The following is a 72,089-nucleotide window of genomic DNA, read 5'->3' as shown; positions in this document are numbered from 1 at the left end:
CTTACATATCCTTGCATGTAAAAAAAAAAACTTTTATTTCGGTGAAATCTATCCTGTTATCTCCGTCTCGGTCAACTTTTACTCCCTTAGACGTGTGATAAATACCTCCTAATTAGGTAATGTTTTATATTTTTGCTTTCCGATTGTTAGTTTGCTTAGCTGATAGTAATATTTCAATTTATGGTGTTGTATTATGTTACGAAAGAAACGCATTTTAGCTTATAATTGTATTATAATATTGAGCAAATTAGTGTTTTACCCCCCCCCGGCACGTTTTTGACCGTAACTTTTTTTCCCCAAGGTAAAAAAAAATGACAAAACCCATCATTGAAAAGCTGATAAAATTATCTTTCCAACGATATATAATTCGTCTTTATAAGAATTTTTTCTAGGTTGACCGAAAATTCTACAGGACTATTGATAAAATGTTTTAAAATTACATTTAACATTATAAAAACAAAAAACAAAAAGCGAACGTTTTCGGCTAGTCATATAGCCCTTTTCAAGCCTATAAGAAAATACATTATTAAAAGATAATTTTAATATAATTTTAAGATAATTTTAAGATAATTTTAATTAATTTTAATAATGTATTTTCTTATAGGCTTGAAAAGGGCTATATGACTAGCCGAAAACGTTCGCTTTTTGTTTTTTGTTTTTATAATGTTAAATGTAGTGTTGTTGCTGAGTTATGTCTGTTTATGGTTTAAAAGAGTTACCTCTCTACCCAAATTGTGTTTTAAAATTGTATCATAGCCTACTTACTACAGTAAATTATGTAAACATTGCATACAGGTGTAAGAAAATTATGTAGCCTGTATGATTGTATGTCAGCGCGACGTAGGCTAATAATAATCATGTTTAGGCCTACTTAGTGATTTTTGATCGATTTTTCTGTAAGTGCTCAGCTCAGCAGTTTTTAACTTATTTTACTAGTTGACGAGTGGACTGTTATTGAACTTGGCTATTGATCTGTTCAAGGCATAGGTGAAGTGTTGGCAGGCCTAATCAAAAAATCATATGTTGTTGTAATCATAGGCGTCAATTTTTTCTTAGAAGAGAGAAATTGTGGGTGGGCGAGAATTTTCAAACACATAATTTAGGCCCGGTAGCAATGAGATCCTTGAGCCCCAAATAAAGACACTTTTAAGAAAGAATGCACTAGGTCCAAACAATACGCGGTGGATTCTTCAAGTTCCTACTAAACTTTCTTACATCCAAGAAGCCTTCTTTTCGGTACAAAATCAGCCAGAACACACTACCTTGCGTTTTAACATTTGCCGACGTCAAAACGATTAAAAAGGACAGCTTACGCTAGCTGGTTTGTTGTATATTGATGTTGAATACGCAATTTCTGCAATGAGATTTGTTTTATCCAGCACGGGGCGTGTTGTCACAATTTTTTTGTTTTTACAAAAATTTGATTTTCTTGAAGTCCTTTTGCGGTTAAAAAGTTTAACTAGTTGCAAAAGGAAGTGTAAGTAGACAGCGTACGAATGATATAACCAAATCACTTGCATTGTAGGCCTATATAGCAAAAGCACAAATCGAAAAACCCCAAACCTGTGACAACACACCCCGGTTTGCCTTACTGAACAAATTTTATTACGTGGAATTACACATTTATAAACAACTTGAAATTAATTCAACAACTGCTTTGGGTCTTGTTTCCTTGCCTTCACATATCGACCAAGGGTTCGGTAGTTTATGCCAAATTTTGCTTCTGCTTCTCGTAAGCTGTGACCATCATCATAGCTGTGACAACTCGCCCCTACGTACGCAGTCAGTCAAAAGTTTTAATGGCGGCTAAAAAAGGCACGCTATTAACTTCTAAAGTGTCAGCTATACTCCTAACATAATAAGCTATAAAACTGATTTCATACTTGCGGTCAGACTGCTCTTACGAAAGCGTCACACAATTTTGAAAAGTTAGTGAAATTTACAGTACATCGATGACCAAATTTTTGATAATAATTTAATTTAAGCTAAACCTGCTGTCTTTTCTTGACTTTTCTAATCTCAAAATGAAGGTGACTCTTAACGAAGCACGTGCTACAAATATAGACTCGAAGCAGTCAGGGCAAGTACAAAAAAATTGCTGTGACAACACGCTCCGGTTTGCCTTACTTCTTCCGTTATCGCCAGAAAAAATAATCTTTCAGCAACTTCAGTCGGAGTTGTTGGCTATTCCAGATAATATCGGTGCTGACAATGCTGTCATCGAAAAGTGCTACTTCTTGTCTAGTATCTTCTGTTACACCTTCATCATTACCTAAGCGTTCACAACCGTTTTCAGGAGAGTAACCGACATGACATATCTGTCATGTCTCCTGAGCAAAAGTAAACGGTTTCAAACACAAATCAGTAAAGCATCGATAAAAAAAAAGTTAATGAAACTTCATAAGCCTTTACACTTCAGTGTTAACAGTAAGAGCTTTCTCAATGCTTTGGCCTACTTAGTTTGGTGACTGTATGTCCTTACAGGTGTAAAACTGTAGCCTCCAACCCATTGGTTGCATCATATGTATGACTGACATGATTTTGATATACGTTGCAATGCAAAAACATCTTACTGTAAATTTTGATGTTCTGGCTATCTAGGATAAGGACAATTTTGTGTTTTTACTCGACTTAAAATTCTAGATAACATTTTCACACAATATGCAAATACTGGCTGAAATACGCAAGATATTGGGATGGTGGGCGTTTGAGAAGAGGAAGACACGACAGGAAATTTGATGTCAATTTGCCTCTTATGTCCTTTTCTGGACTGCTGTTATATTTAGCATGTTTTTTGTTTTTGCTCTGATGGTTAGAAATAAAAACAAACTTAACTGCCATCTGTCCTACTTTTTGCTTGTATGAGTGCCTTTTCTAGCAATGTTGTACCGAGTGGAATGCTAGTACGATAGGTGATAAGGTTTACTGCGAATTGAGGCCTCGATCCCACGTCTTCGTGGTCATCATTATCAGCACAGATTAACTCGAAAAAAGTTAACTTCACGCTACCATGTGGTCAAAGTTTATAAACTTTTTCGGTTTGGTAAGGTCGTAATGGTTACTCCTTGTCAGAGTAAAATGTGAACGTTTGGTCGTAGATTAATAAATGGATGGCCGACGCTAAGCCCACGATTAACTAAATCGTTTTCGCCACAGAGGGGATGATTGTAAATTGCGTCATTGATCACGTCGACCCAACAAAAGCGTTTGGTCGTAGGTTGGCCAACAGTGCATCAACGTTGGGTCTACGATTAGCCAAGCCTTTCTCCGCCCATGACCTACTAGAACACGGCCAAATATTGTTACAATCATAGCTATAACAAACCTGTCATCTTCCCATTTTCAAAAGTAAGTAAAATAAGCAATATTTGCACCTAGACATATTTTTGGCTTGTTTAACCGGAGATTAGGCATGTACGTTGAGCACAGTTCACACAATAATAATATAATATGTAAGACTTTCCAACTGCACCCTGGAGGTAGTATCCTTTGGTGTATCGCTTTAGGTGCAATTGCATGTTCCAAAATACCAAGAATTTTTTGTGGATTCTATGCTGTAAGCTGCTCATTTGATGTGCCAATTGAAATGTTAGTTCGTTTTGTTTTTCGCCAAGTTTAATTTTGCAAGTAAAATATGGCTTTTGGCGAAAGATCCTGCTATACAAAAAACCTAACAAATGTATGATGAGACTACCACCAGGATGCAGCTGGAAAGTCTTGACAGGTTTGTCATGGTTATGATTGTAACAATTCAGACTCTTAGAAATTTTCCTAAATAGCAACATATTTGGCCGTGTTCTAGTAGGCCGTGCTCCGCCGCACAGTGAGGATAGTTGGAAATTGCGTCGTGGATCCCACGTCGAATCAACGAAAGCGTTTGGTCGTCAGGATGGTCGCAGGTTGGCCAGCAGTGCGCCACAGTGGGATCGACGTTTAGCCAACCAATTTTTGTGACTGACGATTCACCCAAGTTGGCCTACTGGCCAAATATCTTACGCGCCAACGTCGGAAATCAATGGAGGGCCCACGGAACGTTTCCGTTTGGTCCAACGACACTTTGTTGTGCGGGTATGCGTCATTTTTTGTTATCTTGTTTCACAATGAGAGTTTCACAATGTATTTTGGCTAGCTCGATTCATCCAAATTACCGGCTTTCGCGTTGGTTGGAATGGCTACCTGGAATACAAGCGGAAGAAGTTCGCCAAATGGTGATCACTCATAGGTCAGACAGAAAAAGCAAAAAATCAATGAATGTCATCGCGGAGGTTGAAGATACTTTATTTCAAGAGCTCTATGCCCCTGAAAAGAGCGATTTTGTTGCAGTGAACCTCGTTAAAAGATTTATATATGCTAAACCATCACAGCATGCTTGGAACAGTGATACCTTTCCGAGTGAACGTTTTCAAGGTTTGTTTTTGAAATACAACACACCAATACCATTCAGCGCTACTGTGGAACACATGTTTTCGCTTGGAAAGGACATTATGCGTCCCAAACACAGCAGATCGTCCGACAAACGTTTTGAAATGCTTGTGTTTCTACAAGGAAATAACTAATAGGTTAACCCTTTAAAGTACATAAGAGATGGAGACTATTTTTTTTACATTGAACATTGTATTTTAACTGTTGGCAGGTAATTTAACAACAACCAAAAAAAATTTTGCACAAAATATGTTTAGTTTTTATGTTACGACATGTAACATATATGTTACATTGTGCTTCAAGGGTATTTTTTTTTCAGAATTGCATTGTATAGCTTGGTGTAAATGAAGATAAACACAGTAAAATAACACTGTAGTTTCGTGGGATATATACACAGTTGTATGCACAAATGAAGTAAAACAGTTTTATGCAATAAACAGGACTACCTAGTACCTATTCCATATCGTGATGATGAAGATCACCTGATATGTGCAAAACAATCAAAAGTGAAGAAGCAAAATCTAGAATTTGCATCATCAGAAAAGCATAAAAAAGTTCAATGCCATGGTTAAATTTTATGTCTGTGCATTAAAGTCGGCACTGTGAAAGACCTGAAAGCAATTGCGGTCTTTCAAAAAGCAAAGATGAACGTTACATTCCACACATTTATTGTTGGTGAGGTTTTGTAGCTTCCTGCGGGTGCAAACTTTGCACCGTTGACGCTTTTCAGCCTTTTTCATTGTGTGCCCAACAACATTAGCACTGCTTGTATATCTTGCCCGTTTTTCTGTTAGTATGGCTATTGAAAGAGAAGCTTGCTTCCTGCTACTGAACTTTCCAATCAAAGAACGGGCTACACTTCTGCGAAAGTCTTTGGAGGTAAGAAGATGATTTTCATCTTCTTCCTTCATCAATTTGGTGTAAACAATGTACGAGTTGTTTATTGCAATGTCAATAAGGTCATGAACTATTCTGAGATAGTATTTGTGTTTTGATCGATGGTCGAATTGGTATGTCACTTTTTTTTGATCCATGATATCCACTCCCCCCATGTGGCTATTGTATTTTTTTACAACAGCAGGACAGCCTACTATTTCCCTTGTGCTGGAACCTTTTTTTCTTTTTGTTTTTTCAAGGAGTGAATAGGCAGAAACAAAGTTTGAGAGCATATTTACTGGTTTACATGGGGATTAATGGGGATTAATTTTGAATATGGAGAAGTGCTTGCATCAGTAGCGTAGCCAGGAATTTTGAAAGGGGGGGTTTTGACCACCCAACGGCGGGGGGTCTGGGGGGCCTCCCCCAGAAAATTTTGAAAAATTACTTTGAATTTGGTGCATTCTGAGAGTATTTTCAACAAAAATGTGGGTACGAATATTCCTGTAAAATGGTGCTGTCCGGTAGCATAGCAAAAGGATAAGATCATGTTTTCTTCGGCATTTTTCGGAAAAAAAAGCTAAGTCTCTGTGTTTTCTTGTTGCTAATTCCTGGCTGAGATGTTTGAATGTTTGGTATTGGCAAAACTTGCTCTTTTAATGCAATTTTGTTTAAAATTAGGCAATTTTTTTTAGACTGAAAGCATCATTCTCAATATCGTGACGTCAAACGCGTGCCAAAGGGGGGGTTGTAACCCCCAAAACCCCCCCTTGGCTACGCCACTGATATGTAGAATCTCATTATTTTGCATCTTCATCTTATTTTATCAAAACAAAAACTTGTGATAAGTAATTTTAAAGATGTTTTCAAACAATTTGCAAAAAAAAATTAAAAATACATTTTTGGACAAAAGAAAATTAGGTTTCAAATTCCTAAAAATTTTGCACTCAAACTCGACAAAAGTTTTCAAGTCCAAACATGGGAAATTAAAAAGTGTTTCCAACCAAATAAAAAAAAGAGTTAAATTAAACCTTAAATATGTTCCAAGAAGTCACAAAAGCATCAAAAGAGTGATAAGTAAAAAGATATTTGAAGATGAAGTCATGTAACAAAAGGGTTAAGCAGCTAATTACAACACAGTCTCAAAAATAATAGCTGCTTTTTATTCATAGCTATTGTTAGCCTAACTTGGTTAAAATACTTCCGTTTTGTGAGACCCTAGCTAAAATAGCGCTAAAAATTAGCGCTGACGCCGTCAATTTCTTTAAGAGCTTACGCAGTACTTTACGCCGTAAAGTTTTTAGGCAATTCGCGCTGACGCCGTCAATTTATTTCGTTGATGCGTACAACACTGCGTTTAATGTCTTACAGTGAACCAAGCAATGAACGTACAACAACAGTTCCATAAAATGCGCCTTTATAAATCAGCATGTTCCGTTGGTATACAAAATGTTCAGAAGACAAATAGCATACAAGCCGTCTCTGAAACGTCATCAAGAAATATAATCCCAAAGAAAATATAAGCATGAAAACCCAAACTGTCAAAAAAGAGGATATTTGAGCATTTTTTAGTGTTCTCGGAAGACACTTCATTTTTTTTTTTGAAAAAAGAGAACAAATCCTCTTAAAAGAGGACGTATGGTAGCCCTACCCTATTCGGACTGACGGCCGTGACGGGTGGACGGGTTCAGTCCATACCTAAAACTTTCATTAATTACATAAAAGCTACTGGCTCAAATTAACTGAATTTTTATGACTTTTCCTAAAAATCATTCATGTTTGGTTTAGTAATAAAATGAAATTTTTGTGTAGTGTAGTTTTTTAGTTATCAGCAGTTTTTCACACCTTAGTCACAAAATTGTCTGCAAAACTAGTAAAACATTAATCAGCGTGAAATTTAACATGGATTAAGAGAGATTAACTCCACCGCTGGATTTTGCGTCAGCAGTTGTCAGAAGAACCGTAGATCATGTCAAGAAAGTATATGACTGGACCGTGGTGCCCTCAATGATGAGATTAGCGATTTCAAGAAGATTATTGCAGAGACATCAGACAAACTTAAAAAAAATTGACTATAGGCTACTTTTAGTAAAAAAGTAATATCAAAAAACTGGTAGAGTATGTGTGTAAACTTAATATTTTAACCAGTTTGTCAGTAATTTTGCTCTAGCTTTGCAAAAAAAGCAACCTCGTAACGTTTTTATATCAAAAGTTATTAGAAAATGAAAGTGTAGATGGAATAAGTCCACAGGTCAGGCCATTACCTCACAAAAATAGCTTGGTTCGAATAGGGTTAAAAAACGCTTCTCCAACCCAGGGATATCTATAACTACGGGATTGGAAACTTTGTGGAACTGAAAACCATTTTATACACCAGCAGGGTCACTTTTCTTTGTGCGTTGCTGTGATAAATAATCACATAAATTGACCTCAAAGGGCAGCAAGTATAGTAGACTAAACGAACAACCAAAAGGGTAACAATCAATTCCCCTGCTGAAAATTGTAAGGTCTACGCTTGCCTGGTTTGTTTATTTGTTTGTATTCCATTACTACAGTCATATGTTGTATTTTGTTTGCTGCTTAAAAAAATCCAGAATGACTATTGGTTATAGTTCTGATGACATCGTAAACGGATTGGTTTCGTACTGGATTGGTCTGTGAACAAGTTGATGATACAACAACACATTTCACTGATTGCTGAACACTCCTCATTTACGTACTTCTGATCCGATTTGCAATACGCAAGATGCTAAAGAACAACAGTAGGCGGTTATCGGACTCGTTACATTCATTTATTTTTTGGATTCATTGTTTTTTTCTAGCAGCGTAAATGTAGGCTACTTTTATACATCAATTAAGTTTCAATGGGAGTGTATTTTGTATTATTATTGTAAAATCGAATTTTTTATATCTTTTAGTCGATATTTTATTTTGTCAATCTTTCTGTAGTCGTAGTAATGTGATCACCCTACTGATGTATAGCACTGAATAGAGCTTCCAATCCCGTAGTTATAGATATCCTTGCTCCAACCATAAATGTTCCTTCATGGATAAGTCTAAACGAAACAGCACGGAACTATCTAAGGAAGTTTGGGACCTTAAAGGGTAAGAGTGTTGATCGTAAAATATCATGGTCCATCCACAGCTATACTCGGCCTGATGGTGGAGGTAGTCCCAATAATTGTGGCCTTTGTCTTGCTGACAAACTGGCCATTCTAAAGGCCGATTGTAACCACCTTCTGAACAAACGTTCTTGACAGGTGGGTAAATGTCATCATCGACAAATAAAACCTAACAACTAAACGGCATGTAACATAATAACATGAAATTAAACTAAATATTACGAACGTTTTCGGCCATACTCATGTTAGCCCTTTTCAAGTAACCAACTGACTGATGTTCTTCATAAATTGAAATAACAGATCTGATCTACATAGGCTACACAAAAATCTAAAAAAGAAACGCATAAGAATGAAACGGCAAGGCAGAGGAGAGGCAAACTCACATGACGCTTAATTTTCTAAGAAGAAACAAAATCAATGACACAAAAATACGTGAAGACATTTAGCAGATAGGAGGCGCCTGCGGCAAACAGCTGCCTATTGAGGCGAGGATTGCAAGATTTCTGGCAAAGCTTCATGGATTTTAGTATCAAATGCCTCGGATAGGCAGTTGTTTGCCGCAGACGCCTCCCATATCTGTTAAATGGTAGCCTAATTAATTACACATTTCCATGTAATGGTAATTAATTATAATTAATCAAGTAACCTGATGTATTTTGAATTGTGATTGAGACTTTTTGTTGTTGTGTCGTTGTTGTCGCGTGAGCCTTTGGGGCCTAGAGTTTATTCTTTTACCACCCCAGAATCTCGATGTTTCCTGACTTAGCTGGAAGGCCGATATAGAGTAGCCAGTCTTTCATTTTATTATCCAAGATAAACTTACACAAAGTTTCTACTCCATTAGGTAGCTTGAAGATCATGCAATTGGTGATGATGTGATGTGTTTCGCAGGCTCAGCACCACATTCACAAGTAGAGAAAGAGGTCATTCTTTATTGGTACATGGTAAAGCTCGACGCCCATACTGAGATGTTTGAGGTGCACACAAGCCTGTCTTTGTCATGTCAGGCCGCTGGGACGAGTGTCGGCATCAGGGATGAACGAATGGAGTCTAGTGGTGTTTGACTTCCATTTATGGTCCGCCCAATTGCGTCGCAGTGTAATCAGGGTCGTGTTAATCCCCTCCTTATGTCACCCGGACGCAAAGTCGCCGGAAGCGGTGGGCAGGGGGTGGATGCCCTATGTAAATGTAATGGAAAAGCGATGTATTATCACTAAATATTCATTCTTAATGTATCTTGGAGCAGTAGTAGGCTATTGCTTTTTACGACTCTCCATTACCGGAAAATGCTAATTTCGTTTATTTTACACCAATCATTCGTACGAATGCCCAAGCGTCCATAGAGGGACGTACCATTTTCTGCATTCCTGGTAGGGGAGACTCGGGTAAGTTGGCCCAGCAAAATGAAAAATTGAATTTTTGAGCTGATAACAAAACATATGTTAAAGCGAATGCTATTGAAGAGTAGAGAATTCATCACTCTAAAAGTGGACATATTCTTGCATCAAACAAACATTCTTAGGTATATAATTTTTCAAGTTTTCCGAAAAAAATAAAATGGACCATCTTGCCTTCATGTGCGGGTAATTTGGCCCACCATGGAAGGTAAGTTGGCCACGTGGAAAACATGTCCATCTACGGTATATTAAACAGTGGAAAAGTTCTCTTTCTCCCCAATTTTATTTTCTTTCTAATTATTTCTTGGTTTTATAGAGGCATAGCCTACATACCGTACATAATTTATTCTATGTATGCATTCATGTATGGTTTATAATATAATCTACTGTTAGGCTATAATCAGTTCAGTTGTTTTTTTATTTCTGACCATCATATTAAAACAATACAGGTCAACATAGCAAAGGTCAAGAAAAAGGTAGAAGCGACAATGCTGTATTTTACCTCAGTAAACTTTTTTTACATGAGTAGCCTACACCAAATAAGCTTTCGAAAATAACAAAGGTTGTATCAAACATCATGTAGTTGGAACGGCATGCCTTTATTCCTAACGATCTGGTCACCTTAACGGTACTGATAGGTAGGACCTTGTTTGCAATAGGCTACAAACCCCATTTTTGCATGTGTACCAATATCGGAACATTTTTTAATGTATCTCCGAAACGAGGTACGTTTTAGACCGTCGCTTGAGAAGTGGTTGATACACATTTCCGCGATTGGTTTTCTTGATTAGGCTACTTAGCCTACTATTATTACCATATGGGTTAGGAATAATTTGTGGCATAAAAACGATGTTAGGAAGTGTATTATTGTTATTGATCGCTTAATGCTGATGTAAAGCCGCGATTTACTTACTTTGGATACTTGATGATAGACTACTTCAATCTTGCAAAAATAAGTCATCGTATTAATTAGTCAATTATTATCATTCTATGTAATACCTCATGAAGGCAAGTTGGCCATGGTGGCCAACGTACCCACCCACGAAATGGGCCAACTTCCCTGCATGGCAACCACATTGCAAAAACTAAAATTTATGTCAAACTATCGAGCTTCTAACAACGGTTTCACAGTCAAAGTGAGCCTTAATAACCACTCTAGCGCTGCACTCACTAAATAATAACCTTTCTTATATAGTAAGAAAAAAATCACTCGACATCTAAAAAATTCCAAAATCCAAAAATTTCAAAAATCATAATTTTTCATACAAAAATCGTGCTCACATGTTTATACTGCTTGCTAGAGCCTCCCAACCTGGTGATAAGATAGTTTCAACAGCACTTTCTCAGTATGCGTACGATACGTAACAATGACTATTTTAGTTAAAAAATTATTTAGAGTGGGCCAACTTGCCTACTGGGCCAACTTACCTGAGTCTCCCCTACAGGTATCAGAAAAATTTCTTTTAAATATTCATATTCAACCTATCAGGACCTTACATAAAACTTTTTGTAAAAATATTCCAACTAGAACGATGACCGGGCACTAATGGGTTAAAAACGGCTGTGATCATGGGTGTCGGCAGGGAAGGGGAACTTACTCCCCTTCCCCAAGATTTTACATGTAATTTGCTCGAGAGTGCAATTTAAAAAAATTGTGCAATTGATTGAGTTTCGCTTTTAGCAGCATGATCGTTGCTTTATTCACAGTGTAGATTCTAACGATCTGTTTAAGCCTGATGCTGCTAGTTAGTTGTGGCAACATCGAATTACACGAGCTTTCGGAACACAGTTCCCTAGTCATGTGCTATGAGGAATTCGTGTTGACACTTGATGATGCGCACGAAGGGTGTGAAAGTAGCATGCTCTACTTGTTGGAGGCGTTCTTTCAACTGATGTATATATTGGGGATACAGCGTAATGGTAGCGAAATAAATTCAAAGTATTCATGGAAAACACTTGCTTGTACAGAATGTGGGAGAATTCTTTTCCAATTCTGGAAATGTCTCTTCTTTTAAAGCTTCCTTGTTTCCGAAGGCGGCACATTTACGTTGCACTTTGTCCAGACCTTTAAAGATTTTAAAAACTTTTACTTTTTCCGTTTCGTAAAAGCAGGATGTTGTATCGCGTCCAGAGAACGCGTGAAAAAATAGCAAAGATCGGCACATATTTTCTCCGAAAGCAAGCTGAGCTCGACGAATGGAAATTTTCGCGTTAGACATTTTTATATTCTGGGGTTCTTAACCTTTTTTGTCTTGTTTACCCCTTGCCGAATGAAAAAAGTAAACTTTACCCCCCATGTGATGTCATCGTGCTTCATTCGTACGTCTTTCCAAATAGCCTACCTGTCTTTGCACCAGTAGCCTACGATTTGACTAATTGCCAAAATTGCCTGATTCCAGTAGTTCAGTTGCACTGACGTGTCGTTTATCAATAACCAGTGGTCGAGTTGCCATTCTTGGTGTTTGACAATTTATCTTGCCCATTACATGCGTTGTATTATCATTTTATGAGTTCATAATCTGTCAGAAAAGCTTCGTTAAAATCGAAGTTATCTGCTACCCATTGACAGAAAGAGCCGGGATGACTTGTAGAGTCCGATTCCTCATCCGTATTATCACCATTCGCTTGGCTTACAGTAGCTGATCGTTTAAAAGCTATTACTTGACCATAACTTGCACAAAGACCAAGAGATGATAGTACATCCAAGAGAATACTCGATCTTGTGACCTGATGTATAAAAATGTCAATTAACAATAAAAGTCTGGCGACATTGCATCGAAGTAAGAATGGCTACCTATGTAACGACCTATTTCTTCAGGTAAGTATTTTTGTGCAGCTTTTGCGATGGATTTAATGACTTGGCTGGTATGATGATTTATTGTTGTTATCCAATATCCAACTTCTTAATTATGCTTTTTCTGAAATCTTCTCTTTGTGAAAGTTCAAGGTATAAATCCTGACCAAATTTTATGTGTCCGTAATTTTCATGTTTGTCAGATACGTTGTAACAGACGAAATCATATTTTCCGAAATCCATCTTAGTTAATAAGCATTTTGTAGAATTTTACAACCACTACACTGTGGGATGGCACAACGGGTAAGGCGTTGGCTTTCCAATTATGCAAACCTTGTTCTACTCCCTGCTTCAGCTGGTTGTTGAAAACACCGCTCACCTCTACCTAGGGTGTAATAAATTAGGTGGGCATAATTGCTGCAGGAAAGGCGGCCGAGAGAAAGGAACTGGCCACCCTACTCTCCTTAGTGCCGAAGGCATAGTACGATGAGGACCTTATCTTCTCATACCCAACACTTGAAGCAACGATGGGAGTCCACCTTTTTACACTATCATTGGAGCCTAATTTCTGTTACATGAGGCACTCAGCAAACAAAATATGTTATTTTGTGTCGATTCAACGCCCCCAGACGTTGAATCAACATAAAATAGCAAATTTTGCTAAAGAGTAATTCTAGACACTATGTTAATCATCCTTGTTTCACTTGAAATTCAAGAATTAGCACGACAGAAAATACATACATTTTTCTTCCGCTAGATGGCGCGCCGATCAATAATTGCCCCAGTGAAAAAGGCTTTTCCCTATGTCCGAATTTTAGATTTGGGATGCCAAACAGGTAACCCATATTTTTATGAAGAAAAATGGTTATCAAAAATGTCTGGGTCCGGCTATTTTAATGTCAATTCTAACTCGCCTATGATTAAAAAAAATAGCAAAATGCCGACAATGCAGGATCCGGATAAAAGTTGGGAAAATGTAATTTTTTCCCTATTAGCGGTAATAACCTAACGCTCTTGTTCTCTTTTAAGAGACTAAGAGCCATCAATAGATATAGAGGCCCATTAGTTGATTTCGGGGGGGGGGGGGGGGATTGTGTCACAAGACCTGTGTGCAAATTGTATTTGTAATTTCAAAAACAAAAATCTTCAAGCAATTGTAATTGCGATTGATCCAACTCTGGTCTGAGTCTAAATTAATTAAAAATTTGATTTAGACTCAGACCAAAACAATTATTGTTGACTATACTGAAATTCTAAAACACAAAGGCAAACTACTATAGCCCTTTGACAATGCTTCTCACAATTTGCTAATACACCAAAATCATACACGCAACGCGTTTATTGTAGGAAGTTGGTCACGTGATAGTTTGCAACAGATTTGACAAAGTAGAACCATCGGATGACAAACAGAAGTCATGATGCCAGGCAACATCCAAATCCACCGCTCCGGATCTGCTTCCAAGCGCGCAACAAAGGAGCAAAAGGTGTAAAGTAATAACCTGGCAGTTTAGCTTTATTGAAAAAACGTATCAAATTATGTTCCACTTTTCTTCAAATGCTGAACATATCTTTGTACAAGTCAACGCCGCTGATAACGGGTAATTGCTTATGGAAATTGTCTTCTCCGTGAATTCTTCGTTTATCTGTGCAACATGCAAAGTAAAGTTAATGAAAAAAAATGTATCGTCTTACATCCTGCAACTCAGGGATGAGCAAGGACCGGTTCTAAACCCTGGCAGTTTGAACCGCGGTTATAAACGTATGCTACAGCAAAATTCTTACCAAAACTTACTCCAATGCAGCTAACTTAGTTAGGTTCAAACTATTGCTCTCAGTTCTCATGAATACAAACATTAGTACACCCCTTGTTCACTGCGGCACATTAGTACACCCCTTGTCCACTGCGGCACATTAGTACACCTCTTGTTCACTGCGGCACATTAGTACACCCCTTGTTCACTGCGGCAGCCTATGCAAAGGTTTGCAACTATTGTAAATGTAACCACCAGACAAAAAACTCTTGCTCGAAATACATCGCAGAAACTACACGCCCCTGGTTGTTGCGTTGTTTATGCAGACTACGAATGACAAGGGGTCAGTTGATTTTAGCAATCCAGGAATGGTAGTGTTAATTAATTGAATTCTTTGCTTGAAATTTAAGTCTAAAAGCGAGGAATTTACTTTCTATTACTTTTCACTTTTAGCTCTACATTGAATGGACGTTGCTCAGTTTCAATTACTTTGCTTTTCAATTCGTTACAAGATCAAACACTATTTATAAGTTGTATGCTCTACATTCCAGAACGAGCTTTTCTCTCTTGTCAACCAGTGTAGAGCACACGATGACAAATGAATTACACCCACCGCTCCGTGCGCCATCGCCCCTATGACAAAAGCAATCGGTTTGTCAGCTGGAACCATCTCTCTCACGTCCGAGACGTCGTCGGTGGAGTAGGAAGTCCCGATGCACTGGCAGCCAGCAGGGAAGTGATCTGTCACTGGACCTTTGATAACCTGGAGAAAGATGAAAATGGCGGATCAATGTATCCCAGCCTGGAGCGTCAACTCTTGAGTGATGATACCACACAATGAACCTTGTCCGATTCCTCTGAGGAATCATCATCCCACTTGGTTACTGTTGAAGACAACACTGAGCAGCTCGGATGAACTCTTCAAGGACCTATCTCAGTTTAGAAGCATCGCTTTGCAGGTTAGACGAGTATGAACCTTAGAAAACACTGGCGTTGCAACCAGGGTTGGACCTCACTGTGAAGCACTCCGGCTACAGAACTGAAGGCTTTGAAAAGGTAGTAAGACCACTCGGCATGTGACAACTCATCAAGTCCTTCAACAGTTTCAACTCAGCAAGTACATTTTAGCTACTATCTACTGTAACTCAGCAAATGAATTTTCATAGAGCATCGGACTTGCTTGGTTATCGCTTGCTAAACTGAATTTACTGACTTATTACACGTCAAGTATCGGCTTGCTCAGTTTTTACTTGCTTAGGTTCATCATATACCAACTTCAGCCACTTGCTGAAATGTTTGCAATGTGCTGAGTTCACAACTGCTGAGTTGTAGGAGACTCGTGGTAGATTTATTGGCAATGTTTCGTAAAGTGTAAAACCGTGCAAAACGCACAACACCATATGTTAGACGCGCTTTGTTTAATTTTGATTGTTACTTACACTTAAAATTAACATTAAAAACTTAAGATTAACCAAGACAGTTGCAATTACAAATGTGTAACTATAAATAACAGCGGAGCTGATATAACTTTTATAATTTGTTTAACAAAATGAGGAATTTCATGGCCGGCTCTCAACCGCGATTGGTTCGCATCTTTGGCCAGGAAGGAAGTTCAACTCACCTTTAACAACTTGACCGGTGCGTCAGTCCCGCGTACGCTTAATTTGTGAAGCAGCTGCACCATCAGGCCGCAGAATCTATCAAACGTTCGAGGTATGCGAGTCTGTGGGTTGATCTCTATTAGTATCTTCTTTGCTGTCTGGATGTACACCTGCGACATGAAGAAATTTAATGACGGGAATTGTTGTGGTAAAAAAATGGTGGTTCACAAACTGAGTACAAGTAGATAACAATTTGAAAATGATGCTGCAAATTTGCAGTGGGTGGAGAAAATAACGCTTTCGAACTATGTGAAAATATTGAACATACTCGACAGAGAGACAATGAAGTGTGAAGTAAGTCACCAATGCAAGTTTCAACGAAACGAACTTTATTGTAACAGAACATTTTTGCTTATAGTAACGCAGCAGTCCGTGTTCAGTAACTGTGAGTGTTTGAGACGGTGCACACTGCACAGCTACCTGTAGCAAGCCTGCTCTGTTCAAAGGGCTGTCCATCAACATAAGGAGACACTGGTGTGTGATGTCCGGCCGGCAACTGCCGATATCACGATTATTCTTGCTCAAAATTGATTTGTGTTTGTCGCAGTTTAAAAGTTCGTAAGATTTCCCAACCTGAATATAAAGATCAAGAATATTTGGACTAAAATTGATGATAAAGGCATCCATCCAGTCAATCAAAACTTTGAAGATGATGATATCAATGGAGGTCGCAAGACTCCTCTCCAAATAGACCCATCTACGTCACTTTGGTGCCAACTGAATCACGAAAATACTTCTTGCCACAGCTCGAGTACGTGCACAGCTATAAATCGTCGCATTTCAGTAGTCTGAGAAACAAAGATTGCTAACTGCCGTAGCTCGAGCGCTCGTGTTGCTAGAATACGTTGATTGCTGAGCTTGGGTAAATATGACAAAAATCAACTATTTAAGTATTACTGCGTGGTACAGACACACCGGCCGGTCATAGAGGCCAGGCAACTAGCTTCTTGCGTAGCGCGTCATCGTTAGCTTACCTTCACCGTCTCCAGGGATGCGTTGACCAGAATAACAATTAATCGCTTTCCATCATCACGCTTGGACAGCTTCCTCTGGAGCTTGAAGCCTCTTTCCTCTTCATCGTCTGCTTGATCCAGCCGACGTTTTCCAGACATTGTCAAAAGTTTCTATCAACACGATTCTACTTGAACACCTTAGCTCTGCACGACGACAACAAGATGAAAGCGGAAGATACGTTCAGCAATTGAAGGCGACGGAAAAATAAGAACAAACGAACGTACAGTGATCATGTTGATTCAACAAACAGCAAATCTTTTGATACCGCTAGGTATCGACAACATTGTCCACACAACCAAGAAGAGTGAACAAGGAAGTGCAACGGCCAAGTACAAAAATACATTAAGATAATATTAAAATAAAATAGACTGTTCATTGTTCAATGAACTAACAACTGCAGCACGATCCAACGACATTCCGCCGGTGAGCATGAACGACGTCATTGGTTGCTGTTGCATAACATCGAGTCCGCATCGCAACTGTCACAATGGACCGCTCATGAACCACCGATGTAGCAACAATGGTGGTTAAGCCTATGCCTTGTGAAAGGGACGGGCACCCGGGATTCGAACCAAAGACTCCTGGACAGGGCGATTAGACAGAGTGCCAGGGGTTCTGGAAGCGTTTAAGATTTTTCTTCTGTTGCGAATCCTCAAAAGTTCTTTAGTTGATTTTGCAGGAGGTTTAGAGGGTGATGTTGGGACTACTTTCTTCGCGTTAGCTCGAGATGATGGCATTCTTTCACGAAGCGAATCAGGAGAACATGGCTTTGCAACCCGGCTAGTGCAAGTGCCAACGCTGGAGTATGTTGGCTTGTTTCTTGGTTCATCCGCTTGAGCGCCATCTTGCCCTTGTGGCTGCACTTCTCTTATCAAATCCATACTCGAAGTAGAAGAAGCGGAAACTACGTCATGATTTAAACTCTTTGTGGATAACGTTGCTGGGGAACGTTCGGCAATGTCAAACTTGTCGATGACGTCTCGTTCCGCCTGAATAAACATGCACGATTAAACCCACACTGTAATACAAGTGTTGGATATACCAGCAGAATATGCATAATACACGCAGAATAGCAAACCCTTCATTAGTTTGCAGTTTAACACACGGGATCCAACAACAAAACATGCTCTGCCAGAGTCCGCATGTAAAATTAAAACTATTGTTGAACAGATGAAGAAACATTTTCAATGCGAAGTTAACTTTGAAGTTAATCACAACTTCTTCGCAAGAAATGATGAGGAATCGGATGAAAGTCAATTTCCCAAGCGTTATTATGTGTTGAAATGATACAAAACCAAACCAAACACCATTCTACGAACTAAATATCCCCATTATTTTATGGTTTGCGATTCAGGAATCTTACGTAATGAAACAGCTCAAGCGTGTAACTAGTACAAGGGAAAGCTTCAGACTATTCTGACCTCAATCATTTTATGCAACACGCTTTGTATTTCCTGTTCGAATTCTTCCAAGACTGTATCTTGCACTTCAGGCCGTGTCCTCGGCCGAGGCCCCTCGATTTCTTTCAACCGTTCACGATGCTCAGCCACCACCTCGTCTAGTCGTGAGTTGGAATGTTCCAACATCTCCGAACAAATGTCTTGCAGCTTGCTTGACTTTTCAACTAAAGATGTTGAATGGTGAAGCAGCATAGTTAGTTTACAAGCTCGTTGGTTGGCACACCCACTAGCTTTATTAGATTTAATGCATACTGTTTTACAATAACTGTTGTTATCAATCGTGGTATTCAAGAATTTCTCTACCAAAGCAGTAAGGTAATAACTACATTCTCTAAGAGTCTAAGTGTACGTAGCAAAATTGTTAAATCTATCTTTTTGTATATGTTCGAAAAAAAAACATTACAGAAAAATAGAATTGCTTAAGTACTCTCTCAGTGCATTGGCCATAAGTGCAGAGGAAAAACATTTGTGGACGTTTTACATTCGATATTTTTAATATCATGCTAAATGCTGTACAGAACTATATGTATACATTACAAATGAATAATAAAGATATGAAAACCCAATTCCAATGATTTATCATCATCATGGGTTGAAAAGAAGCTCTTTTCAGGGTTTCTAGATTAATGCGTCTCACCCCTGTCTTCATGGATGACACCGTCATCGTCAGATTCAGTAGATGCATCATCGCCACTGCTCTCATCACTGCTACTCATAATTAGATCACCATCAATCGACTTGAGTCTCGGCAAGCGGCCCATGAGATCGTCTCTGTATTATGCATACAAACATAGCTGGCCATCTTTTTAAATCCAGGGAAATACAATGAGAATGTTAGGAGGGTAGCGAAGAGATCATTTTATTTTTCATCATTGACAGAATGATAACGATGTTAATAAATGACCGCTGCCTTTGTCATATCATGATATTCTGACATCAGCTTTAAAATCCCTAGATAGAAGTATTTTCTCTAGCAAACGTAGTGAAAAACCTGGGGAAATAATGTTTTCCGATTTCATTGCATTTCTGGTAATAACAATATTGGGTTGAGGTTAGGGATGGGAATTTAGAATATTGGGTCCGGATTTTTAACTGTTAGAACAATTGATGTGAATTTTGAATAATCTTCGGTACATATCTCATTTATTGTTTTAGATTCGTCATTTATTACTAATGGACTGCACGAAAGCAGGCCGACAAATATGCTGCACATTGCATTGGTTGTTTAATGGCAGTTACCAGTTTCCTGAAAAGCTGTGAAAATCTTGTTTAGTTGCAAGCATTTTGGCTAGGCTGCTAGGGTATCAGAGTTATATGACCAGGGATTTCTTTGATCAGTAATTTTAAAGCGTTTAGTTGATATGATTTGCATTTCTTGATTTGTCGAACTCCTGTGATCAACATTTTGAGAGTAGCTGAGAGGTATCCTCAAAGCAGACACGAACAATCACATTTTTCACTTTTAGTCAATTGGAGATATAACATCATTTCATACAAACTAAAGCGATATGCCGCTTTTCAAATTAGAATAAAGAGATTTAGTGAAATTTAAAAATCAAATTAAAATTTCTTCTTGAACCATTGAATAAAAATGTTTGCTCACACAAAATTGACATGCGTCGTGTATCAAACAACCGAACTTTTCAACTTTTGTAAAGCTGCTTAACATCATAGGCCTAATTAATATAAATTTATTATAACTCTCTAACCGAAGCTTATTTGCACGGGAGTGACAAAGAGCAGTGCGAAGGAAAAGAGGAAAATCCGCCAAACTTGGCACACGCTAACTGAACATTCTGCTTAACTTGACCTTTTTCTGGTCCCGGCAAAACGCCTATGCTTTCGTTCGTATATGACTGTAACCGGAGTACGGAGTACATGCATTTCTGGTTCCGACAAAAAAAACTGATTGTGTGTTGAAGAAGTCTACAATATCTGTGCTTGACTAATTATGTTAATCTGCACTTCCAAGGTGGCAATGGATTTGTTGTATTTTGTAACGGTATTAAAACTAAGAAAACTTGCTGTTTAACGCCAATTCCCCAAATAATTAATATTTGATACACGTTTTGAGAAAGTCTTCAGTAGCATTAAGGATATCTGTTAGGCTACCACAATTGTCACCTAGACAACGTGACATCATTGTTATAAGCAGAGGTGGGCGGTAGCGTGCTACCTTTGTAGCGGCGCTACTTTTCTGGTAGGGTTTTTTTTTCAATGTAGCACTAGGAGAGAGGCGCTACATCTTTTTCAGTTGCACTTTTTCTGCATTTCCGTTCAAAAAGAAAAAATTATATATTTACTTGTTTTCTGGGAATATTTTATGGAAACAATACGTGAAAAAATCAAAGCAGAAATTACTCAACTATTGCAGGAAACATCAAGCCACTTTGATACCGCCATCGCATGGAACGTTGGTACGAAAATAAAAGTCTACTGTGGAAGTATTTTTATCAGACAGAAGCAAGTCCTTGAGTTCCCAGTGCCGATTTACAACGTCTCTTTATTAAATACAACACTCTCATTGCTGCGGTGTAGACTTTTCTCCTTTGGAAAAGACGTGTTGAAGCCAAATTGGACAGGGCTCGGCAACTCGCATTTTAAAATACTCATGTTTTTGAGGGTCTGCTACTATTCGGCGAGTCCGATTCGGCGAGACCCCTATTCGGCGAGTTTTTGAAAGGGAATTATCGGATACCGTAGCCTAATTATAATTGCCGTTTTTACATCGTTAAACGTTGAAATCGTGCAGAAAGGAATAAAAATAAAATGTTTGAACTATTAAATTAAAATTCGTTATGTCAGTTCAGTTGAGTTGTTTTTATTTCTGACTATCATATGAAAAACAATACACGTCAAACATAGCGAAGGTAGAAGCGACAAAACGCGAACGTTAAAACGTGCTTAAATTCGTCATGTCAGTTCAGTTGTTTTTGATCATGATATCAATACACGTCAACATAGCAAAGGTGTAGAAAAAGGTAAAAGCGACAAAACGCGAACGTTGAAACGTGCTTGTGACCGAAGTAAGTTATTGAGTTGAAAGAAATTTGGCACGGTCGCAACACCTTCAGAAAAATTTAAGAAATGAATAAAAAATTAAAAAAATAAAATGTTACAAAAAAAAATCATGGTTAATGTCTATAAGTTAGTACTTTTGAATAGTTAAAATGATTAGTTTGGATCAACAAATGTGTGGCCTACAGCTTGGATTGAAAGGAAATTATCGGGTACCGTAGCCTAGTTATCCCGACCAACAGAAATTGCCGTTTTTACATCGTTTTAACGTCGCTAAACGCTGAAATCGTGTAGAAAAGAGAACTTTGCTGACTTGGATGTTGAAACTGGGAAACATTCACAGAAGCCCTTCGATTTGTTCCAAGAACCCATTTAGCCCAACAGTTCATTTGTACATTGATTCAACGTCTGAATACATTATTTTAAAAATGCAACGTATCGAAGGGCTTCTGTGAATGTTTCTCAGTTTCAACGCAGGCCTTAAAACTCTTGTTTTTTTCCGGCAGCCATCGTGGCCTACCGAGAGCTCCTTCTCGGCGGCCAAATCTGCGCGCTTGGAGGCCAAAATACAATAACGATAGCACAAGTAAATAGCATTAAACTTGCAACAATGCTAAAATGATCACTTAGCGTTGTTGAAGTCTGGGCGACGTCCTGCAATAGAATCGTTGTACCACGCATTATATGCTTTATCGGGATTGTAATCCGGTATTGCGGGACCATCTAACGACCCTAAATTGTTTTAACTGCTCGCAGCTCAGTAAATTGTTTCAACTGCATACCGCCTTTCATAAAACCTGACCATTTATTCCGTTATGGTGTTATCATTGAGGGTGTGAAGTCACTAACCCACAGCGTTTTCAACTATGAAGACACGTGTTTTACCCACGGATGTCAACTAACCTAGTTCTCCTTTTTAACAACGATTCAATGTCCGACAACATTGAATCGATATAAAAACGACAATATTGCCAGCCGATGTAAATTAGCACTTCGGATTAATACTTCGTTAAAATAAACATCGGGAATTGCAAACAAGACTTACAGCGCTGGTGATCGCAGCTGGATATATTCAATACAACAGTAGTGACTATGATGCGCTGACCTAATTCTGCGTCACTCTTTGATCTACATATTTTAGACATTTAATCCACGATCATTCTATTGCGAAATTAAATAAGTGGCTAGAAGGAACCGGCGGCCAAACTTGGCCGACGGAGGAGGTAGCACAGGCGGTTATTCAAGCACTACTTTGCGGCCATGGACGCTGGTTAAGGCTTGCAACGTATCCTAGTCATCAAAGTTCTTTTTTCTACACGATTTCAACGTTTAGTGACGTTAAAACGATAGGCCACACACTTGGTTAGCCTTTTCATTCTCTTAATACAATGTAAAAATGAACTGTTAGGCTAACTGGGTTCTTGGAACAAATTTTTGCTGGTAGGGATAACTAGGCTACGGTACCCGATAATTTCCTTTCAATCCAAGCTGTAGGCCACACATTTGTTGATCCAAACTAATCATTTTAACTATTCAAAGATACTAACTTATAGATATAAACAATGCAAAGAAATTTATTCTCACACGAGTCAGTTCAATCATATATTGCTAAAAATCTATTTGAATAAGCTTAGCTTAACTGAAGATGATGAAAAGCTTCTAGCTGATCGAAATCGATTTTTAGCAATATATGATTGAACTGACTCGTGTGAGAATAAATTTCTTTGCATTACAAGACATCTAACCGAGTCGTTCATATCAAGCATTGTTGTGGGTTTGACACCTGTCAGAAGATACTTCATTTTCTTTGATAGATATAAACACGATTTTTTTCTTGTAACATTTTCTTTTTTTTTATTTTCCCTTAACATCTTAAATTTTTCTGAAGGTGTTGCGACCGTGCCAAATTTCTTTGAACTCAATAACTTACTTAGGTCACAAGCATAGGTGGGCAAAGTTACTTTCAAAAGTAACTGAGTTACAGTTACTTGGCCAAAATAGTAACTGAGTTACCGTTACAGTTACCGATTTTAAAAAGTAACTACCGGTAGTTACCGTTACTAGTCACAGTTACTAGTTGCTTTCAGTTACTCACAAATCTGAACATAAAATTCTGCACCTGGCCAGCTCTGCATGCAAGTCCAGTTTAATTGCAATGTTTGATATATAGTGTTAGAGCCATCCATGCTAACATAACAGCACAGGTACAAAACCAACAAGGTTTTATTTAAAAAAATATATATTTCCTTTGAGAAATATGAGCATTTCAAAGTGCTCGTCACTCAGGCCTGCCCTTTTGGGCTTTAAAATGTCCTTGCCCATTTGTCGTCGTCGTGTGAGCCTCAGTCTATTGTTTTACCGCCCCAAATTCATGATGTTTCCGGACTACACTGGAAGGCTACGAGAGAGCCAGCCAGTCTTTGGTTTCATCATCCATGACACGCAGACCTTCCACTCCGTTAGGTGGCTTGAAGATGTTACAGTCATTGATGATGTCCGCCCCGATAGTTCAATTGGTTAGCGCGTCACTTCTGGAACGAAGAAGCTTCAAGATCAAGCGGCACTGGTTCGACTCTCGGGGCATGCGCTTGAGCAACGCACGTTAAGGACTGCTCCCCATTTAGCGGCATCTAATAGATGGAATAATTTCCCGGCAACAAGACTACAACAATCTGAAACTTCATTCTGTCAATCTCGGTGACCGAGCCAGCGTCAGTGATTTAAAGCCTTTAGTCTACAAGTATGCGAAACTGCCAGAATTAAGTTCTGCAAGAAGCTTTCTCAGTCCGAGGGGCGAGGATAAAGATTTAATCAATCAATCAATGATGTGGTCTGCGGTCTGTTCCTCGGCACCATATTCACAGGAGGAGGAAGAGGCCATTTCCCATTGGTGCATGGTTGAGCGGAAAAGCCCGACGCCCGTACAGAGACGGTTGAGGCGCACCCATGCCTGTCTTGGTAGTGTCAGGTCGATGGAGCGTGTGTCGGCGTCGGGGATGAACAAATAAAGTCTGGTGATGAACAAGTGTTGCGATGAAAACAATATTTCTACTGCAGCACTTGACGGAATGGGAGTGTTATGTTTTTAAAACAGTATTTTTATCGGTCCAATTGTGAATCTGGATCCGCTTAACTTGTCCTCAGGGTCCGCTTCCAAATTAATACTTCTGTAACAGATTCAACGAGCATTGCTTTCTTTTCTTGGTTTTTGCGTAAAGTGGTGCAAAAAGTCTTCCGTGGTTCTACCTACCACCATCCACTTCAGTGTCGCTGCTACTCCCCTCTTCAGCAGAGCAGTTTGCTTCTTCAATTGCTTGAAGCCTGTTCTGTTTTATTTTGGTCTTCAATTCAGCAGTGTCGCTTAATGATCAGGCATTAAACACAGATAAGTCTAAATTGTGGGTGGAATGCAGTCGCAATCTGAAAGTCGCTGTCCTCGAATCAATGACCAAATCTGGTTTGTATTGCTTCCACTAGAACGTCTACCAACGGCAAGCAAACAGCAATGCTGTTGCTGGTTGTAATGTCAGACAATCTTTTTAGAGGCATTGCAAGTGTTACACTAAATGCAATAAATTTCAACTTCTTGAAGGTAACTAACTAACTGACTATAAGCATCAACAATTGCTTTTAATCGCTGCGTGTTTCTTGATGCTTATAGTCAGTTAGTTACCTTCAATAAGTTGAAATTTACTGCATTTTTATAAATATTTTCAGGTTCCTGATGAGGGCTTAAGTTAAACCGAAAACGTTTGACTGTTAAACTCATTTGTAAATATGTAACATATATTATTATAATGCTCAACCCTGTTGTATTGTTGTGTCTTGCCTGTCTTTGGTACATATTGATTAATCGCCAAAAACAATTAATTTAGCCAAATCAGTTATCAAAAATCGCCAAAAAAGAGCCAAATTATAAATATGAAGCTAAACGTCTTCAAAAATCGCCAGATTTCTGGACTTGCATAGAAATAAACGGCAATTAAAAACTGAAATTTCAATACAAAAGTAACTTGTAACTGTAACTGTTGAAAAAGTGCTAAAATAGGAACTAGTTAGGCCGCGTTTTGTTACTTTTGGAAAATAGTAACCAAGTTACCGTTACAGTTACTCAAAAAGTAACTAGTTACTTTTGTAACTAGTTACTGCCCACCTCTGGTCACAAGCATGTGTTAACCTTCGCGTTTTGTCGCTTCTACCTTAAAAACAACTGAACGGACATGTCGAATTCAAGCACGTTTTAGCGTTCGCGTTTTGTCGCTTCTACCTTTGCTATGTTGACGTGTATTGTTTTTGATACGATGGTCAGAAATAACAAACATGACGAATTTTAATTTAACAGCTCAAACATTTTATTTTTATTCCTTTCTGCGCGTTCAGCGACGTTAAATCGATGTGAAAACAGTTAGGCTATGGTACCTGATAATTCCCTTTCAAAAATAAAATTTCAAAAACTCGCCGAATAGGGCACTTGCCGAAAAAGGCTCTCACCGAATAGGGAACTCGCCTAATCAGACTAGCCAAACCGGACTCGCCGAAACAGGCCATTCCGTGTTTTTGATGCGTAATAATAAATTTCACCTATAATAGATCGACATTGACAACGGCAATGTTTTCTATAACGACATTTAAGTTGCAATGTAAATGAATGATATCATGCGATTGCGTTTTCAAGGTAATGTTGGCGTCACAAAGTGTTTCCTGAGTCAGTTTAAAACAAAAGTAGCGGGAGAAGTAGCGGTAGCGCACGCCACTTCAGTACGAGTAGTGGAAGTGGGTAGCACGCTACTTTTGACGGAATGGCCCGTTTCGGTGAGTCCGATCCCTATTCGGTAATTTTTTTTTAAATTATTGGGTACCGTAGCCTAATTATCATTGCCGTTTTAGGGTTAGGGGTTAGAGGTTAGAAACTCACCGAATCGGACTCGCCGAATAGTAGCAGACCCTACTTTTAAAGCAGCGGATGCCCATTTCCCACCTCTGGCTTTAAGCAACGCTAAGGATAAGATCAACTGCTACCATCATGAAATGTTACATAAGAAAAACTATTCACTAAAAAGTAAAATCAGTATTTTTTACCAAGGCTCTATTTACGTGCTTGACTGTCGCAATGCATAATACAGCTAACACTCTCATGCTGAAGAAAAATCGTAACATCTTTGTGCATATTTTAGTGTATAATATATACTATTAACTGAAAATCTAGTAACGATCAAAATGTTGGATGGGCACGAGTTTCATGCCGCGGTCCGAATGACGTGATCCCTAGTCCGCAAAGCATGAATGACACAAGGCCCGAATGCCACAATGCATGAATGACTCGCGATTTGATTACTTAGCACTAAAAGTATTTGTTCCGTTGAATGTGGTGGTAATTTCATTTGTCACGACAGCAATTTCAATTACTGTATTGTACAAACCATAAAGCACACCCGATTATAAGGCGCACTGTCAATAAATTGCTTTGATTAGTTTTTTCTTCATACATAAGGAGCACCGGGATACAGAACGCAACAAAATATAATATTACTTGTTGCGTAATAAATGTAAGCAAGTCACAATAGTACAATGAGCAAAAAAAATGGGTCTAGTGAATATCACAGTTTACTTGTTGCGTAATAGGGTGGTCCAAAAATTTTTCTTTTATAAATGTTAATGTCTCACCCTAAAATATTGATGAGCAAATGACATATGTGAAATTTCATAAAGATTGATTGATATTTAGAGGTTGCTACCGGGGGTTCAAAGTTTTGTCACTATTTTAACGTTTCGAAAGGATATGATACGGTACAGTGCCATGGTATATTACAAGAAAAATACAGTCAAACAGATTCTATTTTGAATAAATACCTTCTGATGATCCACCTTTTAGGGTGAAACAGGCTGTCAAGGGTTTAGAAAGTAATAACTATGTATGTATTATGTATATTAATTTACATCATGTATATACATGAAGTTTACTTACTGTCTTCTAAAGTTGTTATTGAATGTCAAATTTAGTCCCTGAATTTTAAACACAAATATATAATATATACAAAGTCGCTCATTTTGTATAGGCTATGTAGACCAGTTGGTATAATTCGTAATACAGACGCATGAGTTTATAAACAGACCATAGAGTAATTATTAAAGTGTATTTTTCTTGCAATATACCATGGCACTGTACCGTATTTTTTACTGTACTGCATCATATCATATCTGTATCATATTCTTATGAAACGTTAAAATAGGGGCAAACGACAAAACTTTGAACCCCAGTAGCAACCTCTAAATATCAACCAATCTTTATTGAAAAACACATATGTCATTTGCTCATCAATGGTAACAATATTTTAGGGTGAGACATTAACATTTACATAACAAAAAATTTTTTTTGACCAACCTATTGCGTACTAAATGTTAGCAAGTCACAATAGAACAATGAGCAAAAGAAAAAATGGGCTTAATAATAGTATCGGTGGTACCAGCGGCGCAACTAGAAAAAATCAAAGGGGGTCGGCAACGAGAGAGAAAACTAACAATTATTTGTAGGAGTGGATATATCACAGTTAGATTGTTAGAATATTAGCCTAGTGTAAATTGACAGCGCAATGATCCAATTCTGTGATGTACGAAGCGACCTTTTTCACTGTCTGCGCTTGCAACTCACTCTCAAAAAAAGTTTCGCGTGCTTTCGAAAGTAGGCAGCAAATTGTTTGCTCTCCAGGCCCACATTTTAAAAAGTAGTCCACACAACCTTAGGGCCTGGATACACGTCAAGTTTGACAACATTGTAAAGAAAATTTAATTGCCGTCTTTTTGATACCAAAATTATAAAATTGGTTTAAGAATGTGTGAAGTTGCGACCATACGAAGATTACAAATCAGACTAGCCTAAAGCCAGCTGCAGTTTCGTTTTGTGGGTTAATAAGGTTGCATCCTAAGTAGGGATGCCCAAAGTAGAATTTCGAATCCTTAAGATTCGAATCCATCCAGAATCGAATCTAAAAACTGATTTTTATCGGTAATTGGATTCGGAAATAATGCGGAGAGGAAAAAAATTATAAAAAAAGAAGTTGTTTTTAAAAAAAATGCTCCGTCGTCCGCAAAACGCCTGCAAGTCACGTGCATCGTGCATGCCAATCCGTTTCTGCATGTGATTAACAAAAGGTCCCGTACACGTGTGTGCGCGCGCGTGTTGTTTTGAGAGAACAAAGGCTAGAAGAAAACATTGAACTTGAGAATGAGAACTTGTTAAAATGATGGCTTGTAAAGCTTCTTTTTCATGCCGTTGTTAGCGTAAACCTGAGCCGGTTTCCCGCACTTCAAGTTTTACTACCCTGGAAAGTCAGCCATTTTGTTTTTATGACATCATATTGCGTGAATAAATGGCGGTCTGTTAATATTTTGTATTGCGGTTTATGCGACTTGAGCGTGAAACAAGTTTGGTATGCATAGAACGTAGCTTGATCTGACACACGTTAAGTAGTACGTAAGTTTCAGTCTAGTTAGTCGTCCCTCTTGAAGTTGCAAATCTCAAAGGGGGCTGTCTTGCCGACTAGACATCCCCCCTAGTTGCGCCCCTGGGTGGTACTGGTTTTGAGTGTACGCAATATAGCAATACTTGATCCCTACATTAGGCGCACCGGCTTATAAGGCGCACAATCAATGTATGTGGAAAAAAAGGATTTAAATTGCGCCTTATGGTCCTTAAAATACGGTATACAAACAATAATATAAAAATTGCTTTTTGCACTTAACAAAATAAAGTAGAGACTTGGTTATTTTTGGGTTATTCGGATTTTGGGTTATTCGGATCTTGCGTCATTCGTGCCTTGCGACCTAGGAATCGCGTCTTTCGGACAGCGGTATTAAATCGGGTGGTTATAGGTGAATTGTTCGTAAACAGTTGTTCGTAAAGCAATTTTTCGTAAACAATTGTTCGTAAAATCAATTCTTCGTAAAGCAATTCTTCGTAAAGCAATTGTTTGTATACATCAATTCTTCGTATAGGTGAATTGTTCGTAAACAGGTGATAAGTGAATTGTTCGTGAACAATTTTTCGCAACAGCAAGGTTTGTCTTGCAATTTCCGATGAAGGTGCATAATGCAAATTTTCCTGAATAACCAAGTTACGACGACACAAACAAACAAGCACAATGAAAAACCGCATTTTTTGTTATTTATTGGAATACAACAATTGTCTGTGTTTAGCAATTCTTTGCTTACACTACCAATACTACTTTGAGTAACTTCGTACAAATTGTCCACGAGCCAAGTTTAGTATGAAGTATTGTGTGCAATTCCACGCAAGTAATCACAAATTTCATCATCTTGAAAGTCTTGACGCCAAGTTCGGACGACTCTAGTTAGTCTTTCTGCACTGTCCTTGTACTTCTTCTTTGGAGGGGGTCCTGCCTGGCCACTGACATACTGTTCAATGCGAACCTCATTTAGGTTTTGCTCTCGCTTGATTGCAGATATGAACTTCCAAATATCTGGATGATTTGCAGATACCTGGAACATGAACCCTCTGTGCCATCCTTCAATGCTATTATTAGTTTTGGGAAGGCCACTGAGGACGCCATCATAGCAGTTCCACATTTGAATTGGAAACATTGGAGGACGGCGCCCTTGACGACGATCTGGGCGCCCAACCCAAGTGTCTTCAAAGTAGTCAATTACTGGCTGAGCAACATCTGGTAATACATTCCCATCAATGAGAATGTCAAAGGCCCGGCTGACTTCATCAATAGGCACAAAGGCCAGAGACGACAACATGCGCAGCCTCAGAGCAAACTCTGCACTTGTCTCGTACTGCTCCTTCAGGCCACTTGATTGCGTCTTTCTCCAAATGCACTGGCACAAATGGAAGAAACAGCCACGGTGAGTTGAAAGTGGGTACTCTCTGCTTACTGCATTGACCATGGCCATCTCAAAGTCAGTCATGATTGTCTCTGGAGCAGCAATAGCAGGTAACAACTCCTTGATCTTTTGCAGCAGATGAATGTATGTCCCTCTCCTTTTGTCCCCAGCAGGGCATACACCAGAGGCACTGAAGTGTTTTCCTTCAGTCCGTGTATTGTGTAAAGCTGTTCAAACATTGAAGGCACTGTCTTGAAGGTGCCGTCAGCATACCAGTGCTTTGAACGGGCAAGGAGCTGCAGATTTCTTTCAGTGGCAAAGAGGACCATACGGTTATCTCCAGGCCCAGAATCATAGGCCAAGAATGTTACACCAGCAAACGTTTGCTTGTACTCTACTGGAAGCACAATGTCACGGAGAGAATGTGGAATTGCCGGGCCTGCATTTTCCTTCAATCGCACTTGGGTGACTGCCCTTTTCATGCTCTGCACACTTGGCAGTTTTGCTGCCGTGGCTTGACTGAGTCCAATAGTTTTTGCTGAGACGAGGTAACTTGGGGCATCACGACTGTCTTTTGCTGCACAACGAATATTTTCCATAACCTTTGCTGCTTCGACATGACCAGTATCTCCAGCATGATTGTGCTCACCTCTGGATTGTGCAAGGGCTGCCATAGCAGTTGTTACTCGTGCAGGACATTTCTTATTAAAATGCTCACATTTCCAATAAGTAGTTTCTTGCCCTTGTGCGTTAAGTGCACTATAATCTTTGTAACAAAGGTGGTCACTATACAAAAGTTTTGGCTTTCCTTTTTCGCTGCTCACAAACTGTAATGCCATTCTGAATTAGGGACTCTACACTCTGTCTGCTCGTCTACACTCTACAGGTACAGCACGACTTTAAGCACAATTAGCACATCTCTAGCATATAGGCTACCCTAATTGATTGTTCGTAAACAATTGTAACTGTTGTTTTTAAAAAAAGCTGTAGCCTAACTTTTATGAACATTTGTTTACGAGCAATTAGTATTACGGTCAATTGCATGCCCGAAGAATTGCTTTACGAAGAATTGATTTTATGAACAATTGCTTACGAACAATTGTTTTACGAAAAACTGTTTACGAAAAAACGTCGGACACCAAATCGGGTACCGCAAAATTTTACCTGTATGTAAATGAGGATGTGCATTCGTTATTTGCAAACGAAACGAAGACCAACGTTACAGGTAACTCATTCACATCCAAGACTTTTATGAGATTGTCACTTAAATCCAGAAATTTCAGCACTTGAAGTGAAAGCAATCCTCCAACAGCCGAGATCATATTGCCAGCAAGAGTAAGAAATCTCAACGAAGAAGAGAGACATGATAAGTTTTCAATGGTTGTAATGCAATTCTGAAAAAGTAGTGAGAACAAAAGTTTAGTACAAATTTGGTTATCAACTAATTGATTAAGTTTAATTTAGCATAGCATGGCTTGAAGATGGTACAGTCATTGATGATGTCCGTCCCGATAGTTCAATTGGTTAGCACGTCACTTCTGGAACAAAGAAGCTTCAAGATCAAGCGGCACTGGTTCGACTCTCAGGGCATGCACTTGAGCAACGCACGTTAAGGACTGCTCTCCATTTAGCGGCATCTAATAGATAGAATAATTTCATGTATATAACTCAAGTGGAATAATTTTATGTATATATATAACTCAAGTGACTCAATCGTTAGGCTGCTGCATTTTCGTGGTCAATTTTTAATTTGAGTAGCCTACAGCCAGGGATGGGAGTCGATAGTGAAAAAGTAAAGAATATTCCGATATTCAATAGTGCCAAAAAAAGTAAAGAATTAACCGATTTCGATACTAGAAAAAAAAGTAAAGAATAAAGAATGTAGTAATTGATAGTGTAAAAAAAAAATTATTCCGCAACTCTTTCTGAATGCTCAAGGCAGTAACAAATTGAAAAAAATTCAAAGAAGTGAAAAATACTTCCCACTCAAAGGACTAGAAGTAACAAAACATAGTTTCAAATGCAGTCATGCAATAATAATCATAATAATCCTTCTGAGAAGAGTCACAAACACAGTTTAAATCGATCAACCAGGGTTTCCCCGCAAAAAAAATTTGCTCTTCCTTTCAATAGAATTTCAAAGTCTGCCTAATAAAATTGTGGAATTCGGTTAATATTTTACGTTGTTTATTTGTGAACTTTACAGAAAAGTACGGAATATCGAATATTGGATTCAACGCACAAAAAATTAAAGAATAGCAGCTAATCGATGATTATTTGAAAAAGAAAAGAAAACACGGATTCGATAGTGACAAAGTAAAAAATAACGCTATCGAATATCGATTCGTAATCGCTAGTCCCAACCCTGCTTACAGCCCAATTTTTTATATATATCTTTTCAATGTGAGTAATAAAGTTGGAGTATTTTTAATTTGCTGAAATTCGAGAATTTATCTGGGAAAATTTCCGTTTGTCATAAGAGGATGGGGTGCAACCTAGTTCGTACCCTGAACAGTTCGTACCTTGAAAAGATCGAGAGAAAAAAGTAAAAAAAGCCGAAGTTGCTGATTGCAGTTTAATAGCACAAAGCCGAAGTCGCTGATTGGAATTTCCGCAAACAACTCGAGGGTTAGGGTTAGCGGAAAATTATTTGCGGAAACTGCAATCAGCGAGGGTTAGGGTTAGAGAGCATAGATTACTCGATAGTTAGGGTAAGCGGAAACTGCGGAAAAATGTTTGCGGAAGCTGCAATCAGCGAGGGATAAGGTTAGAGCATAGATTACTCTATGTTTAGAGTTAAGGTAAAGGTTAGCGGAAACTACGAAAAAATGTTTGCGAAAACTGCAATCAGCGAGGGTTAGAGCATAGATTAGTCTATGATTAGAGTTAGCGAAAAGTGCAGAAAATGTTTGTGGAAACTGCGATCAGCGACTTCCGCTTTTTTTAATTTTTTCTCTCGATCTTTTCAGGGTACGAACTGTTCAGGGTACGAACTAGGTTGCATCCAAGAGGATGTGACCGTGTTTGCCAAACGACGCATTACAGTTTTGCTCTCAACAACTTACCGGTAGTTTGGTGGCTGTAAAAAGTTACAATACTTCTTTGAAAAAAATGGTTTTATCAATGTCAAGTTTACTTTTAGACAGTGTTTCTTAGCAGGCGATTTTGTTTGAAATAAAACGCTTCTGGGTAGGAGCAAACTCATGCCCTTGGGGATACCAGACCGAGAAACAGCGTACGTGCTGCTGATTCAGTTTATTCCCAACTTTAACCCTTACCTTAGCCCTTCCTAACTCTGGCAACACCTCATTGTACCCATGGCAACAAATGAGTAAAAATAGCCACTTCCATATCAATATCAGTTCAGATTGTAAACACGGCCATAAGTGAGCTTTAATAGTTGGAAGTGGCTGCATTTACGGAGCCGTAAATACAGCCGCTCCATGCCTTTTTTTTAATCTTTACGTTGCTTTTACTGCGCATGGGCGCTGTTGCTGATAAAAGGTGGATATATAACTAAATTCAACTGTTTTCACCAAGTGATTCATTGGCGCGTGCGATCTTTGTCTGGCCCGTACTCCCAAGAGGCGTTTTTTTTAAACTAAATTCTCACCCGAAGTGACTCAATCGTTAGGCTACGCATTTTTGTGGCCGTTCAGTTTAGTTTGTTTTTAGTTGTGACCATCACAACGAAAAATCAGTTTAAAATATCGCACGATTGTAACACCTAAAATTTTTATAAATATAAAATTTTAAAGAAAAAACACTCACTAGCCTTTTTTTTTCTCTTCTAAATTTTTATTAAGGTGTTACGACCGTGCCATATTTTAAACTGATTTTTCGTTGTGATGGTCAGAACCATAGGCGCCTAACCCGTGGGGGCCAGGCCCCCACGCATATTTCTGCGTGGCAGCAACTTTTTCTGCTGTACCGGTATTGATACATAAAACAATAGATGAACTAGCGATCGGCAGCAGGAAAACATTGTTTAAATGCAAACCGCAACAGCTTCGTGATAAATGATCACCAGAACGAGTAGCGATGCTACAATCCCACCCCAGACAAAAAATGACTGAATTTGCTGCCTGGGACATAGCAAAAATCTACCATTTTGCGTCGATTCAATGTCATCAGATGTTGAATGCACCCAAAAACAACATAATTTGCTACGTAGACGCAGCGTGCGTTTGGCTTAATGCGCTTGCAAACAGAATCGATGTCGCTTTCGAAAGTCCAAACCTCTGCAGTGAATAGTCGCGGCAGTGAATCGCTCGATGTGAAAATGAACTTGAAGTCTGGGCCCGAGGTAACCACTAACTAACCAACGCAACAAGGGCTGGTACAAATCGCATTGCACACACACGGCATAATCAAAGCAACAACGGACTCGCGCAAACTGCATGGCGCACACACGACCGTTGCCATTGAAACCCGATCAAAGGCGGGAATCTTTTGTTTCATCTGCCACAGGAAAACGGGCGTTTTACAGCGAATTGAAAGCAGGTCAGTCATACGTTGCGATATTGTAGTGAAAAGGAAGCAATGCCAAGTCGAAAACTTAATCAAACGTCTCTCCGTAACTATTTTTCAAAAGCTGTTTACGGATGTCAGCAACTTTTAAATTTATTCAAGGTGACGTGCTGTTCAATTGATGCGCTTTGATTGATGTAAACATGAATGATTTTGCTTTCAACAGGTACATTTTCAAGCGTATGATCAAGTTAGTATTTTCAATTCCATTTACACAATTAGTAAACCTTTTCATCTCTTGTTTCATGCTAATAAATCTAGTTCGTTGCTAAACTTTATGTTGGGCTTAGCTTAAAGAGTCACAGTCCATCAACCGCTAGCCAACGCAGACGCATGGCATGTGTTTTGGTCAAGTTTTATTTATAATAATTAACGGTAGGTCGAACGTAGCGATAACTCCGAGTGTGGTAAAAAAAGCAATCCTAGTGTGACGACATAATTACGTCATCCATCTGCGTGACATTTTGCTGAATTTAAGTTGCTGCTGATTAAACACGCTTTCGCCCCCACGGCCAAAAAAATAGTTAGGCGCCTATGGTCAGAACTAAAAACAAACTAAACTGAACGGCCACAAAAATGCGTAGCCTAACGATTGAGTCGTAGCGTAGTGTAACTAAAGATTTGAGTACAAGACGTCTCTGCGGCTGCTTGGGCAGACCATAAATGGAGTTCTGAATGGAAGTCAAGCGCCACCAAACTCTATTCGTTCATCCCCGACGCCGACACACGCTCCATCGACCTAACACTACCAAGACAGGCATGGGTGCGCCTCAACCGTCTTCGTATGGGCGGAGGGCTTTTCCGCTCAACCATGCACCAATGGGAAATGGCCTCTTCCTCCTCCTGTGAATGGTGCCGAGGAACAGACCGCAGACCACATCATCAATGACTGTTCCATCTTCAAGCCACCTAACGGAGTAGAAGGTCTGCGTGTCATCATTGTCATGGATGACGAAACAAAAGACTGGCTGCTCTCTAGGAGCCTTCCAGTGTAGTCCGGGAACATCGTGAATCTGGGGTGGTAAAAGGATAGACCCTCGGCCCCAGAGGCTCACACGACGACGACGCCATATTTTAAACTGATTGTCCTGCTTTATAATAATAATAATAATCGTGTTTTTATTTGCGCCCATTGCGATAACCTAGGCTTCAGTACACTGTGATCACAGATGCGATACAACAGACGACAGGAAGCAGCGAAGTGACCTAATAGGCCTATAGTCTTCCAGTAAGCTGCTCCCCTTATTTTGGCTTGCCATTAAGTGTCTTTACCGAGACACAGCCGCGTCCTTTAGAATGCCGCGCAGACATTCTCACTACTCGGTTATCTGGTACTGTACCGGTATCATGCACGCTATAACGTCCGCGTTTTGTCGCTTCTACCTTTTTCTTGATCTCTGCTATGTTTGTCATATACTGTTTTTTCGTTGTAATGGTCAAAATTAAAAACAAACTAAACGGCCACAAAAATGCGCAGCTTAACGATTGAGTCACTTCGGGTGAGAATTTAGTTTGAAAAGAAAACACCTCTTGGAAGTATCGAACTCATATCCTTGGGAGTACGGACCAGACAAAGATTGCACACGCCACTGAATCACTTGGCAAAAACAGTTGCATTTAGTTATATATCTTATATCTACCTTTTTTCAGCAACAGCACACATGCGCAGTAAAAGCGACGTAAAGATAAAAAAAAGGCAGTGGCTATTTGACCGGCGCCGGTCTTTGAATCTGAAACACTACTTGACCGGTCATGACGTCACTATATAAGGCACTTCTTTATTTTTCTCTTTCAAAGCAAAAGACGAAAAGAGTGCCTATGTAAGTTCTAAATTCGACAATTACGTTCTACTGATTGGGTAGCGCATAGGATACGTCTCGGATTGGTGTTCCAGAGGGAATAAGTTCGATACAACCAGTTTTTTTTTTAATTTTTAACTAAATTTTGACCTGAAGTGACTCAATCGTTAGGCTGCTGCATTTTTGTGATCAATTTTTAATTTCAGAAGCCTACAGCCCAATTTTTTATGTCTTTTCAACTATGAGTAATAAAAATAGTAATAAAAGGTTTCTGCAGACTCTTAACCTCAGTTCTGGCTTCTCTGTGTTTTGGGAATTACTAATAAATAATTGTAGGATCCATGTAAAAGGATTCAACCAAGCGTATAATAATAGGGTGCAACCTAGTTCGTACCCTGAACAGTTCGTACCCTCAGTTCGTACCCTGGAAAGATCGAGAAAAAAAATTAAAAAAAGCCGAAGTCGCTGATTGCAGTTTAATAGCACAAAGCCGAAGTCGTTGATCGGAGTTTCAGCAAACAACTCGAGGGTTAGGGTTAGCGGAAAAATATTTGCGGAAACTGCGATCAGAGAGGGTTACAGAGCATAGATTACTCGATGGTTAGAGTTGGGTAAGTCTTTGTCAACTTGACCAGAAAAAAGGAAAAATGTAACCCATGGTGTCAGATTTTGATGAAACTTAGACACTTTGCAGAGCAAGTCATTTTGAGAAAAATGATACCAATCTCAGAAAAATCGGCTCAGCGGTTTTCGGGATATGGCCATTTGAAAATGAGGTGTTTTTGCGTTCGCTCAAGCATGAAATTAGTGAAAAGTTGGTACAACAAATTTTAAACGTAAATAAAACATACACCATTAATGTTACAAACTTCAAATTTTGTGAGAACTTAAGTTTGGTTGAAGTCAACACATTTACAAACTTTCAACAACTTTGGTCATGGTTGAATGATTTTGAAGACAAGTTAATATTGTTGTGGAATTGAAATCAATCAACCGTGACGTAACTTCCAAGCACTATACTGAAAAAGGCTCCTCTTCAATTTTTTCGAGTAATACATCATATAAAAGGTCTTAACTTCCCCTATACAGTGAAACAAAGATATCTTTGTGTATTTGAGAAAATCTAGGTGTAGTAAGTCGAAATGTAACATATACACAAAGTGGCTAAATTGATTGTTTTTATAATTGTTCAACAGTGCTTTGCTTCCCTTTTTTCCAATTATGCACAAAATATATACATTAGTAGACATAATAGGTAAGTTGAAAGCTTTGAATATCTTGCTTAGTCAATTAACCATACTAATTACTATGACTACTGAAAATCAAAGCAAAGATTATTGAAATTCAATGTGTAAAATGTTTCACTTGAAATTGGTTTTTAATGATTGTATGGTTTAATTCTAGAAGGAAATAAAACCAAGAATACTAATAGAAAAGTGGCTCTTTTTACCTGGTCCAAAGATGCAATTTAATCAACAAAAAAGGTTATCGTGCTTTGAGAAATTTTAAGAAAAACATAACGATATATCACAAAATTTGTCAGCAAAAGCCAAATGATAATTATATTGAACTCTCATTGCAGTTTTGAACCATGATAACTTTTGGGCTGCTTTTCAATTTATATTCCCAATTTAAATAATTGGTTAAACTGGATATTAATGTATATATAATATATTCAAAAGCACATGTGTGACAGAAATTAATTATTTATTAGCTGATCTCCAATGAGTTTGAATTTGTTGCTAACATTGCATGGAAAATTGATATTGGTCTTGAGTAGTTGCAAGGGTTGGATTGTCTACAACAGGGCTTCTCAAACTATGGGTCGCGACCCCATATGGGGTCGCGTAATGAAATTTTGGGGTCGTAATAAAATAGTTTAATTTAGTCTAGTGCCGGTAGGTTGTAGTCTTGCCATGATGTCAATTGACCGCAACCGTCGGTGTGAAATGTCGAACGATAAAATATAACCAATCGTAACAATTGATGCTACGCTATCATTGCTGACCAAAAGTAACGAATTGGGTACATTTGTATTGTTTTGTTATAGTCTTAATTAGGGTCGGATTATTCGTTTGTTATTTCTTGTTTTCATTCGTTGCTTTTTTCATGTTTCATTGTTGTTGTTTTCATGCTCCTTTCGATATTGTTTTACTACTTCAGAAAGAGAATTATAAAGTAAGCCAAAAAGAACCGAAACAAATTGAGACAAAAAAACTAACCCCGTTTTAATGTCATTAACGTGGATGTCCCCATAATGGGGTAGCATAGAAATATATTTTTCAAAATGGGGTCGCAGAACAGAAAAGTTTGAGAAGCCCTGGTCTACAACACACAAAACATGTTCAAAAGGAATCCAACATACGTCTTTGGTTCTTGGCCAATGAAAAGATGGAGACGGTCCATTAGGGTGCAGAAAATTTACAAAGATGTCACCATTTTCTGTGTCAACTACCAAAGTTACTCCAACATAACCACTTTCCATCATACATGGCTGCTACAAAGTTACCTTGATTGATGCTTTTGTTGCTGTACTTGGTATCAAAGTTGAAAGTGTAATTATATGTGAGTTCATTGCTTATTCTTTTGATGCCAATTTTAGACTTGTCAACTGGTTCAAAGTAATGAAATCCTTTGGTTCCTTTTATTGCACTTGCTAGCTTGTTGGCAAAGAAAATTTCATTTGTGCCTGCACAAACATGATTTTGGCCTGGAAACATCATGGTCTTTCTTTGCCACAAGTCATGGTAAGTCATCTTGCGATGGCACTGGAGGCACTGTAAAGCATTCCATAGCTATGGAAAGTTTACGAAGACCTCTACATCATCAAATTGGTACTTTAGATGAAATGATGGATCACTGCACTGAAAAGTTGCCTTCAATACATTTCATAAAACTTCTCAAGGAAGATTTGACGAATGAAAGAAAACGTCTGGAAGAAAGGTGGAAGCTAGCAAGTACAATAAAAGGAACCAGAGGATTTCATTACTTTGAACCAGTTGACAAGTCTAAAATTGGCATCAAAAGAATAAGCAATGAACTCACATATAATTACACTTTCAACTTTGATACCAAGTACAGCAACAAAAGCATCAATCAAGGTAACTTTGTAGCAGCCATGTATGATGGAAAGTGGTTATGTTGGAGTAACTTTGGTAGTTGACACAGAAAATGGTGACATCTTTGTAAATTTTCTGCACCCTAATGGACCGTCTCCATCTTTTCATTGGCCAAGAACCAAAGACGTATGTTGGATTCCTTTTGAACATGTTTTGTGTGTTGTAGACAATCCAACCCTTGCAACTACTCAAGACCAATATCAATTTTCCATGCAATGTTTGCAACAAATTCAAACTCATTGGAGATCAGCTAATAAATAATTAATTTCTGTCACACATATGCTTTGGAATATATTATATATACATTAATATCCAGTTTAACCAATTATTTAAATTGGGAATATAAATTGAAAAGCAGCCCAAAAGTTATCATGGTTCAAAACTGCAATGAGAGTTCAATATAATTATCCTTTGGCTTTTGCTGACAAATTTTGTGATATATCGTTATGTTTTTCTTAAAATTTCTCAAAGCACGATAACCTTTTTTGTTGATTAAATTGCATCTTTGGACCAGGTAAAAAGAGCCACTTTTCTATTAGTATTCTTGGTTTTATTTCCTTCTGGCATTAAACTATACAATCATTAAAAACCAATTTCAAGTAAAACATTTTACACATTGAATTTCAATAATCTTTGCTTTGATTTTCAGTAGTCATAGTAATTAGTATGGTTAATTGACTAAGCAAGATATTCAAAGCTTTCAACTTACCTATTATGTCTACTAATGTATATATTTTGTGCATAATTGGAAAAAAGGGAAGCAAAGCACTGTTGAACAATTATAAAAACAATCAATTTAGCCACTTTGTGTATATGTTACATTTCGACTTACTACACCTAGATTTTCTCAAATACACAAAGATATCTTTGTTTCACTGTATAGGGGAAGTCAAGACCTTTCAAATGATGTATTACTCGAAAAAATTGACGAGGGGCCTTTTTCAGTATAGTGCTTGGAAGTTACGTCACGGTTGATTGATTTCAATTCCACAACAATGTTAACTAGTCTTCAAAATCATTCAACCATGACCAAAATTGTTGAAAGTTTGTAAATGTGTTGACTTCAACCAAACTTAAGTTCTCACAAAATTTGAAGTTTGTAACATTAATGGTGTATGTTTTATTTACGTTTAAAATTTGTTGGACCAACTTTTCACTAATTTCATGCTTGAGCGAACGCGAAAACACCTCATTTTCAAATGGCCATATCCCGAAAACCGCTGAACCGATTTTGCTGAGATTGGTATCATATTTCTCAGAATGACTTGCTCTGCAAAGTGTCTAAGTTTCATCAAAATCTGAGACCATGGGTTACATAGCTTGGTCAAGTTGACAAAGACTTACCCAGTTAGGGTAAGCGGAAACTGCGAAAAATGTTTACGGAAACAACGAGGGTTAGGGTTAGAGCGTAGATCACTCTATGGTTAGAGTTAGGGTAAAGGTTAGCGGAAACAGAGGAAAAATGTTTGCGGAAACTGCGATCAGCGAGGATTAGAGGATGGATTATTCTAAGGTTCAGGTAAGGGTTAGCGGAAACTGCGATCAGCGACTTCGGCTTTGTGCTATCTTTCTCTCGATCTTTTCAGGGGGAAAATTTTAAAATGTTTGCGGAAACAGCGATCAGTGACTTCCGCTTTTTTTTAATTTTTTCTCTCGATCTTTTCAGGGTACGAACTGAGGGTACGAACTGTTTAGGGTACGAACTAGGTTGCATCCTAATAATATAGTAATAAAGCTAGAGTTTTTAATTTTCTGGAATTTGAGAATTTCTCTGGGTAATTTTCCGTTTGTCATAAGAGGGTGTGACCGTGTTTGCCGAACAACGCATTACATTTTTGCGTCGTTTGGCAAACACGGTCACATCCTCTTACAACAAACGAAAAATTATCCAGAGAAATTCTTAAATTCAAGAAAATGAAAAAATAAAATTAAGTAAAAAAGTTAGAGTTTTTAATTTTCTGAAACTTGAGAATTTCTCTGTGTAATTTTCCGTTCGTCATTACATTTTTGCGTCGTTCGGCAAACACGGTCACATCCTTTTATGACGAACATAAAATTATCCAGAGAATTTCTTATTCTTAAATTCAAGAAAATTAAAAATAAAATTAAGTAAAAAAGTTAGAGTTTTTAATTTTCTAGAATTTGAGAATTTCTCTGGGTAATTTTCCGTTTGTCATAATTTCCGTTCGTCATTACATTTTTGCGTCGTTCGGCAAACACGGTCACATCCTCTTATGACAAACGGAAAATTATCCAGAGAAATTCTTAAATTCAAGAAAATTAAAAAAACTCTAACATTATTACTCATATTTGAAAAGACATAAACAATTGGGCTGTAGGCTACTCAAATTAAAAATTCACCACAAAAATGCAGAAGCCTAACGATTGAGTCACTTCGGGTCAAAATTTAGTTAAAAATTAAAAAAAAACGTTTCCGTGTAGTATCGAACTCACTCCCTCTGGAGCACCAGCCTGATACGTATCCTACGCGCCACAGAATCAGTTGAACATAGATGTTGAATTTAGAACTTATATAGGCACTCTTCTCGGGTCCCACGAATTACCCATAAGCCCCATAAGTACCCATAAGTACCATAAGTCGCGTCGAATTACCCATAAGTCGTGTCGAATTACACATAAGCACCATAAGTTGCGTCGAATTACCCATAAGCCCCATAAGTCGCGTCGAATTACCCATAAACACCATAAGTCGCGTCGAATTACCCATAAACACCATAAGTCGCGTCGAATTACCCATAAGCCCCATAAGTCGCGTCGAATTACCCATAAGTCCCATAAGTCACGTCGAATTACCCATAAGCTCCATAAGTCGCGTCGAATTACCCAAATGCCCCATAACTCGCGTCGAATTACCCATAAGCAACGTGGAATTACTTACGCCTCATGTCAGCGTATATGTAATCTGGGTGCAAGTATAGAATCCGCCACCCTGGTCAACATGACGTCACAAAACGGACGCAACTACTACATAAAGGGTGAAAAAAAGGATGCTGAAAAGCGGCGGAATGAAGGTGATAAAGCGGAATGGATATGGATTTTTTGACAATTTTACTGTGTTTTTACAATAAAAACATTAAACCAACGTCCAGTGTTGAAAATAATTTTACTGTGTTTTTACAATAAAAACATTAAACCAACGTCCAGTGTTGAATATAACTATATAGAATGACAAAAAAATTACCAAATTGCATCAATTCAACTAAACATTTACCCATTAAACTTTAAAAATAAAAATATGAAACGTTTGCAACTAAATGTGTTCTATGATGTGTTGTAGCTATCTAATTTCTGCAGGCATTTTAATTGTTACAATAAAAGTACAAGGGGTGGGAAAAGACGATAACCTTCTCGCGGTTCACCCTGTCAGTACTGATTTTTCAGGAAGCTAACCATCGTCTAGGCTTGCGGGCTGACAGCCGCATAAACACCGAGTGGGTGGTAAAAGGATCAACCCTCGGCCCACCTTCGGAAAGATGTCTAACTTTCAACAAGCACCTTCAAGGCCCAACACTATATAATACCATGGGAAATCACCATCGGCACATGGAATGTACGAGGCCTTAATGCTGAAACCAAAAAGCAAACTCTGGGCAAAGACTGCCAAAGCTACAATATTGACCTCTTATGCATTCAAGCAACCAAAATCAAAGACCACCAAGAAGTCAACCTACAAACAGGGCACAAACTTGTCCTGCTGCAACAAAACAAATCAGTTCATTATGGCTTGGGATTTATTATTGGCCAAAGACTGATCAACCATGTTGTGAACTATAAGTACGTTAGCGACAGAATTGCAACTATGGACCTCGCTATTCCAACTCGAAATGGTAGTCTAACAAAAATGCGGCTGATCAACGCCTATGGACCAACCTCTGAAAGAGCAGCAGAAACACCAGAAAATCTTGAAAATTTCTATGCAGAACTTAACACTGCTAGCACCACTCCCGCTAACTGGCTTACTTTTATATGTGGCGACATGAACTCCAAACTCGGAAAGCTTACCCAAGATGACATTGACACGGGCCTAAACGCATGCCTGGGCAGTTACGGCACTGGCCAACGCAATCTGAACGGTAATGCACTCATGGATTTCCTTTCTGCCAATGGTTACTTTGCTAGCAACACTGCCTTTCAACACCCAAGCAGACACCGCACTACCTGGACGGGATTTATCAAAAATCCAAACAAACCCAACTTAAGTAAACCTATTTACAACCAACTTGACTACGTCATCTGTCAACAGAAAGCACGCCCTCTACTACAAAACGCAAGGTCTTTTGCAGGCACGGACCTAAACTCTGACCACAAGCTTGTTTCCACGAAACTAAGAATTGATAAAATTCATTTAATTCACAAACGCCATCCAAAGAAATCCAAGCAACAGAGAATCAACATCCATCGTCTGAGAGATGATCGAAAGACCCAGCAATTATATAGGAAAATTCTGAAGAATATGTTGAGCGAATTAGACCGCAACGATGATCCAAACACAACTATAAACCATCTACTTGACTGCATGAAAGTTTCAGCCATAAAAGCTGCCGGCATCACCAGAAGCAACCCACCACAACATACGTTTGATCAACAAGTAGCAGATCTGTCCAAACAGCAAAAAGCTTTAAGGCTACAAATTTATCAAAGCACAAACAACATGGAACGCTCTAACCTCCGAAAGAAACGTACGAACATCCTACACAGCATATCCAAAAGATAAAAGGAGGTTGCAATAGAGAAAGCCAACTCTTTGGCAGAAGAAATATCCGCATCTGAAGACAGCAGTAAAATGTTTCAAGCAGCAAAACTACTTAAAGCGAGAAAGCCTCCTACCCCCATCATGATTCAAGATGTCAATGGCAGTTTTGTGCTCTCAGACAAAAGCAAAGTAGAGATTGTAAGAAAATGGTTTCAGCAACAATTTACAGATTCAGATGATGAACCAATACAACCATTCACCGGAGAAGCAAGACCCTTGCAAACACCAATAACCACTGAGGAAGTGTCTGCAGCAATTTCTTCTTTGAAAAACCGTTGTGCTGCTGGCCCTGATAACGTCAACAACGAACTCTTCAAATTCTCCAAAGACATAACCTCCGGTTTAATATCAAAGACTATTAATGAATCTTTCAAACAACACAAACCAGTATACACCATCGGCGAAGGCATACTAATTGCTATACCAAAACCCAAGAAACCAAAAGGACCACCAGCTAATCTTCGACCCATTGTGCTCCTCAATAGCATCAGAAAAATCCTCTCCATCATCATTTTGCATCGGATTAGAGACAAAATTGACAGCTTCACTGGACTCTTCCAAAGCAGTTTCAAACGTGGCAGAAGCTGTGCTGACATTGTCTGGGCACAACGTATGCTCGTTTCAGTGGTAATGGCTAGAAAATGGGACTTCCACAAAATGGGAATAGATATGTCCAAAGCCTTTGACACCATCAAACGCAAAAAAATCCTTCAAATTTTAGACCAAGCTGGCTGTGATGAAGATGAACTGCGACTAACCCGCACCCTGCTAGCTGGCACAAAACTGTATGTGTGCATTAACAACGAAATGTCCGCAAACTTTGAGACTACCATCGGTTCCCCTCAAGGAGACAGCCTCTCCCCAATACTCTTCACCTGCTACCTATCTGCAGCATTGAGCGCAGTGCGAGAGCAGTCCTCCAGACCAAACCCCCTTATATCTGACACATGCATGCCTTTGGAAATGGAGTATGCAGACGATGTTGAGTTTCTGGATGAGGAAAGACAGCCACTTGATATGCTACAATTTATTGCTACAAAGAACCTGAAAAACTACAATCTTTTCATGAATGAGACTAAAACTGAATTCACCCACATATTTCTTGCAGACACAAATGAAACTGATACTGATAGCCTACCGATTCGAGGAAACGAAAAATGGCGTATACACAAACTTTTGGGATCATTACTGTGTAGCACTGCCGATGTCAAATCCCGCTGCAATTTAGGCAATGTCGCTTTCAGATCACACTGGAAACTATGGAGCAAGAGATCGAGAATCCCATTACAGTTGCGACTAAGATTGTACAATGCGTACTGCATCCCAATTATGATCTACAACTGTAATAGCTGGTCTGTTACCAAAGGAAGTCTTGAAAGATTGGATGCCTGTCATCGAAGACATTTACGTGTCATAACTGGTCATACTTGGCCAAACAGTCTTATCTCGAACAAAAATCTCTACAAAATATGCAACAGTGAACCATTGTCTTGCAAGATCTCCACCATGAGATGGAACATGTTTGGACACATTCTGAGACTTCACCAGGACTCACCTCCCCAGAAAGCCCTTGAATTTGCAATAATTGGCAGCAAAAAGTACCAAGGCCGAACCGGACGTCACCGTACCAATTTATTACAACTGCTGAGATCTGACATCAGAAAAGCTGGCCTGGGATCCCTGCTCAGCACACCACATCTCCATCGATTGCAAAACATCGCAAAGGACAAAACAGAATGGAGATTGGAGATCCTATCAACCTCGTTGAAAGACTGATCGAAGCCAGCGGATGCCAAACGATTTGGCTACACTGGCGGCGGAGATAGTTACAATGATAATAGTGTAACGCAACTGCAAAGAGTATGTCTTGCTTTATACACGTGGAAAGTTTCAGGTTTAAATCTAGGGATATTGGACTTAGGGGATCCGAAGCTTATCCGTTTTTTCATTTATTCCGTCCAACTGAAGGGCATGCCTAAATCGTGGTGTGCTCGTTTTTAGTTTGGTTTAAGCTGGTAGGTTATGAATATGGAAGATAAAGTTGTGACTAGTGTCAGTCTGTCAGATAGGCTAGAGTGCTAGACCGAGCAGATTTTTAATTTTCAAAATTGGTTGGTTTGGTTTGGTTTTGGTTTGGTTTTGAATCTTTATCCTCGGACTGACAAAGCCTTGATAGGTTATTCCTGGTACTTGTTCGCATACTTGTAGAGGCACTTGACGCAGGGCCGGTTACCGAGATTGGCAGAGTGAAGTTTTCCGATTGTTGAAGTCTTGTTGCCGAGAAATTATTCCATTCACTAGGTGCCGCTGAATGGCGAGCAGTCCTGAAATGCGTTGCTCAAACGCACACCCCGAGAGTCGAACCAGCGCCGTGTGATCTTGAGCCCGGCGCGTAACCACTGAGCTATCGGGGCGGACGTTGAAAATTCTGTTGATTGGATGAAGTGTCAATCTGCTATTGCCTGGAGTGGTCATTTTCTAGGCCTTAGGGTACCAGTACGGTAGGCTATGTTGGAGGGAAATAGTTAATTTCATTATAAACTGACGGTCCAAGTTTATTCATAATAAAAACATACTTGAGTTTAGTACTAATCAGCTGGAAGCAGCGAATGACCAACGAGATTAGTAGGCTAACACTGGGGGAGCAAGTCTTTTAGGCGCAGACAATTAGGCGCCGGTCAAATAGACGCGCACACTGTGGCATCTGGATATTTAGGTGCGGAGCACTGTGGCGCCCGTTTATTTAGGTGCTGTTCCTAGTAAAGTCTGCAGATTTTATCAGCTTGGCAGGTAGGGCAATGCTTTTCACAGAAAATGTTATATTGAACAAGTTGTGCTCCGCACCTAAATATACAGACGCCACAGTGTGCGCGTCTATTTGACCGGTGCCTAACTGTCTGCGCCTAAAAGACGTGGACCCAACACTGGTAGGTAGGCTAACAATACACAATTACACATCATTTCTACTCGTGCCAATGTATGATATAATGCTACCAAGTCTTTTTCATATCTCATTGTGCTTATATCTGAAACTAAGTACTTGTGCTTGAATGTTATAGGTCATTCAAATTGTTTAGCAATATGGGGTTTACCTGTTGCGTTCCTAATTGTAATACTGGTTATCGTTTATCTCAAAGTAATAGACCAAAAGAGTCACTTTTTCGATTACCTCGCAATCAAGATGCAATTCAAGTTTGGATTAAAGCTATTCCTAGAGAACAATATGCAGTCACTTCCTCCAGTAGAGTTTGTGCAAAACATTTTTATGATTCAGACTTTATAACAAGTACTACCGATGTCCGCGAAAGAAGAGTTGCAAAAAGAGAATTGTTGCAACTGAAAAAGCTTCGCCTAAAGCCGTCAGCTGTACCAAGAATATTTCCTGGTTTACCTGGTTATCTGACAAAGCAACCGCCACCTAAAAGATCCACTTCTACATCTACAGCGTCTGCAAGACTGAAAAAGGAAAATGATTTAAGAACTAAACGAACAATTTAGACTCGTTTAATGATTTGAAAAAAGTGATGAATGCACTAGATGAAATCTTCTTTGTTGTTGCTGTCTCCGTTGACAATCATGTTTGCAACAGGTATTTATTTCTGCATGAATTGGTTGTGATGAGAGCTGGGTAATGATATTTTTGACATGCTTTAATTTGTCACTAGACCCAGGGTAGTTCCCAGTGCGGTTAAAGGGTAATGGTTTGCGCATGTGCGCCCCTATTTGACCGGCGCCTAACTGTCTGCACCTAAAAAAACGTCGACCCTTGTAAGTTGGGTGTACTTTTATGCAGTTTGAATGTATATATATACAAATTTATTGGACAAAAGGTGTAATTTTATTGGTGGTAATGCTTTGCTTCACATAGTTCAAATTAACTAACACTGTACATATATACTCTTTTATTTAGAAAAATGTTCATGGATATGTGCGGGAACAACAAATTGTCAAGTTGCATTGTGCATCCTACAAGGAAAGAAAAGCATTTGTACCTATTATTTGACTTCACACACAATTTTAAAAATATTTTCAATAATTTTCCGAATAGAAAGAGAATGCACTTTCCCCCTGTTGGTAAAGATCATAGACACATCTTTGGTGAAAAATGCACTGCTCATTTTGAGCATATAAAACGCTTGTATGCTCTTGAGGAACACAAGCCTCTGAAGGCTGCATTTGCACTGAGGAAAGCATCGCTAAATCCCAGCAGCATAGCACGTACATCACCTGGCAACATGCTTTAAGTAAGTAAAGTTGTAAAATATGGTATTAATGACACAGACCCATCTGTGAATTGAGTATAGAACTCACTGCCTTGTAATGCATACACTTAAATGGTGCTCAGCTGGTGTAGTTTCTGTCTTGTATGCAGAAAGGTTTTGTCCGGATGATATGAGCATTGAGCACAACAACATTTTAAAATAGCATTTGAAATTGGTCGGTTATGACATCACAAAGACATATATAAAAGAAAGTAAAACAATGAAAACTATTAATACTACAAAAAGTGCTCAATGCCAAGCAAAAAGGCAAAGCAGAGCAAATTAAATCAAGTATAGTTATTACTATCTGAAGCCATTACAAATTGTTTCACCTAACGGATCATCAGAAGGTCTTATTCAAATAGTCTTATTCAAATAGATTCTATTTGAATAAGACCTTCTGATGATGTTTCCCCTTCTGATGATGTTTCACTTGTTTCACCTAACGGATCATCAGAAGGTCTTATTCAAATAGTCTTATTCAAATAGATTCTATTTGAATAAGACCTTCTGATGATCCGTTAGGTGAAACAATTTGTAAAGGCTTCAGATAGTAATAACTAGGGCCATTTAAAGTCATTAAAGTCATATTTTTTTCTATGCATCAGTAAGTCGTGAAACCAATTTTAACGCAAAAACCGCATCCCTATGAGGTATATTAAGAAAGTTATGAAGTCATATAAAGTCATATTTTCCTGGTTAGGTCATAAATCAGCTTTTTAAGTTATATATATACCGTAGTCATATTTTTGAGTTATAAAGTCATACCGTTGTATACTTTAAATAAAAAGTACCAATGCGGTGAAGCAATTAAGCACTAAGAAAGTAAAGAAACTTCTGATTGAACGAAGGCAAACTGTAGGATTAGCCTACATAACACTTACAGTCACAGACCTATATTTTATGAGGTCACACATTGAGGTCAACTTAATACTCAAAATGGAAAGTTGTACGTACACCATCAAAGAGGCCCATGCTGATCTAAATGCCCTTGATTTCGAAAAAGATCCGCTTGAGCTCAAAAATTACATTAAGAAGCGATTGGACAAAAACGATGTGAAACAAATTATGGAGCTACAAAGACAAGACATTTCACCAGCGCTTTATGCAAAACTGCAGAAGTGTCAACCCACATCAGCGTCTGTGGAGCGCTCATTTTCCTTACTAAAGTCATTTTTACGTCCAAATTGTAACTTCAAAGACTCTAACATTCCACACTACATGAAACTGTACTACAACAGTGGTTTAAAATAAAAATGGATGTGTATTACTGTTATGTTGCGTATGTTTTACTCTTTAGTTCCGTGAGTGACGTTGCTCGTATGTAAAAATAAACGATTTTCACATAAAGTCATATAAAGTCATATTTTCCAAAAAATAAAGTCATATTATTGATTTTTTAGGGTCATATAAAAATGGCCCTAGTAATAACTATATTTGATATAAAAGAAAGTAATAATTATGCTAGTAATTTAGGTTAGCACTATTACTGGAAACTGTGTACGAAATTAAAGTCATAGAATAAAAAATACTGAATAAGACTATTTTTGCCAGCCGCAAGCCAACGATGGCCTTTGCTATTTTCAGGTGTGTTCTGTGAATCAACTGCGCAGTGCGCATGCCTTGGAGTTGTATGCTGAAAGCAATGCTGGGTTCCTGGAAACATCAAGATTTGTGAAATTCATATCTAAAATTTGGAAAATCATGTTTGTTAAATCACAATTTAAGGGTATGTCATGTCACTATACTGATATCGCAAATTTTACTTATATATAAAGCAGACTTCGTACAACCAACAGCAACAGCTTTTCTGCAAAGTTTACATAAGTTAGTGGAAGAAGTTAAAAACAGTGAACCAGCATATTTGGATCAATCTTATTGGTGCATACGACGACCCTAAAGCTGTTCTAAAGTTTATTATGCTTCCTGTCCACAACATTACTTGTGAAGATTTTCTGTTTTTTTTTCAATCAAATTAGATCATGAGCAAGTGGTAGAATCACTATCACCAGCAACTATTCCAACACATTAATAGCCAAATTCAGGACTCGTAGACTACATGAGGAAACATTTGCTGCTGATAGCGGTTCGACATGTTACTTTCCAGGCGTCGCACTCTCTTATAAACGGTTACATATTAATGCAATGTTATTGATGATATTTTTTCTTTTTTGTTTGTGAAATGCTCACTTAACTCACTGCATTGTGTGTTTTGAAGGTGTAGCAAAAACGGATGACATGTGCATGCCAAGGAAATTTCCTAAAGAAGGAGAGGATCAACCTCCCATCATGTGCTACCTTGCAGCTGCAGTTGATATATTTGTGAAGTGGCAACAATCTGGAAGTGCTGGTCTCACTGAGCAAACATTCTTGGCATACATTCAAACGATGACAGCAGTGCCCGAACTTGCTCAGTATTTGCATGACAGTTTGGGATTGATGTACATTCTTCAGTGCCAACAGAGTTGTGCTTCGCTGTAACGACAATGGCTGTTCAGTATTACGATGTCATACTCAGCAATCCTTCTGCTAAAAAGAAAATGCTCACTCTGCTTTTATTCGAGCCGTTAAAAATGCAGCAGAGACGTCATTCGGTTTGCAGGCTGATGTGGCTTGTTCAAAAGGCCACTGCAATTTCGAGTTGATTGGAAAAACTTCGTTTAATTGTTTTGCCAAAAATGAACTAAAACGTTTGAACGCTCCCAGGCGCGAGGAACCCGCGAAGATGGCTCGAACAGTACGCAAGCTTACGAGTGGTGGTTCACGCAAGACTGCAAATACTTGAATTTGTGTCATTGCCTAATTGTGGTTACAGTGTAAAGTTATGATATCTGATTGTCCAGTGATATTTATTGCTATTATTTTTGTTTGTGTACATAGCCTAGTAGCCAAGTTTATGAACAATAAGCCATTAGTCGTTTTTTTTTTCTTTTGTGGATTCTACATGTAGCTTAATGAATTGGTTATAACTTACAATATTAATAACTTTGTCATCAACATACGATTGACAATAATGTACAGATACAACTTTTGTGAAACGACGAATAAAACAGCCAGTGCAAAACAAACATTCTCTTGTGTAGTAACACCGCATTGTGCAATTCATTGTAGGCAACATGGTTAGCCCTTCAGTTGGACGGACGAATTTTGAGTTTCGCATCCCGTTAGTGTCTAGGTATCCCTGTTTAAATCTTATCTACAAAACGGGCAATCGTCGTTCAAACGTAGCCGCTGGACGACATTTTTTTCCAATGCATTGTAAAGGCGAATCGATCCTTATTCAGTATAACCCACCCCCTGTTTGCTGTGATCGGTAAATAGTGCTTCCACTAAACTTGCTGTAGTTTTCTCGTTTCTGCTCGGATTTTAACAATTTTGCCATCGTTGGAAAGCACGATCATACATCTACACAAATCAATTGGCTACAAATCCAGAACAAGTACTATCTTTATCTTGTAATAACTTAAACTTCACCAAGTTGTACCGATTCTCAGCAACTTAATTTTTACAATAAAATCATTAATCCATTGCAAATGGAAAGAGTATGTTTTGCTTCATGCACCTGAAAAGTTTCAGATTTATATCTCATCTACCAAACAAGCAATCGTCGTTCAAACTTAACCGCCCAGCGAAGCTTTTTTTCAATGCATTGTAAAGGCGAATCGATCCTTATTCAGTATACGCCACCCCCTGTTTGCAGTGATCGGTAAATAGTCCTTCCACTAAACTTGCTGTAGTTTTCTCGTTTCTGCTCGGATTTTAACAATTTTGCCATCGTTGGAAAGCACGATCATACATCTACACGAATCAATTGATTACAAATTCAGAACAAGTACTATCTTTATCTTGTAATAACTTAAACTTCACCAAGTTGTACCGATTCTCAGCAATTTAATTTTTACAATAAAATCATTAATCCATTGCAAATGGAAAGAGTATGTCTTGCTTTATGCACCTGAAAAGTTTCAGATTTATATCTCATCTACCAAACAAGCAATCGTCGTTCAAACTTAACCGCCCAGCGAAGCTTTTTTTCAATGCATTGTAAAGGCGAATCGATCCTTATTCAGTATACGCCACCCCCTGTTTGCAGTGATCGGTAAATAGTCCTTCCACTAAACTTGCTGTAGTTTTCTCGTTTCTGCTCGGATTTTAACAATTTGGCCATCGTTGGAAAGCACGATCATACATCTACACGAATCAATTGATTACAAATTCAGAACAAGTACTATCTTTATCTTGTAATAACTTAAACTTCACCAAGTTGTACCGATTCTCAGCAATTTAATTTTTACAATAAAATCATTAATCCATTGCAAATGGAAAGAGTATGTCTTGCTTTATGCACCTGAAAAGTTTCAGATTTATATCTCATCTACCAAACAAGCAATCGTCGTTCAAACTTAACCGCCCAGCAAAGCTTTTTTTCAATGCATTGTAAAGGCGAATCGATCCTTATTCAGTATACGCCACCCCCTGTTTGCAGTGATCGGTAAATAGTGCTTCCACTAAACTTGCTGTAGTTTTCTCGTTTCTGCTCGGATTTTAACAATTTTGCCATGGTTGGAAAGCACGATCATACATCAACACGAATCAATTAAACAGTAGCACAAAGTAAGTACTAGCTTTATCTTGTGATAACTTAAACTTCACCAAATTGCACCGATTCTCAGCAATTTACTTTATACAATAAAATCATTAAACTTTTGCAAATTGAAAGAGTATGTCTTACTTTATGCACCTAAAAAGTTTCAAGTTTATACCTTATCTACAAAACGGGCAATCGTTGTTCAAACGTAGCCAATTGATTCGTGTAGATGTATGATCGTGCTTTCCAACGATGGCAAAATTGTTAAAATCCGAGCAGAAACGAGAAAACTACAGCAAGTTTAGTGGAAGCACTATTTACTGATCACTGCAAACAGGGGGTGGCGTATACTGAATAAGGATCGATTCGCCTTTACAATGCATTGAAAAAAAGCTTCGCTGGGCGGTTAAGTTCGAACAAGGATTGCTCGTTTGGTAGATGAGATATCAACCTGAAACTTTTCAGGTGAATGAAGCAAGACATACTCATTCAATTTGTAATGGATTAATGATTTTATTGTAAAAATTAAATTGCTGAGAATCGGTATAATTTGGTGATGTTTAAGTTATCACAAGATAAAGCTAGTACTTACTTTGTGCATGCATTTAATTGATTCGTGTAGATATATAATCGTACTTTCCAACGATGGCAAAATTGTTAAAATCCGAGCAGAAACGAGAAAACTACAGCAAGTTTAGGGGAAGTAGGCTACTATTTACCGATCCGCTTTATTCACCTTCATTCCGCCGCTTTTTAGCATCCTTTTTTTTACCCTTTATGTAGTAGTTGCGTCCGTTTTGTGACGTCATGTTGACCGGGGTGGCGGATTCTATACTTGCACCGTAATCTGCAGGTTGTTGTTGCGACTTGCGAACGTGTCATGTTAAACTGATTGTCCTGCTTTGGTATCATGCACGTTATAACGTCCGCGTTTTGTTGCTTCTACCTTTTATAGATCTGTGCTGAGTTTGTCGTATATTGTTTTTTCGTTGTGATGGTCAGAAATAAAAACAAACTAAACTGATAATATTGTGAGCGTTCTCGAAACATTACTGATATATATAAACCAAATTAAACGAAGATTTCACGAGCGCTTGCGTGGCGGAATGGTTTAGCCAAAGGGTTATTGAATTTGGTGACATGGGTTTGATTCCCACCCTTGCCATTATTCTTTTTTTCTTTAATTATCAAGTCCAAAGCAAGAATTAAGTCTCTAGCTGAGTGCGAGAACGATTGCTATGCTGCAGTCACCTGGTTCATAGGGAAAATTGTCCAATGTTAAAATGTTTTATCGAACAAAACACTCCATCTGCTGCAGCAAACTGCAGATTACACATAAGCGGACGGGAAGGCAACGAAGCCAATCTTCGTGTCCACCTTTAGGCATGCCTTCAAGTGTCCTGCTCTTGAGCGGTGTCAAACTATATTTTGGAACGCCCAGCCAGTGCTCCTCACCACTCGGCTATGCAGCTGACTACTAGGCTTCTAGACGGCTATAGACTACACTAGGCTACAGGCTTATGGGTAATTCGACGTTACTTCTAGGTAATTCAATGCCACTTATGGTGCCTATGGGTAATTTGACGCGACTTACCGGTATGGGGCTTATGGGTAATTCGACGCGACTTATGGGGCTTATGAGTAATTCGACGCGACTTATGGGGCTTATGGGTAATTCGACGCAACTTATGGTTACTTATGGGTAATTTGACGCCACTTATGGGTAATTCGTGGGACAACTCTTCTCGTCTTTTGCTTTGAAAGCGAAAAAGAAAAAAAGTGCCTATATAGTGACGTCATGACCGGTCAAATAGTGATTCAGATTCAAAGACCGGCGCCGGTCAAATAGCCACTGCCTAAAAAAACGGCATGGAACGGCTGTATTTACGGCGCCGTAAATGCAGCCACTTCTCTAATAGTTTGATATGAGTTGTTTTTGTTAGAATAGATACCCTTGAAACATGGGTAGCCTATCCATTGGGTGCTTACCTGCTGAAGATACAAGTTTGTCACAGAGCCAAGGGAATCCAAATTGTCAAGCATTTTTATTCCTTCACGATCCAAACGAACATGTGTAAGTTTACAAAGCTTTTCAACAATTTCATCATCACTTTTGCCTGTTGTGTCAATATTTCGTTTCAAGATTGTGGCTATTGAAATGACATTCGCACAATTTTCGTTTACTGACATCTTTTGCAGTGATACTAGAAACCGTGACAAAGGCAAAACATAGCCTAATGAACGGAAGACAGAAGTTGAACATCAAAACTCCTGGGGTTTGCTTTTGTTGATTCAGGATCAGCGTTGCCAGACGTGTGTAAACGACTTTCCCAAAACCGCATGGCGTTTTTGTCTTTTTACCGAGATTTGTTTATCGATTGAATTGAATTCAATTTATTTTTCTTTGTCAGAATCCGGGTCAGAATGCAAAAAAATTATATTTTGAAAAAGAAATGCAGTAACAAAACCAACAAAAGCAAAAGGTGGCAAAACCTTAGCCGTGCTTAAAGGTGCACTGCAACGAAAATATATAGCTTTTGTATTCATAGATCTTTATGAGAAAAAGCGATTTGTAACAATAAAATTTTTTTTTGAGTTTGTCATTAGCTCAAAAATCTAATAAAAGGGATATTGATTTAAAGGATTCTGATTGGTCAAAATCTTTGATGACGTAATTGGTTGTGCAGAATAATTCAGAACCACTAGGTTGTATACACTAGGTCAGTGGTCTCCAACCTTTTTAAGAAGCGACCCCAATTTAAGGGAAAACGAAATCAGCATTTACATGCGACCCCATTTTGTTTTCCAATATGGAGAAAAATATTTCAAGTAATGCTGAAACTAAATAATACGAGCAAGTATGCACAATTAAAGGGAAATGTGGCTACACAAAAGTATTCCAAATGATTGTTTTTAAGAAGTTTCAATTAACACGTGAACGTGATTTCACGAACACAAAATTGTCAATTTGTTTCAACATTTAATTTGCACTGTTGACGTGATGGTTGCAATTTGGTCAAGAACGTCATTGGACATATCTTCAATCCTACGTTTTACTGATGTAGCTGATAGTGAAATTGAATTCAAAAGATTGCAATTTACGTTCAAAAAACTCAGATGGTTTATCCATGCAGGCAGCCTGGATGATTTTTTTTCTAAATGACGTTTAAGTTTATTTTTCTTCGTCGATTCTTCTGGTAGAACTTTATGACAGACTACACACTTTGGTTTGCCATTAGAATCAGTAAAACCAAGTTTTAAAAAAGTCTCGTCATATGATCTTTTTCTGGTATTTTTTGCTGCCATTTTTGTATAATATTTAGCTATGCTTACTAGCTACAAATTACCATTACTAGCTGCAAATCAAACCGTAAACAGCTAGTGAAATGTCTGCACACTACACAGTAGCCTACACATGCATAAATAACTATTCGCTCGTTCTGGACTCTGGAGTCACCATGAATAATGAAAAGTTAATCTAAACTAGGGTTACCATACCGTCCGGAAAATTCCGGACATGTCCGGAATATAGGGTTAAATTTTGCGTCCGGGAGGAATTTAAAAAAATGCTCAAATGTCCGGAATTTTGTGTGGCATTTACAGGAAACAACTGCAATACTATGTTTGGAGGACTTCGGCGTAATGAGCAAGGAAACAATGTGTTTGCAAAGTTGAAAAAAATGTTAAACCCATCATTGATTGGGGTTGGCTGTTCAGCACACGTTTTGAACAATTGTATCCATCATGGGGCTGAAAGAATAAATATCGATATTGAAAATAATATCAATATTTTTCTATTTACACAATTAGAATTGAACAACTGAAAGAATACTGTGAATTTGAAAATTGTGAATACAAGAGACTTCTTTCTCAAAGCAAGACTTACTGGCTCTCCTGGTTTCCTGGAATTTCAAGATTGTTAGAAATGTTTTCACCCCTGAAGTCCTACTTTTTGTCACAAAAACATCCACAAATAGTTATTAAACGGTTCTTTGAGAATGAAATGAGCGAGTTATACCTTTGGCATATGCACTCACCAATGTCCGTGTTTCATGAACGTATTCAAGTAGTTGAGAGAGAAAACAATTCCGTTGCAGAAGTGCTAGAAAAGTTGGAGCTGGTTCATAAGGTGCTTGAGGAAAGGAAGAATGAAAACTTTATGTCTTTGAAAGTTAAAAGGCTTTTAGTTGAAAAAGGAGAAGAGGGATATGAAGATGAATGTAACAATTTTCTTTCCGAAGTTGCAAACCTCTATGAGAGATGCATGGAGTATCTGTGCAAATGGATGAAACCAATGGAAGAGTTTGCTTGTTTCAAATGGATGACCTTGAACGAGATACCAAGTTGGACGGATGTAGAGCCTTGCCTGGAATATCTGATTGGTAAAGAGGTTGATGTGGACGATGCAAAGTGCTTTGACCAAATCTGTAACTTGAAGCGGTTTGTGGAAAGTTACCTACAGGACGAAGAATTTATTAAATTGCCAACGCATAAGAAATGGTGCAAATATTTCGATCAGTCTACGAACATCACATGCCACTCAGAAATTTTAAAGATTGTACAGTTTTTCTTTGCTGGTACATCCCACAATGCCAATGTAGAGAGAGTCTTTTCACTGATGCAAAGTCAGTGGACTAAAGAAAGTAACAAGTTGAGCGTTGCGACTATGAAAGGCATATTGACTCTTCAATATAATTTCAAAGATATGTGCTGTAGTGAATTTTTCTCATTTTTGAAATCACACAAGGCCCTATTGAAGAGAATTAGATCTTCAGAAAAATATGCATGGTCAGAAGAGTAAATTTGTAGTGACTTGCCTTACAAGCGTGTCTTTAATTTGTTTTAAGCATGTAATTGCTGTTCTTTTTTTTTTCGGCACAACCTAATTCTCATTATTATTTTTCACTCTGAAGTTGAGATTTTTTCAGTGACGGTCCGTAGCTATATTTAGAGAGTGCTTACCCTGCCTGGTGTGAGATTCTGCTCGTGACAGAAGACAATACTTTTTATTTCGGTAGCTGGCGCTTTAGCATGAGTATCGTACAACATTTGCAGCTTTAGCATTTGGGTAGCGTATATGGTCTCATGAAAATAGTCATGCACTGTCCGGAATTTTGCTTTTTCAAATATGGTAACCCTAATCTAAACTAGCATCGTGAATGCTTTTGCTCTGTCCTACTTGTCGCAACTATTCCGTTTTTGATTATTGCACCACAATGGTTTAATTGTGGCACGAGGTAGCAAGCTGTACTCCAAAACACAGGTAAAGGTTGCGAACTAGAATAAAAAAGTATCAGTCTTTTTTTTCGGTAATAAATTGAATACAGGCGCGGATCTAGGAGATTTTTTCGGGAGGGGCCAGAAAATTCGAAAATCAATTAAAAAGAAAGAAAAAGATAAAACAAATATGAACAATGATACTACGACAGTAGCGTAGCCAGCAATTTTGAAAGGGGGTTTTTGACGGTCGGCGGGAAAAGCCCGACGGCGTCTTCGCCAAAAACGACACCCAGCGGCGGGGGGTCTGGGGGGCACCCCCCAGAAAATTTTGAAAAATTACTTTGAGTTTGGTGTATTTTGAGAGCATTTTCAATAAAAGTGTGGGCAAAAATATTCCTGTGAAATGGTGCTGTCTGGTGGCATAGCAAGTTTTCTTGTTGCTAATTCCTGGCTGAGATATTTGAATGTTTGGTATTGACAAAACTCGCTCTTTTAATGCAGTTTCGTTTAAAATTAGGCAAACTTTGTTTTAGAGTCATAGAGACTGAAAGCATCATTCTAAATATCGTGGAGTCACACGCGTGCCAAAGGGAGAGGAGTTGTAACCCCCCCCCCCCCCCCCCCCCTTGGCTACGCCACTATTAATACTACGACATATACGATATGCCATAAAATAAAATAGACATTAAAAGAAACAGCCATTTTCATCAATTGTGAATGTTTAAAAAATACATTTTGCTTGAATAAAAATTGCTAAGCAAGCAAAGTTAACTTGAAATCTGGTTAAAACCCTATATGCAGTGTCCATGACCAATTGGATGTTTGCAGGCATATACGGCGATTGATTGAAATTATAATGAAGGCTAAAAACTATAAAACGGCCATTCAAGGTTTCAGATTGTTTCAACTGACGTCATTTGGTTCAGCGTTGGTTTCAGCTGAGTCAGCTCAAACAAATGTTGCTATTAAAATGTATTTGAAATTGTATGAAAGAAAATAACGGAGTCTGATCGATGGATAATTTCAACCATAATAATATCAAAAAATTATCCCCCCCCCGGATAAGTTAAGTCCGCCGTGGGACTAATATCAGCTGTTTAGACGCATATCAAACGATTTGATGCGGATAGCCTACATAGAATTTCAACAATAATTCCTCACAACATTTCGGGGGGGGCCCGGGCCCCCTGGGCCCCCCCCCATAAATCCGCGCCTGATTGAATATGGTGAGTTTTGGCGACCCCAGGAAAAGTTAAGGCGACCCCACTTGGGGTCGCGACCCACAGGTTGGAGACCACTGCACTAGGTTATATGTAATGTATACAAACAAACTATAAACAATTGGGCTACATATTATACAGAGAACAATTTTATACTTGAGTTTTACGCGTTGAGATGGTTTTTTGTATGGCTTCCGGTTGTAGTAATGGAAGAAACGTGAAAGGGGTACACTTTCATTGTTTACCTCTGAATAATCAAGACAAGCTGAAGAAATGGATCTCTGTGATGAAACTCTAAAACCCACCAGTCAACAAGCACTGCTGTGTGTGCAGCAACCATTTTCTGGCCAGCGATTACCAGCGTGATCTACAGGCAGAGCTACAGGGCACCACACCTAAACATTTGCTCATCCCTGAAGCTGTCCCCTCTGTCTTTGATTTTTCGAGGTACGGTGTGAAAGTCACTGCTACTGAAGTGCCACAAAAATTGATCGACCTGGGTTCAAATCTCTGAGTAAGAGTGGGCGTTCGGATCGAATTACAAAGAGGGAAATGAACAAAGCTTTAAAACAGGTCAGTAAAACATTGGCAGGGTAGATACCGTAACTATAAACACATACCGTAGTTTTGTTGCATATAGAAGATGGCATACGGTACCTGCAAAGACAGTGTTAGCATGCACATGGCAGTTATAAGGATGTTGTTTGTCTCGTTCCTATTAACAGACTGGATACAGGAATTTTACACAAGTGGGTTAAATAGGTTATGCTGTCTTTACACTTTATAATTAGGCTATGGTTATGTTTACACTATATAGTGTAATAAGAAAGTGCTCTGCTTGCAAAGAATAAAATCCAAGACTGTGTACCAGAGGAATATGCCCAGTTGTTTGATTTAGCTGTTCGTGGAGGTTTATCTGCTCCTACATGTGCTTGACTGCGCTACATGTTTGTGTAGAGATCCTACCCCAATCAGGGAACTTCAAACATCCTCCGAAACCAGGCAACAATGAGCGACTTGGCAGTCGTGAAACCCCCCTTTGAAGGGTTAATATGCTTGCCCGTGGCAGCAGGGGACCTGGAGCCCCGGGAAACACATAGGCCTAACAATGTCGGCGTTGCAGCAGTATTGTTTAATTTTTCAAAAAAATGAATACGGTCTTATAATTTTGGCGATTCCATGTACCGTAGCCTTATGATTTTAAATGTTATAAGTGAAATGTTTATACTAAAGTTACATTTTATCAGTGTTTGCACATTTTTCCTCACCATATACTCAATTGGAAGTGGTTATTTTTCCACGCTTAATGCCAAAGCTAGGAAGGGTTAAGGTAAGGGTTAGAGTTAGGAATAAGATTAGCATTTTGATCTTTGCCCCGGACTAAAAAAAGTTTGTTAACCATGTATGATGTATCATAATGTTTCATAGCGAATTCATCACGAATGGAAGGACATTTCAATCTTTCAACTATTATTTCCTTGTCAAACAAGACTGGTGTAAATTTCTTTCAACAGTTCAGTTTATTTTGTTGGCGAAAAAGAAAAAAAAACAAACAAACATATACAAATAATTCGCACAACAAGGATGGCAGCGAAAGACCAAAAGGTCACCAAAGTCAGCTGCCACCCAAACATTGAAACAATAGACCCACAATTAAGAACATTAACACATATGCAATACCAGCACTTTACATAATACATTAACAGCGGAATATCACAGGGCAACATAAAAAAAAACTGTGCATGGAAATAAGCAGATGATATGTTTTAGGAGTGATCATTGTATAAATTTTTTAATAAACTTTTATACTGTATTTAAAAACATTATAAGACTTTTCTTGTACGGTATTTCTTTGGGTATTTGATTCCATAGTTTCACTCCATTAAAACATAGCATATTCTTACCAGAGTTTGACGTTGCAGAAGGCAAATATAAATCATTCTTTTGATTCTGACGGGTTTTATGATGGTGAATTTTGTTTACAAAAATAAAGCAGCCAGCCAAGGCCCAGGGCAGAATTTTGTGCACATATTTGTACATAAATTTTGCAGTCTCTAATTTAATAATATCGTTAATTTTGAGCACATTAAATTGGTTAAATTGGTGATAAAGAACAGTTGTATTTGTGGACCTCGGCAAAAATAGGCAGGATTAGATGAACTTGTTTGTAACACTTGAAGTGGAGCAAACACTTGAAGTAGAGTTTGCTCTTCCCCAATTTATAATTGAGTACGGTACTGGATCTTGTATTGAAACAAAGCATAATATAAAGTTTGTAATATTGTTAATGGGGCAATGTATCTCAGCTTAAATGCTATGCCGCAGACCTTTGCAAGCTGCTTTCTAAGATTAATAATATGACTATCCCATGTCAATCGCTCATCCAAAGTTACACTTAGATCAGTGCTCTTCAACAGGGGTTCCGCGGAACCCTAGGGTTCCGCGGAACATGCAGTGGGGTTCCGTGAGTTTTAAGGGTTCCGCAAGGGTTCCTCGTTTTATTTAGGGAAATTGATTTTTTGCTTCAGCATTCTGATGCGTCATTCCGATTTTTTACATCACTGCACCGCATTCACACTTCAAGTAGGTCAGTTTGTTAAACGAGGGGTTGACTGCAGTCACCAACCGAATAAAACATTGCTATAATTGTTGCGTCACTGGCTGTTCATTGTTATTCTATCAACAATAACGTTATTGTTGCATCACAGTCATAGGATGTAGCCGGTGTAAAGATCACAGAAGTACAAGCAGACTGAGTAGAGACTTGAGCTGCTGTTGATCCTTTGTGAGAATAAAGTAAAAACAGTTTTTAACCAAATTTTTATTGTTTAGTCAAGCCAGATGAAACAAAATAGCATATTTTCTTATATGAAGCCAAAGAATAGCAACAGCGAAGGTGTGGGCGGAAATGAGCCTTGTAGTTCAGTTGTAACAGAGACACCTCCGCCGAAGCGGACCAAATGTAATTCAATTGTCAAGGTTAGAAAATGGTACGACGCATTGGGACAACGTTGAACCACGATTTAAAAAGATTATAAAAGATAAGCAACAACAGAGTCATTAAATGTCTGACTTTATAACTTTTGTAATAACTGTCTATGTTTTGAAATGTATAATTATTTTTTGAAGTGCAACAGTGTAATAACGAAATATTTAATTTTCTGACCAAGCAATTCGTAATTTGTAAATTTTTTTTAGTGGGGTTCCGTGACAAACGCGAAAGTACATGAGGGGTTCCGCGTTGACAAAAAGGTTGAAGAGCACTGACTTAGATAGTTTATACTTTTCTTCCTTTCGATGGATCAGCCACTGATGGACAGACTAAAATTTTCAGCTGCATTTGTTTGTTGCAGAGGATCATATACCGGTAAGTAGTTTTACTATAATTTAATGAAAGTTTATTGGATTTCATCCACACATCAATTTTTCCTATTTCTCTATTGACATTTTTTTGGAGAGATGACAGGCATTTATCTGACTGACAGTTTGAATATAAATACTGTCCCAAGCAAAATTCTGGAGAGGTGAAAACTGTATTTACAAAAGAATTTTTATTAAAAAATCATCAGGCAAGAGGTCATCAATGGCTTCTTTGTATCCTACGTACTGGCCATCTTCTTTAGGAAATCTGTTGCGGATTGCAAGGACTGCACAGTGCACAGGCAGGAATTACTTTACGCCTCTTTCGACCCAATTTTCCATATATCCAGAAGTTGAAGCAGCGATAAGCATCATATCTGTACGACCTGTAAAAGAAAATGTGATTTACCGAGAAGTGTAAAATCATCATTTTTTTTCATTGCAACATTATCAGTAAATCACAATGTAGAAAAGCCCTAGGCTAGAACTTTACAACATAGAGTAAGAATGGAAAGTTGGAAACCTTGGGATTTGTGACCCAGGCAAGGGTGCATGTACAATTGTACATTGTACAATGGTACCGGTAAGCTAACTCTGGCCTCTGGATTTTTTACACTACCATAGGCTATGTGTAACACACATATATAAGAACAAAGTTCACCAAGTGGGTTCTAAAACTGCAAAGTTTGGATAATATTTTACAACTATCTAAACTGACCTGTTTGAGATTGGATCTCGGAGATCTTCGCCGACCACATCCTTCAGTGCAGCCATAATTGCTTCTAACACTTCTGTATCCAGGCACATCTTTTCAAAGCTGCCGACCTGGTTTATGCATTGGCGGGCTATGTCCGTTTTGGCTACCACGGCGTCAATCTCTTGGCAACGTTCATTTTCCATCATTGTTGGCATGATGGCACAATTTCCACACCTACACCATTTCAAATTCTCCATCCGACTGCTGTCGGGTTTGGCACTGTCGGAGCTCGAATCCGAATCACAGTCATCTCTGTCAAGGCGCTGTCTTTTTGGTTCAAACAAAAATCCTTTTCTGATTTCAGACATCTTTAAAAATTACGACTTGTGCAACGCTTCCAGTGTTAATGTATGAAGCTGCCAACTGAGTGAACAACCAACCACGTCATAAGGCACATAGCGCCATCCAGTGGCTGATTTTCTTTTCGTTATATTTGCCAAACAAAAAAACATATCAAAAAAATTGTTCGAAAAAGATAATGCTTAAACACCAAAGAATCACCAAAAAAATTTTCATTTTTCATTTCAGGTCCCCTAACTATATTTATTGATGCATATACCGCAATATTACCAGGGCCACTATATACTGTAGATCCTTTCATGCACGTCTTAAACCGTTTAAGACGTGCGTCGTTTTAATCTAAGGCGAAACATTTTAGGAGATTAAAAGGGGTGGCGAGCAAAAAAGTTTGAGAAGCCCTGGCCTAAGTGATACATTAAAATTTGTTTATTTCCATTGTAACCAGATATACATCCAGTAACACTAGCGTACGCAGGGGGGCCATTGGACCATGCCCTCCCCCTCCCCCCTTAAAAATGTTTTAGTAGTGAACGACGTAGATTAAGGCATTTAATATGTTTTGGATTGCATTGTCCGGTTCAGAATGGCGAAAATAGGCGAAAGCAACAAATAAAATGTCAATCAATCTGTCAAAGCAATTAACAATGTTGTTCTACAGACTAAGCCAATACGAAATACATGGCCCAATTAACCACCTACCTCACCCCAGGTATGCCAAAGTAGCATAGTGTTCTGAAGCCTATTATAGTGAGAAAGAAATGGATAAAGTCTAAACTAAAACCATACTGGGATATCATGAAGACGTCTGGGATATCAATAGCAAGTGGCGTAGCCAGGGGGGGGTTGGGGGTTACAACCCCCCTTTTGGCACGCGTGTGACGTCCCGATATTGAAAATGATACTTTCAATCTCTTTATGCTTGGGAATAATGCTTTCAGTCTACAAAACACTTGCCTAATTTTGAACAAAACTGCATTAAAAGAGCGAGTTTTGCCAATACCAAACATTCAAACATCTCAGCCAGGAAATAGCAACAAGAAAACAAAGAGACTTTTTTTTTTTTTTTTTTTTTCCCGCGTTTTTACAAAGTAAGCAGCAAAGATTTTGCTCTCCAGGTCTAAATATATAAATTGGATTAAAGAAAAACTTAGGCCTGGAGAATAGGTAATTTTAGACAAATTAAGAAAGGAATTTAATTGTGGTCATTTCAGTCCAAAAATATTCGAAATTGATAAAGAATTCACAAAGACAGAACAATTCAAAGAAACCCATGTCAAGAATCCAAGTCTGCGGTTGCCGCATGTAGCAAACAAGCAATTGACTCGCCAGCCTCAGCTCTGAAAAAATAAGGATGAGGAAAGTAAATTATTATCCAGTGAAGCAATTGAAGTACAGTACGGTAGAAAATTGATCAAACAATGATTAGTAAGCCATGTGGATTAATTGTTTTACATTCTATTGTGTAACATCTTGTTTGCTGCCCATTATCAAATCCGTTCAAAGTTTGTCCTAAAATTTTTTGTTTTAAATTCAGTTGTTTTTTAAACTTTTCTCTATTAGTGTGTGTTGTATCAGTATAAATCAATTTAATTAAACCAGCGCAAGAGTTTTTAATGATAAATTACTTAGTTTTTGACATAAAAATCGAACGTTGGCCAGCAATCAAGCCTAGTCAGTTTTTAAGCAGGGCTGCCAGACAAGTTTGGATCAATCGCACATAGCCTAAATCCACAAAAGTGCTTTTTTTTCTTGTTTTTATTTGAATGCAAAGTGTTTGATTTTTTTTTAATTGATTTTAAATTTTGTTGCTTTATGTCAGTGGAAAAGTGACAAAAATTGTCATAAATTGTTATTTTGGGCTCAAACTTTGTAATGATACGTCGCCTGGATTTGATTTGTTAAATTTCGTCTGAAGAAAACATTATTGACCTATTGTGTTGTTCGGTTACACTCAAATCTTTCTCATTTACTAGTTTCAGGATTGTTCGCTAGTTTCATGCAGCCTAACAGGTCACACTGAGAGTCACTCAGCCATTTCTTTTATGACAGAACAATAGGCCTATACCTTTTTTTAAATTTTGATTATTTTTGTATTGTAATACTGTTACTAAAAATGTTTTTACTCGTATAGTCTTGTACTATTTATTGGCTTGAACTTTTCTCTGTTGCACTGAAGTTTAAACGCCCTTGCTACAAGAGTTTATTGATTTTAAAAGTTTTTCCTATTTTTAATCACGCGGAATAAAGTTTATATTTGAATAAAAAACCACAGGACTTCACTTGAGGATCGCAGCAGCACATGATTTTTTTTTCTTTCATTAATATTACTCAACATCAGCCTATCTTGTTTCAACGTAATTTGCCGATGCTTGACATTTGTCACATTAAGAACTGGGAAGCAGCTGACTCGATGACTGATATAGTCTTTCGCTGCTTCCTGTCTGTTGTGGTATTTAGATAGCTATGGTACTACTGTATTTTATTCGTATTGTCGCAATTGTCGCAACAGACAAAAGAAAAGATTTCTCTCTCTTCTCTCTCTCTCTTGTAAGCTTAGTTTAAATGGCAAAATCGTCATTTCCGTAGGGTGGCAATTGACTTGTAGACCGTATGGTCGTTTCGTTGTCTCCCAGTCGGTATGGGAACTTGTGTAACTTTGCATTGTGTACATTAATTGCATATTTCAAACATCTACCTATGTTCCTGTTACTGACAAATAAAACATTGATTGATTGATTGATTGATAGACTTAGCTTTATTTCCGAAAAATGCCGAAGAAAACATGATCTTATCCTTTTGCTATGCCACCTGACAGCACCATTTTACAGGAATATTTATACCCATATTTTTGTTGAAAATGCTCTCAGAAGCCACTCACGGATATATTTGAAGCCACTAAAATCAAAATAATTTTTCAAAATTTTCTGGGAGAGGCCCCCTAGACCCCCGCCGCTGGGTGTCGTCTTAGGCGAAAGTGCCCCTTTTAAAATTCCTGGCTACGCTACAATGTTGCTTTCAAAAGCACACAATTTAGACTAATTAGCTTGGATTCAATTTTAACTCATGTAGACTACTAAACCTATCTAACACATTAGCCTGCTGGCTGGTGGCCTCTGCAGCTTTACTGCCTAATCTAGTTTCACACATAAAAACCTCAAATTATGTAAAAAAAACTGCAGTGCCTAGTTTAAATTTATTGTTATTAAGCATATTTAGCTCCCTAAATAACAATGCACTCGCAAAAATCAAAAGCACTTTGTGTGATAGCTGAAAACCTAGCTTGAACCATCCGCCCCCAGTTTTCGACTGGAGGCGCACGGTGTCCAGGCCTGTTAGGATATAGAGATCGTGTAGTTGAATGAGTTTCGCTTTTAGCAGCATGGTCGTTGCTTACTTCACAGTGTAGATTCAAACGATCTGTTATAGCCTGATGTCAGCATCAGGCTATAACAGATCGTTTGAATCTACACTGTGAAATATAGAGATCGTCTTGGTCATGACACAGTCAATTCTCAGTAGAATGCCATTCGTTACTCAGTATGTTCTATAGGTATTCGGCATTCAGTTCTCTATGTTGTAATCAAGTAGGCTAATAGGCTTATTTTGGCTCGTTCTCTCAGTAGCTCGAGACTTCAATTTCATTTCTATCGATCCTTCAGTTCTTTTTTGCTGAAATCTAAACCATGGCTTCAAATCGGTTGTGGTGAACCTATGATTTGGATTACGTTCGATTCTATTTGAATAAGATGTTTGCAACGTTTTAACCGTAGCCTATCTGTTACTGGCGTAGACCTTATGGTCTCGCCCTCTGCTAATTCAACAATTTCACATAGAAGCACTGACGCTAGAAACCTGAGATTTCTTGGCTTTTACTTTTTTTTCTTGCCCCAACTTTTAATCCCGATTATGTTGGTATCGGATAATTGCGAATTTCACAATAAACCTTTTGTCACAGCCAGTTATAAAATGCAAGAAATTTCCTGATATTCAATAGCTTGATTGACAGTTTACTGTTAGCGTGCGGTTTCATTTTGTGTCTGTCAGTCACAACATGACGGCGCTAAAATTCCATTCTCTACCCAGGCAGCAAAATCCGTCATTTTTACATTGATTCAACGTCGATTTTGCTGTCTGGGAAGGGAATTGGTCTTTGACGCGATATGAGTCATTCTTTGCTGGCAGACATCAATTAGGAAGGTAATTTATTATTTGCGCAAATTGCTTTGTATTGCAAAAAGTGCATGGAATACTGTTTGCACAAAAACGGAAAAATAAAATTGATGAAATTCTGTGTTCACTGCAAGAGGACTTTCAAAATAAAATGTAAACTGAGAAATTTGACAAAGAAATGGTGAAAATAGGTAAAAAACCGAGTCTTTATCATCTTTTCTACCTAAAATACACAATCACGAATATATTTTGCGAAATATATTGATTGAAGTGATAGATAAGGCTTTTGACCAACGGCATACTTTTTCCCGTTGTTATTTGATATAAGCCGATGGAGTAATTAGCAATAAGAGAGACGTAGACCTGATGGTCTCGGCCAGTAACTCTTGACGCCAAAAGGAAGCAGTGACAGATACGGTTAAGTTATGTGGTGTGTGAAGAACTTACGGTAGGGGAGGGTGGGGTATGATGAGCACCTTTTTGCTTAAGTCGCTTCTACAAAAGAACGGTTTGTTTTGAAAAATGAAAGCTCGCAGCGATTGTCTTAATCTCATGACACTACCAGGGCGGTAGTTTGTAGTGCTTTAAACATGTGGTTTATTTTAAAATTGTAGAAAGTTTTGTAGTGCGGCTGGTACAATGAGTTACAGAAGAGAGTTAGCAAATGTTACGTAGAGCATATATTTAAAGAATACTTGTTTACAAAAACAATTGAAAAGTTACCAGTTAGCTGTTTTTTTTTTTAACAAAGCCTTTGCAGTAGGCTACATGTAAAGCAAGTATATGGGTAGTTGAATTAATAAGCAACCATGAGCATGCTATGAATGTCCAAGCCTGATGCTAATAGCGCAATGCAAGTTATCATAACAAAATTTATTAAACTACTACAGATTATTTACGATAAACAAAAACCCTTCTATTGTCAGACCTAATAAAAGCCTTCGTATCCCCTTCTTTAGATATCCCTGACTTAAAGCACTAGTGAATCAGCTACATTTTAGATTGAGTTTTATAACCTTGCGATTTTTATATTTTTTTAATATTGATACATATTCGCGTGTTGCTCAACTTACCCCGGCATAAATTGTATGGGGTAAATTGAGCAATGACCTGGGGAAAGTTGAGCAATTCGATTAAGTTGAAGCATTCCCCTGTCAGTTTGTTTGTATAATTACGATGGTATTATGCTTTACAACACAACACTGTTTTTTTTTTTTTTTATCCAATAAGAACATAAAAAGACACAAATTTAACAGTTTAAACATTAAATAAGCTAAGGCTATTTCTTTTGGGGTAAGTTGAGCAACTGCTCCGAGATACTTCAACTAGCATTGCACACTTTTCCCTACCCTGATTTTCGTGACAAAATTAGAAATATTTAAAAAAGTACAAGACTAACCAACCTGAACGTTTTGTTGAATATCCTCACACTTATACTTTCTAATACAAAAAAACAGATTTGATTTACATAGTGCAACAATAAAGTTATTCAGTTTTTGACAAAAAAATAAAAATTTCGAATTTTCGACATATGCCATTGTAAACTGCAATTCTCAGTGGACATAACAAATACATTGAATTAAGTGGCATTATGAGTGATACATTCAGAATAAAAAATAAAAAAATTCCGCTGACTAATTATTCCAAAAACAGGGGTTGCTCATCTTACCCCATTGCACACTTTACCCCAGTCTCACTGCTACCATAAACTTATTTGTATAATCAAGAAGCCCAGCCGTGTTCTCTGTTCATTCCCACCGCATTACTGCTCCCAGAATGTCGCTGTAGATTGAGCATCCACAGCTAGGTATGAGCGGATAGGTTAGACCAGGGGTCACCAAACTTTTTTCTCTGAGGACCGGGTTGCTGCGAGATTAACAGCTGCGGGCCGGATGCAAATTGCGAAAAGATATACAACTATTTAGATTTAGAACCTCCATTGACTTGAATTGAGCGCAATAAATAACAAAGTCAGCGGTGGAATAGCAAAGTTGTGATGAAAATCGAAAGGTTGTTGGAAAAGTTATCCCCTGCTGTGATACAATAGGTTACAAGGATTATGGAAAAATCATTAGCAGGTTGCGTGTAGCTGAACAGCAACATCAGTCCTTTACAAAAATTTTCGTAACTTTTTTCCTTAACAGTTGTAGGGCAGTTGTTAATTCCACAGCAGGTGGCGGGCCGAATGAAATCAGTTTGCGGGCCGGTTGCGGCCCGCGGGAGGTAGTTTGGTGACCCCTCGGTTAGACCATTGTTAAACTATATTATGTTGTCCGCCAGATAGCCTAACTGTGGCCGAGTGGTTAGCGCGTTGGGCTCGCAGTCGAGAGCCTGCATGTTCGACTCCAGCCACCCGCACTTGCTGTTGTTTCTCTGGGCAAGAAACTTTACGATAATTGTCTCTATCCAGTGATCGATTTCGAGTAATGGGTAGTACCAAATTTAAGTCATAAGTGGAGTAGACAACCGGAAACAGACATTACAGTCGGCTGCAGCGTGGGTCAGGTATACATCGGAAGGCGTACACCGATGCATAGCGCTCAAGTCCGCTTTCTCGCAATGCAGGGTATGAAAAACAAACAAACAAACAATCATATCAATGGATTTATGAACTTACACGTCGTACATATGGAGATATAACTGGCAACACTGATAGTAGGTATTCGACGTCACGAAGCGGTGGTACTTTTTTCACTTTTAAGTTGTTCCTTCTTGAAGGTTCAGTTCAGTTCAGTTGTTTTTTTTATTTCTGACCATCATATCAAAACAATACACGTCAACATAGCAAAGGTCAAGAAAAAGGTAGAAGCGACAAAACGCGAACGTTAAAAGGTTGATTTCAAGTTGCCAGTTTGGGTGTTTTTTTTGGGTTTTTTTTTGCCAGTGGTTTTTTTTTTGTCAAACCTGATGAAATAGCACCATTATAAACTAGATACTACAACAGACAGAAAGCAGCAAAAGAATCAGCTGCTTCCAGTGTCTTCAAGTTGGCAAATTAACTTTCAACAACTGATCAGTAAAAGCGAAAAATTGATTGATTGAATCTTTATCCTTGGACTGGGAAAGTTTCTTGCAGAGCTTAATCCTGGCAGTTTCGCATACTTGTAGAGGCTTTGAATCACTGACGCAGGCCCGGTCACCGAGATTGACAGAGTGAAGTTTTCCGATTGTAGAAGTCTTGTTGCCAGGGAATTATTCCATGCATTAGATGCCGCTAAATGGAGAGCTGTCCTTAACGTGCGTTGCTCAAGCGCACACCCCGAGAGTCGAACCAGCGCCGCTTGATCTTACAGCTTTTTCGTTCCAGAAGTGACGTGCTAACCAATTGAGCTATCGGGGCAGTACAAAAAAGAAGTGATTTGTTACTGCGATACTTAAGAGAAAGCCTGTGGGTTTATTTAAATATAAAAAAATGTTATGTCCCTATGGCCTACATACCTATTTTTTGGTGAACCTGAACAAATGCAACCTAGTTCGTACCCTGATCAGTACGTACCCTCAGTTTGTACCCTGAAAAGATTGAGAAAAAAACTTTAAAAAAGCGGAAATCGCTGAGTTTCCGCAAACATTTTAAAATTTTCCCCCAGAAAAGATCGAGAAAAAGACAGCACAAAGCCAATGTCGCTGATCG

The 72,089-nt window shown here is 38.4% G+C and overlaps 2 protein-coding genes across 2 annotated transcripts; both read right to left on the bottom strand.

Moving 5' to 3' along the window:
• Positions 1–13,714: 13,714 nt before the first annotated feature.
• LOC145775529 (ribosomal RNA small subunit methyltransferase NEP1-like) lies at positions 13,715–17,247 on the bottom strand. The gene is made up of 5 exons (XM_082586825.1): positions 16,998–17,247; positions 16,444–16,596; positions 15,984–16,133; positions 14,976–15,125; positions 13,715–14,254 (listed from the first exon to the last, which is right to left on the bottom strand). Exons 1-5 carry the CDS (start codon positions 17,133–17,135, stop codon positions 14,141–14,143), a joined length of 705 nt encoding a protein of 234 aa, XP_082442951.1. The 5' UTR covers positions 17,136–17,247; the 3' UTR covers positions 13,715–14,140.
• LOC145775528 (leucine-rich repeat-containing protein 46-like) lies at positions 17,180–55,691 on the bottom strand. The gene is made up of 5 exons (XM_082586824.1): positions 55,421–55,691; positions 31,524–31,753; positions 19,135–19,268; positions 18,459–18,661; positions 17,180–18,026 (listed from the first exon to the last, which is right to left on the bottom strand). Exons 1-5 carry the CDS (start codon positions 55,619–55,621, stop codon positions 17,571–17,573), a joined length of 1,224 nt encoding a protein of 407 aa, XP_082442950.1. The 5' UTR covers positions 55,622–55,691; the 3' UTR covers positions 17,180–17,570.
• Between the last annotated feature and the right edge of the window lie 16,398 nt (positions 55,692–72,089).

Source organism: Aplidium turbinatum, chromosome 8 (assembly GCF_918807975.1).
Source record: "Aplidium turbinatum chromosome 8, kaAplTurb1.1, whole genome shotgun sequence".
NCBI classification, from domain to species: domain Eukaryota; kingdom Metazoa; phylum Chordata; class Ascidiacea; order Aplousobranchia; family Polyclinidae; genus Aplidium; species Aplidium turbinatum.
The sequence above is the reverse complement of the archived record's forward strand: the minus strand, read 5'-3'. Positions and strand labels throughout refer to the sequence as shown.

Bases quoted from the DNA above. Each gene is read 5' to 3' on its own strand.
- LOC145775529 (XM_082586825.1), bottom strand. From the start codon at position 17,135: ATGTCTGGAAAACGTCGGCTGGATCAAGCAGACGATGAAGAGGAAAGA. The intron at 16,597-16,997 runs GTAAGCTAACGA...CTTTATATTCAG, and splicing joins CATCCCTGGAGACGGTGAAG to GTTGGGAAATCTTACGAACT. The intron at 15,126-15,983 runs GTGAGTTGAACT...ATCTTTCTCCAG, and splicing joins CACCGGTCAAGTTGTTAAAG to GTTATCAAAGGTCCAGTGAC.
- LOC145775528 (XM_082586824.1), bottom strand. From the start codon at position 55,621: ATGTCAGTAAACGAAAATTGTGCGAATGTCATTTCAATAGCCACAATC. The intron at 31,754-55,420 runs GTAAGCACCCAA...CTACTTTTTCAG, and splicing joins CAAACTTGTATCTTCAGCAG to AATTGCATTACAACCATTGA. The intron at 19,269-31,523 runs GTAAAATTTTGC...TGCATAATACAG, and splicing joins ACATCCTCATTTACATACAG to AGACGATCTCATGGGCCGCT.